Source organism: Triturus cristatus, chromosome 1_1 (assembly GCF_964204655.1).
Source record: "Triturus cristatus chromosome 1_1, aTriCri1.1, whole genome shotgun sequence".
Taxonomy (NCBI): domain Eukaryota; kingdom Metazoa; phylum Chordata; class Amphibia; order Caudata; family Salamandridae; genus Triturus; species Triturus cristatus.
This window is the reverse complement of record NC_140579.1, coordinates 33,046,500-33,118,588: the sequence shown is the minus strand read 5'-3', so window position 1 is coordinate 33,118,588 and position 72,089 is coordinate 33,046,500. Positions and strand designations below refer to the sequence as shown.

At 44.8% G+C, this 72,089-nt stretch overlaps 1 protein-coding gene and 1 non-coding gene across 3 annotated transcripts; both read right to left on the bottom strand.

Annotated features, from left to right (window-relative positions):
- Positions 1–17,399: 17,399 nt before the first annotated feature.
- On the bottom strand, positions 17,400–17,539 carry LOC146869254 (U4 spliceosomal RNA). Its single transcript, XR_014959997.1, has one exon. It is a non-coding gene; the product is annotated as a U4 spliceosomal RNA (small nuclear RNA).
- A 1,346-nt stretch (positions 17,540–18,885) lies between these two features.
- Positions 18,886–43,523, bottom strand: LOC146869253 (small ribosomal subunit protein eS10). 2 transcript variants are annotated; one of them, XM_085646245.1, is made up of 6 exons: positions 43,383–43,523; positions 23,912–24,061; positions 22,581–22,752; positions 21,625–21,702; positions 20,935–20,990; positions 18,886–18,971 (listed from the first exon to the last, which is right to left on the bottom strand). In XM_085646245.1, exons 2-6 carry the CDS (start codon positions 24,059–24,061, stop codon positions 18,930–18,932), a joined length of 498 nt encoding a protein of 165 aa, XP_085502371.1. In that variant the 5' UTR covers positions 43,383–43,523; the 3' UTR covers positions 18,886–18,929. The 2 variants fall into 2 exon arrangements, with proteins under 2 accessions (XP_085502371.1, XP_085502380.1); XM_085646254.1 differs by lacking the exon at positions 43,383–43,523 and adding an exon at positions 43,249–43,272.
- Positions 43,524–72,089: the final 28,566 nt, after the last annotated feature.

The window sequence follows — 72,089 nt, the reverse complement described above, 5'->3', positions numbered from 1 at the left end:
ATCCTTCTGCTATCCTTCCGAATCCAAATAACTGACTAACCTATCCACCATATAAGATTTACTTGCATGTTTCACTATATTAATTCAACACTAATCCTCTATGGGTCCCGGAGTAGCGTGCTACTCGCCGAATAAGCGCTTTGACGCCTCGTCAGGGGTAGGAAGCGCTATGTAAATGCAATTACAATAAAATACAATACAAGGATGCAGCAGTTTCATCTTAAGGATTCTTGAGGCTCCCGTCAAGAGATATTTTGCGGTCCCCTCTTCAGAACAAATTGTATTTTTATGACCCATTTCTTTTTATAATTCAAGCCTGCATGATGCCAAACAATAGTCTACTTAAACATTCACACAAAAAGAGCTGAAATATGTATTGCTCAGTGCCAAGAAATACTTAAAACTACACTGGGTTGGGAGAGGGACCGAGTGAGAGGAAGAGGCACGAAGAGAGAGAGAGGGTCTGATAGAGAAAGCAATAAAAATGAGACACAGTGAGAGGAACAAGAAAAACTACAAGCATGTATTATGCTTTTATTATTAAAATGAACATTCATCGCAAAGTCTGACGAATGCCCCAGTCCTTCCTTATCGGTATAAAGTCTAAAACACCCCTGAAGTGTTCTCAGGATGCCTCCCTTCTCCAGGGATGAGCACAGGTGTGTTATTATACTCATGTAGGAATACCTCTTGAAATGAATGATGCTCCTTTCTCTAGAAACCCTGCCCCCATCTTAAAGTACATCATTTGCTAACTCAGCTGAGGCACATCTGGAGAAGCCTGCTCTGAGCTCACACAACTGGCTGCAGCAGCATTACATTATTTGCCTTGATCCAGTAAAAGGTGCCATCAACCTCACAATAAAATGTTTTATTCTAACTAGGGGCACCAGTTCTTAGATTGTATGGGTGGTTGCAGGTGGTGGGCACTGGGGCTGGGTCCTGAGATTTCACCATCAGACTGACTCAGAGCAATGGAGGGAAGAAAGAAGGAGCAATCGAAAGACAGGAAAACAGTGCCAAAGGGAAGAAACAGGGATGAAATAGACCTGCAAGAGTGAAATAAAGAGACAGTAAATACAGGTCTGTTGAAGTCAGGGGCGAAGTTATCAATGGTGCAGCCGGTTCAGTAGCACCAGACTCGAGGGGTGGGGTGGAGGGGGCAGACTGTCCTGCATCAGCTGGAGTTATTTCAGATTTGTTTTTAAAAGCACAGAGCCTGCCTGAGCCTTAGCTCTTAGTTTCCAAATTGAATAGGTTTGCTCGCATAGAGAAGACCTAAAGTAAAGTGGGAAATGGAGAAACAACTGTGAGCGAAAAGGAAAAAAGATATATATATATATATATTTAGAGAGAGAGAGAGAGAGAACATAGAAATGAGGAAAATGGCAGAATGGGAGAAGGGGTAGTAAAGAAGAAAAAAGGAGATAAGAAGGAGCATAATGGGCAAGGAAAGAGACAGGAGAAACAAATCCGTATGTTACAAAGAGAAGTGAGGAAGTAAATTAGGATGAGTGAGACAGAGAATGGGAACAGAGAGATAGAGCGAGACGATGGGGTGGAAAGACTGAAAGGAAGAAGCTGAGAGGAGAAAGACGATAGCAGGGAGGAAAGACCCATTAGTAGGGCTTCAGTTATTAGTGCAGCAGGTGTAGTGACACCCAGGTATAGTCCTTGGAGGGACGCATTGTACTCCAGTGAGGTATTCATTTTAATATTGCCCGGTTGAGGGGGTCAGGGAGAGGTTTGACAAGGGCAGTCTTCTTTGCTTGCCTTAAGGTCCATGACACCCACGCTACGCCACTGGTAGAAGATGGAATTAAGGATAGGCAGCATGGTTGTATGAGATGTCAATCTTGATCATGTAGTGCAGGCAAGTGAGTTCCCAGGTAAACAGACGGACAGACTTATATCTGTGCTGCAGAGGCAGATTCAGTCCCATATGTCAAAAGCGATAGGGTTAACACGTTTGCATCCTATGAATCTGGCCAATCCATCGCATTGCACGCCTCGTACACGCCTTCCGCATCGTTTGAAATATTCAAAAGCATTGCAATGACGAGTCTGAAACATTGTTGCAGGCAGCCAACGGATTTTCAAGAAACCGATTCGCACTAGGCTCAAATCCGCGTCTGTTCCCATTGGAGACATTGTGCAGTGCGTGCGTGCAAAGCGTGCGTGCAGTTCGGTCCACCAGCGTCAGTCCACATTGGTGACATTGTGCATGGCATGTGTGCAGGGCGTGCGTGCGGATCGGTCCACCCGCATCAGTCCACATTGGTGACATTGTGCAAGGCGTGCGTGCGGATCGGTCCACCCGCGTCAGTCCACATTGGTGACATTGTGCAAGCCGTGCGTGCAATGCGTGCGGATCGGTCCACCCGCATCAGTCCACATTAGTGACATTGTGCAAGGCGTGTGTGCGGCTCCTTCCCTAGGTGTTCAATCAGTCTTTCGCATTGGTCACCTGTGTCAGTCACCATAGAAGTAACTGTTTAAGGCATGCAACACACCATAGCTTGCGATTGACCCATGGGCACAACAACAATACACTCTGTGACACAGTAACTCAAAGTGCATGTTCGGCTGCATTACCTCTGTGTGTATGTGGGTAAACATGTGAATTTGTACGTTTCATTTAGTGGCACCCACTGCCAGGCAGGGCAGGTTGTCATGGGGACAGATCCAATTGTTGGCTGGACACATAACCACTGTGTTTGACGACAGTACATTTCAGTGTATGAGGCATGTACACAGTTCCCGGTGTACATTGTATATTTCATGTGACATACACCCTGACTCTGCAGTGGAATGGTAGGTGCCTCACAGGGTGTCACAGTGCCACATATGTGATGTTCATCCACAATATGTGTGCATTTCCATGCAGAGATGACTCAGATTTCATGTGCTCAATGTCAAATGTTCACAACATCCCAGTCTATTGTCAATGTCAGTTGATGTTGCTTCTGTGTGTCACAGACATCCATGTGTGAGCTGGCATGAAATCAGGGGGCACTTCATGTGTGCGTTTTGTTGTGCACATGGTACGCCACATCATGATGGTGTCCATGTTGCGACACAAGGTCCCTGTGTGTGTCTGTCAGGAACCTGTGATGTGGGGTAGACATCTGTCCTCACTAGTCACTGTGGTGTGTGTCTGGTAAGTGACACCTGTACCGATGTACTGTGATGGAGCCCATTGATTGCTCACTGCACAACTGGGACCTTGTTGTGTGGCCCTGTAGAGCTGGGATGTCAGATGATGGGCATGTATCTGATATGTGTCCATACCCAACAGCACACACATCATGTTCTTTTGTCCTGTAATGTGGTATCGTGTGCTATTTGTCATGTACACTGGCACATAGATAGGAGAGCAAAGACAGTTTGCCATTCACCCTATCTACTGCAGGAGACCAAATGTCCACAGACCGTTCCCAGACCTGGAGACCATGGTTGAACGTGACTCCATGCGACGGTACCGCTTCACCAGGCTACTGATCGAAGAATTGGCACAGCAGTTGGCTCCACATCTGCAACCTGGCCGGACATACCCTACAGCGCTGACCCCCCAAGGTGAAGGTAGCCCTACACTTTTTTGCCACAGGTACTTTCCAGCACACGGTTTCTACTGCTGGTGGGATGTCACAGACTATGTTCAGCCGGATACTTCGGGATGTGTTGGAGGCAATGTTGCATTTCCTTGACCATTACATCCATTTCTCCAAAAAACAACAACTAGCTGACATCAAGGGGGACTTCTATGCCCTGGGCAGGATGCCACGTGTCATTGGCTTCATCGATGGGACACATGTGGCTTTGGTACCACCGCAGGCACATGAGCAGACGTACCGGAACAGGAAGCATTTCCACTCTATAAATGTTCTTGTGGTTTGTTTGGCGGACATGACCATTGCCCATGCGTGTGCAAGGTTCCCGGGCTCAGCGCACGATGCCTACATAATGAGTAGTCGCATTCCAACGGTGATGGCACAGATGCAGTACCAGCGTGTGTACTGACTTCTTAGCATTATGTGTGTTTGCTAAAGTCGCACCCTATATTCACGCTCAGCTAATGTGCAATTGTCTCCCTGTAAGTGACTCCGGATACCCCAACATGCCATGGTTGCTGACACCCCTCAGGAACCCTGTGACACCACAGAGATGCTCTACAATGAGGCACATGGTGTTACCAAGAGAGTGATTGAGCAGACATTTGGCCTCCTGAAAAGCAGATTCCGCTCCCTGGACAACACAGGAGGGGCCCTCCCATATGCACCTGCGAAGGTGTGCAGAACCATCATTGTGTGATGCATGCTACACAACCTGGCAGTGTGGAAGCGGTTGCCTCTCATCCTGGATGACGATGACCAACCTCCGGCAGCCGTGGAGGATCCTGGTCTGGGGCATGATGCCAGTGATGATGAGGGTGATGGTGATGTTCTGAGCCAGCTGATCCAGAACATCTTCTCATGAATGTCAGTATACAGGTATGTGTTGTCAAAGTATTGTTTCGGCATTACCTATGTTGGTGGTGCACTGGTGCAGGGTGTGGCTGTATGCTACTGGTCAGAATGCTTGCTGTAATGTGTCCTTTCTGGTAGTCTGTACTCCGTGTTTACCTGATTGTTAGGTTGTGTCTGGGTAGTTAGTGTTTTGTTTTGGGCATGTATATTGTTGTTGTCTGCTGTAAATCTGTGTTTTTGATTGTGTTTTCTGTCTGTCCTTCACAGGGTACTTGTTCCAGAGTGCAAGTAATTGTTGTCCCAACCAATGATGTGCCACACACCCCTGGACTTTCATCGTTCACCACATGTTAAATTTTCTGATCACTGTCACGTGAGGTTAACGTGCATCAGTTGTAGAATTCTCACAATGTGAATATTTAATAAAACAGCTCTTCACTTTGAGATGTGCTCCGTGTGTCCACACATCCAACAGTAATTTGCATCCTGTACCTGTGGGCTGCTTGCCAATGGCCCAGGATGGGTGTTGTGTGTGCATTCCACTGTATTTCTAGTTGACATCAGTGTTGATGATGAGTTAGGGGCCATGATGAGTATGTGTTGTGTTGTCCTAGTGGTGTGTCTCCCTCATATGTGTCACGTTCACATGACTCACATTGCGGTGTTCGCATTGCTGTTATAGTTTGCATGCACAGTGTTCCTTAGCAGCTCATCATCGCCATGGCACAAAGCAAGTAGGCATCATGACAGAGGCAAGTATTGTGTGATTGTGAATTTATTTACAAACGCGTGTAAGGATGGTGAACGGATTTTGCAGTGCTGCACAATGTGATGGTAATGCAAATCTCACAGGTAAGTTGGTAGTCTTGGTAATTGAAATGTCCAGGGTAGAATCCAGTCATTTGTTGCACTGTCACAACTTTAACCCTCCATGTCAAGTGGGTGATTTTGCAGTAGGTTAACAAGGTCAACTGGTTTGCACACAAAGGACGTTAGCAGGAGTTGGGTGCCTGGGGATATGCATGGCCATCAGCGTCTCAATTGCCCTTTTTCGGAGGACCCCTCTTCTTTCTCAGGGGACCCTCATGTGCAGGCTGCTGCGATGCAGAGGACTCTCCGTCAGAGTCCTCCTCCCTCTGTGTGGATGTTGCAGATGTTGTGGCAACATATGTTGCGGGCGCACAGGGAAGTGTGGTCAGGTTGGTGCTGATCTGCGGAGGCATGTCAGTATGTCCCTATGCACCCCTGTTAGTTCATCCAATTTGTCCCACTTGGACTCCACCCGGGCCATGTGGGAGACCAAGCGGGCATGATGGGCAGCTTGCTCTTCTTTGAGTTCCCCTGAGGATCCCCACTACCGGTCTAAACTCTCCGGTGCTTACCTGGTACGCATCTATGATGCGCTCCAGGTGCGGTTTATCATGCAGTCCAGCCCCCTCTGCAGGCCATGTCTGCTGCCTGCCCACCCTCCCACCAGCCCGACCCACATGGGCAGGCCCTGCCGTGGCCGGCCCAGCCGACACTGGGCCCCCTTGAGTGTTAGCTCCGGTGGTGTTGTCCCTTGCATCCGTGGGGCCCTGTGTACCTATTCCGTTGTTCTGGGGCCCGGGCCTGTCCTTGTTGGCATGGGGATTCTATCTGGTGTCCAATGTAGCAGGAGGGGTTGAGGGGGGTGCTGATGTTACTGCTGCTGGGGCTGCACGATGGCTCACGCCGGAGGAGCCAGGTCGGTCAAGGTCGTCGTCCGAAGAGGACGTAGAGTGATCCACACCGGGGAGCTCAGGGTCTGCCAGAGTCTGGGACAGACTGTTCCTCAGGACCTGCTGTGTCCCTAGCATCACCTGTGTTTGGAGGAGACATACAATGTAGGTTATGTTTTTACAGACCTCAATGTTTCACACACATGACATTTGACACTGAACATCATTATGAGGGTCTGTACATTGCATTGTCCTAAGTTGTGACAGAGGTTGATATTGTTGGAGCACTTTGTAATGGCAACCTGGAGCATTTCGATGTGCACGTCAAGCTGTGTGCATGACCAGCTGATGTATTGATTAATTGTCTGTAGATGCCCATTGCCACTCAGGTTCCATCACATGCCTGACGCTGCTGTATTATCCCTGTCCACATTTGTGCTTTAACAATGACATACGTACTATTACACTTGGGGTATGTTGCGAGGTTGGGGCATGTGTTGTGTGATTCTTTTCTTTCCTCTGTGCGTCACATTTTTTTGTCTGTGCAACATGGTTGCAGTATGGTATGCCTGCGATCCATTGTGAGATACTAATTAGTTGTCTGTGTTCCTAGTTCACATCTCTTTTCATACAAGTCATGGGGTTAGCATAGCTAATGAAGTTGGTGCTGAGTTTTATATGTGCTAACTCCTTCTATCTTGTCAAATTCATCAACAGTGAGGGATCGGGCACAGGTGCTCTCTTGCTTTTCAATGTTCGTTACAGTGATGGGCCGAGGTGTGTGTGTTACAGTTCAGCTGCTGTGAGTCGCATGCCTCCTCAGATGCAGTCCAGGTTAGTCATTGTGTTTGGGGTCTCCATGACAGTGAATGATGTGTTGTATGAATGATGCGTACAACGCAGACTGATGTGGGATTGAACTGCAGCTCACAACTGCACATTTTTGGGATGACACCATGCTACAGTGTCAGCTATGTGTGTGTCCATTCTAGTCACCGTCAGATGTCCACTGTCAATGATGTATAGAATGCCTCAGCCTTCCCCTACGGCCTTCCGACTCTATCAGACTCTAGAGTATCAGATAGCACGCCAGGGGAAAACAGGGAAACAAAACAAGGAAAGGCGGGGGGGTAAACTCCGGTAGCGTTGATGGTTCCACGTCAGGGACAGTTGAGGCAATACCCAGCTGTAAGAAAAGACTTCTCCTGTCTTCACATTCACATTACAACCCAGTTGTCTGAATAACCCCCTGTCAACACCTACCACGGTTATGTTACATCTAGTCGTATAGGGGGGAGGCGTATTTGGTTCAATACCTAGTATCCTATACAACAGAAAAACAAAAGATTAGAGAGGAGCCTCCACTATGCACTAAAAAATATGCTATAAATGTGTGCGACTCACCCCACCATTCTACTGGAGAACTGTGAGGACACAGGATTGTAATCCACCTTAGGTCCACAAAGAATGAGAATCGTGCTTGTTCTGCTAATGTGTATGGTATAATCTGCCAAGGGAGTAAAGCAAACTTAGTACCCCCCTCAAAGTCACCATAAACCACAGTGTATATATATATATATATATTCACTGAAAAAACCATAGGTTTCACACACGTTATAGTTAGGAATTAGCATTTAAAAAACCTTGCAAATTCACTGAAAAAACCATAGGTTTCACACGTTATAGTTAGCGGAAATTTTACTGATAAAAAACCAATGAAATTCCCCCGTTATAGTTAGTGCAGGCAACTATAACTCACGCGACCGCAATCCTCTGCTGATGCTAATACTGTATTTAGACACTTATTTGCCCATGTCTTCTTCCATACATTTTTAGCTATACATATATTACAAATATTTTTTTTTCATAAAGACACATATGTCATCAGCAGAAGATTGCGGTCGCGTGAGTTATAGTTGCCTGCACTAACTATAACGGGGGAATTTCATTGGTTTTTTATCAGTAAAATTTCCGCTAACTATAACATGTGTGAAACCTATGGTTTTTTCAGTGAATTTGCAAGGTTTTTTAAATGCTAATTCCTAACTATAACGTGTGTGAAACCTATGGTTTTTTCAGTGAATTTGTACGGTTTTTTAAATGCTAAGTTACTTTACGCCATTCGTGGCGTGCGCGCCCACTTAACGCAGTTCGTTCCGTGCGCGCACGGTGCGCTTCGCACACCGTGCGCGCACAGTGAGCACGCGGTGCGCTTCGCGCACCGCGCGCCCACTTTACGCAGTTAGTGCCGTGCACGCACGGTGGGCACGCGGTGCGATGACAAAGCAAGAAAGCACGTCAACAAATCTGTTTCTGCTTTCCTCCGTGACTATGGTATGGGTGCCATTTACCACAACAACTTGCGTTATGACATGCAAGACATTTATAGAGGAGATGGTGTGCACTTCAATGATGAAGGGAACAGAGTCTTCCTCTTGAACCTTAGACTCTGCATCGGTACTTACTTGTAGGTACCACTAAAAAATCATTTCATAAACACAACGGCTCTTTTTAGAGCCCCCTAATATCTAAACACTTAAATCTGATTTTCATTTTTTTTTTTTTTTTTCTACCGTACGCTTACCGTACGCGTACCCCGTGATTTTTTTTAAAATCAATAAATGTTTTCTTTGTACTTTACAGTCCTTCTTTGACCCCTTCACAAATGTAAGGGGGTCTGTAACTCTCCTCATTGCCCCCTTTTCTTGTTTTCACTCTTTTTTTTCCTGAGTGAAATACACAAAATGGCGGCCGCCGCTTCCTGGTTTCGGCCGATTCGAATGTTTACTAAGATCTAAGAGCCAATCAGAATCGCGCTCGCGCACGCCACCGTACGCTTACGGTAAGCGTACGGTAAGCGTACCGTAAGCGGGCTCAGATATATATATTGATTTAAAGGCTATTTTCTCAGAATCTACTGAACAGATTTACACCAAACCTACAAAAGGCACTTCCTTGACCTAGGGACTACCTCTCTGCCAAATTTCGAGTAATTCTGTTCAGCCGTTCGGGCTGTAGCTCGTTCTAAAGGTCCTATGGAAAAATGCATGGGGAAAACGCGTTTTGGGACCCCCCTTTTATCTCAGCCCCCGCTTGACGGATCCCCCCGAGACTTTCAGGGTAGGAGCGGAGCGTAGCGCCCCACCTATTTTGAGAAATTCGCGAGGATTCATCGACCGGCGCCAAAGTTATTCAAAATAGAATGTTGAGGTTTTCCTATGGAAAAGGGGTCCTAACTATAACTACCTACTGGCGACCGCCAGTAGGTAATATATATATATATATATATATAAAAAAGGCAGCGCACTGCGCTGTTACCGTGATTCTGAAGCAATGAGCCTTAACTGCACAGTGGTCCACGCAAGTGTCCCAAGAAAATAACAGGACAATATCTTCTCAGGGAAGGCAGGGGAACAACCCTCGCAATTATGCAGAGCACCCAGGCAGTGCCCGATGCGGAGCACACAGGCAGTGCCCGGCCCGGCAGCGAGGACAGAGCCGGCCGCGGGGCGGAGCACCAGGTTAGGGTAATGAGGAATAATGAAGGGAAGGAGTAGCTGAGGAACTCGAGAGACTGTAACACGGCCTCAAGCCTCTCCCTAATGTATACGGAGCTTACAGACAGTGCCCGGCCCGGCGGCGGGGATAGAGCTGGCCGCGGGGCGGAGCACCAGGTTTAGGGAACCTCGGGGAAGAAAGAACAGAGTGCCCGGCCCGGCGGTGGGGATAGAGCCGGCCGCGGGGCGGAGCACCTGGTTTAGGGAAGCTAGGGGAAGAAGGAACGGAAATGGCTTCGAAAATCTCTCCCGACTGAGCAGGGAGATCAGAGGCAGTGTCCGGCCCGGCAGCGAGGATAAAGCCGGCTGCGGGGCGGAGCACCAGGTCCGGGTGATACAGGAAACAACTGCGAGCAAAAACCTCCAACTACTGAGAGTACGCTAGCAGAAACAGGAAGTACACAAACGGAAGTCAGGCAACAGCAGCAAAGACGGAAATGGGGATAGGAGCAAGAAAGCTAAGCGCGTTCGTGTGCATCTAGGCTCCTTAAATACTAGAAACATCTTGGGGGCAGGACCACGGGGCAGGACAGCGACATTGTGTGTGCTTGTTGCTATGTACTATGTCTACATCTCCCAGATTGTCATCTACAAGACACCTTCACAGCCAGGTCAAGGGTCACCACAGGGACACTGCATCTCCTGGAAGTGGGAGGAGACCTACAGTTCCAATGGGTGTGAGTGTAGATGTGTTTGAGTTGGCCAGTGCATAGGTGTGACTTGCAGACAATTCATACATCACGACCGTGTGTCATCCATCTTGCCAAGGCATTTACTTTTGGAGTGACTGGTCCCAAGGGTGCACTTTGTTCTGGCTGAGAAGGTGTGCTTTGAGACGGCATTGATGGCATTTGGAGTCATTGCAGGACATCCTTTACCCACAGAGGCCAGCGAACCCCCCATGTTTCATGCTTCCATTGCAGGGGGTCATGATTTACGTTCAGGCTGTCTGGCATTGGTGTCCTGTTGTCAGGTGGAGGCCAGGGCCCAGCAGGGCCTAGTGTCAGCCATCTTGGCAGTACTTTTGCACTCCCTGTGAGGTGAGCATGGTTCAGTGTGAGCTTTCTGGAACATTTGGGTGGGGGACTGGTGGCTGTGACTGTTTTATCTATCCAAAGGACGGGAGTAGAAGGGCTGCCCCACTGTCAGGGGAGCGAGCTGCGAGGAAAGCGCAGAAGATAGTAACCTGACCCAAGAGGAATGCAGCTGCCACCCTGCGTGCAGCTGCTCACTCCCGCAGTCAAAACGCCATGGGAGTAAACCTCATATAGGTGGATAAAGAAAGTTGTCCTTGATCATTGCAGGAAAGTGCCATTTATACAATCATACAGTTGCATATTTTATCTACGTGAAATTAGTAAATGGCGGTTTGAGGTATATGGAACATACCATAGTGTCCGGTCACAATTTGGACCACATTACAACACATGCATTGAACAACATTAATTAGTGGTAGGAATGTCAGGTGGATCATCAGGAGTTAACAACCCTTAAAGCGTGCAAAACATTGTGTTCAATGCCGTTGCAATGGGCAATTTGGGAAGCCCTAATGTGTCTTCCCTTATTAATGAGACTGCCTTGGCCTTAACCCAGTTTATCATTGAGTGAAACCATGCTGTCATCGGGGGGCGTTCTTCTGCTTTCCACTGGCGTGTAATGAGCCGTTTGGCCACAACCTGGCCCAGATCTAAAAACCGAGTAGAGGTTTTGTGCTTTTTACTTCAAGGGAATATCCCTGTTATACATGCCTCCCATATCTGTGGTAGTTCCCTATTTGTACTGGTGGCCAGCGCATGGACCAGCCCCTCCGAGTACGATTGCAATTCGTGGCAGGACCAGAGCATACGTAGCAGATCCGCATTCAACATTTTGCAACAAGGACAGCACACGTCTATCTTATTAAAATATCTATTAATCTTGTCTGGGGATAGGTATGCCCTATGAACAACATAAAATTGAATCAGCCTAAAACATGCATTTCTAGGGATAAGTCTGGGGCTCTCCAAAACTATGGACCATTCTTTGTGTGCATGATCTCACCAGGTCTGCTTCCCATTTGGTTCGCAGCGGTGTTAAGTCCACCATGGTGTGTTCCCGGATCGACTCCACAAACCATTTTACAAGGTGACGCCAGTGCCCATTATTGTGCACATATTGCAATAGGAGATATGTTGGGGGTTCTTTCGCAATGTTTCCCCACCATCTCCGCAGCATTTCCGTCCAGGAGGCATGGTTCAGGAATTGTACCGGAGAGACTCCTTCCTCCTCCGACAAGGAGAGGAATGGCCGCAGCGCGCCCTCTCTATACAGATCTCCCAGTGCAGTTATGTGTACCCCCAACCGTTCTGTTAGGTCCATTACCCGGACTCGCCCTCTCGCTGTCGGCAACACCAGTAAATGCATGACAGGCGCATACGGCTTGGTGTGCCTAGTAAGGCGTAATGCCCTACGGAAAAAATTTTGCGCAATCTGGAGTAGAAGTGGAAGCGACTCATGCGATCCGTTACAGGGATGGAATAAAAAGAGAATCCTGTCCAGGGAATATGGGGACTCCGGTTCAGCTGAATCCGCCAGGTGTAGCTCCTCCACCCATTTCGCCACCCATAGTATCTGGAACGCCAGAAAATAGTGCTCCAGGTTGGGTAAAGCCAGCCCATCCTGCGACCGGCGTAGATACAGCTTTGCCACTGCTACCCTGCACCGTTTGTTATTCCAAATAAATCCTTCTGACCCCCTCTAGGGAACAAAAGAAGGAAGCAGGCAGGTTTAGCCAGTTCGGTCTTTTCTCCGTTCAATTTAAGGTAATTGTTTGACATCCAGTGTTATAATTTGGTCAAACATGGAACCAATTGAAGATTGTCTTGGTTGGGAGTGCTTGGCATAGAGACGATCAGCTGTGTGTCGTCGGCATACGACAAACCTGAAATGCCGAACTCCTGCGTTATAGAGGCTAGTTGGCTTACATAAATATTAAACTGGTGGGGCTAAGGGAAGAGCCCTGTGGCACTCCGAATTTTATGGGCCGGGGGTCTGAGAGACAGTCCTTTTCCATAACTTGGAAGGATCGGTCGTCCAGGTAAGAGCCAATCCAAAGCTTTGTCCCCGATATGATCTCCTTCAATCCATCTTTCAGTATGGCATGATTGACGGTATCAAAGGCCGCACTGAAATCCAGCAGGACAATGGCTGCAGCTCCTCCGTTATCTGATAAAGCTTTTAATTCCTCAGTGAATGCCAGAAGAGCTATCTCCGTGCCATGGAGGGCACAGCAACCCACAATATCAAACTGCATCCTTACATAGGAGACATGGCAAGCATCAGCTCCAATGTCATAGGTGCAGGGCCTACGTTTTGGCAGTTTGATATTGCATGAATTTGTGCCATGGACATTTAAGCGCTTTACATGACAATCAGAACATATACATTAAAGCTTCCTTTTTTTTTTTTTTTTTAAGCACCACTGATTAAGGGAGTTGTCCTGAATCACAGGATGATGAGCCGACGTCGGGATTTGAACCTGGTTCTCCAGTTCCACTGTCGGCACCTCTGGCCACATCCTCATTCTCGTTGCGATGCCAATTAGAACCTAAAACTGCAGGAGCACCTCAGCACAGGAATACACTACCCGTTGCCTGCCAGAGCGGCACATAAACACGATCCATCTGAAAGGGTCAGACCGAGGGAGGGAGACAGACAGAGGGAGGGAGACAGAGAACTCCCCCCAAACCTCCCCTTAAGTGGTTCGGGCTCGCTTGCTATGCTCGCTACACTGCCTTACTGTGTACCAAAATGATGCATCTCCAAAAAGTGTGTCACCAACATGAAAAGTTTGGAAAGCTGTGGCCTAGAGCAGTGGTTCCCAAACTTTTGACTTCTGAGGACCCCCATTGACTCACCACTGGAAGCCGGGGACCCCCAGCAATTTGCACGATTTAAATTTCAAACATTAAAGGAGTAATTAAAAAAAAATAAACACACGTGCACACAAAAGAAATACTCAAATTACTAAGGATTTTAGTATTTTATATTGAACGATTTTGCAAAAATTGAAAATTTTAATGCGAAGGTTGGAGCTGCATCTCCGTGATTAACTTTTAAATGGTTAGTTTTATTTCGCAATACAAGGCTCCTGCTCCTGCCAGGGCCAGAGTGGAAACCCAAAGCAGCCCTGGCAAATGTTTTAAGACCAGTCCCCATACAGTGCACACCAAGTGCAGTGAGTGAGCCTGACCACTACAAAGGGGGCTTTGGGAGGCTCTTTCCCCCCCCCCCCCAGAAAATGTAGGATTCAATGGTGCATTCTGCAACACATTTATCATTATATATTGAATTGTGTTAGCTTACAAAGAATAGTAAATGATGACCTTACTATGCACCAGGATACAACAATCTTTGTTGGGGTTCTTCAAGGATTCCCTTATTATCACCCTTCAACAACAGTGCCTCTCATCTCTCCATAGCACATCTGTCACATGTATTTCATTTGTTTTATAGCATCTCTCCTACCATTGTAGGATGTCAGAGCACTTTACATCACACAGATATAGAGACAATGAATCATACGCGTATATTAGTGTAGAGAAAATGTTATATAAGGCAAAGGGGACTACAAGGTGTAGGATTCACATGTATTTCTTACTGGTAGGCATTTTTAAAGAGTGCTTGGTCTGGAAAAGCACAAACTCATGATTCAGAACATAACACAGTGGTTAGCATTGACTAACAATAAAAATGTATTTCCACCCAAATAAACCCCTTTAGCAGCATCAGGATAATGAAAGACTGGGAAAAAATATAAGTTACTGACTTGTACCATGCAGTGTGTAAGCACCTCCTTGATGACAGTTTATAGGTCACTGTGCTAGATTATGATTGTCTCTTATGAGCTGCAGAGTAACAAAAGAATCTGTGACAAAAGCAGTAACCCACTGACCTATACGCATAAAATACTGTTTTTTTAAATCCATGCCACACGTTCTTTGCAGCAGGCATATTAACCCTCTGTGCTGCATTAGATAAGTCAAACCTGCCACTGGACAAAACTCATCTCTCTCCAGCAGGTACATTAATCACTGGTGTTATCTTTACACTTTTATTGTTGCTTGAAAACTGCTAATTCTACAAGGAACTTTCCAGTGCTTTTAAAACTGCTGCCTGCGGACCCCCTGGGAATGTGTCACGGACCCCTGGGGGTCCACGGACCCCAGTTTGGGAAACAGTGGCCTAGAGGGTAGGGGAGCAACCACTTTGAAGAACGTAAGATTTGCACCTGCAAGTTGGGTATTTTAACGTGAACGTAGTGTCGCATTTTGCTGGGCAATCAAGTACTTATCTATTATATAAAGAGAAGCACTAACACTGGGCTGGACACTGACCTTATTGCACTGCTGTGGGGTGGCGTTGAGCGCAGAAACAGTATAACCCCACTGAGCACCTGGAGACTGCTAGCCAACGCTGCATCAGAGTCAAATGCTGAAAGGGTTATACTAGACCCAGTTAGCAGAGCCATAGCAGGACAGCAGATGCCAACTAGCTCAGGACTAATTGCTGTGGCGCTCTTTAACCTGTCTGCCCCATGTCCCCCTCAAATGGATCAGACAGACCATCCAGTGTAGAGAAAAAAAAAGACGTTCGTCATCAATACAACTGAGCAGTCAGCAACAACAATTCTCAAACGTTTGCTGGATGTCATCTTGGTTTTTGACGTCTTTGCAACATTCACCTAACAGCCTCTTTAAATTCCCTAAATGACAATATTAAAGGATCAATGACAAACAGAACAAGCATTGGCATAGCCAATAGGTCTCGCCTTTGGGACCTTATAAGTATTTATTTATGCAGTACAATATCCTTGGTGCAAAAACATCAACTGTTGCATAGCTAAACACTTATAAGGTCCCAAAGTCGAGACCTATTGGCTATGCCAATGCTTGTTTTAACTTTGTGGCCTATCTCCTGTAATTACTGTGCTCCGGTGATTCATCCCATGCAGTTAGTATACCTTGCTTGCCCTGGCATATCCCATGTAACAAGCGTGCTATGGTGGTATGTTCCATACTGCTAGTGTGCAGTGTCCCGCTCCTGCAGTTAGTGTGCTCCACCTGTTTGCTCTCCTTGACCCATTCCTTGTACTTAGGGTTCTTACGTAGAGCTCCCTAGGCCAGGGGAGAGAGAAGGCGGGACATGCACCCACCTTTGGCCAATTGCGTGCTGTCTTTCTTAGAAAGACGCACGCAAAGGCCAATAGCCTGTGACCAAAAAAACAAACACACGCACGAGCGTGAGGTCCGAGTTTGAAGCACTTACATAAAGCCTTGCATGTGGTGGTGGATATGTAGTGCCCTCGTTGTGGTGTCATTCCATATAATAACAAACCTATTTTAGAGGCTTTAAAGAAATTCGTATAACTACTTATTGGACTGATTTAATATTTTGTCACCAGGCCACTGGTAACAGACAGAGTTCTGTGGAAATCTGGATGCTTCGGCGGAACTCTCATTTGGAGAACATTAGTAATTTCCACTAATTTTCAAACTGAGTAGAAGTGCGGGGAGCTAAATCAGAATCGTCCTCGATTTGATCCTCTTGAAGACCTCTAACGTACAGACAGGGCTCACCCCTAAGACCACTGTAATGACAGCCAATAAAAACAAGCCGTTTACTGCTCGCGGGCGAATATGGTTAACAGGCTATGCAAGCATAATGGAAGGGGATGAGATGTTCTGTGCGGCCGCGACCGGGAGTTGTGTGCGCGCGCAAAGATAAAATAAACAAGCATTGGCCGCAGTAATGTTAAAACAAGCGTTGGCCGCGCGCGAGGGGCTGGAGACGCAATATGTGGTGGGGGAGGGGGAGAAGCGGGAGTTGTGTGTGCTAGTAATTCTTTAAAACTATGACATTTAAAAAGTTATAGTGGTGGTGTATTTCAATTGTCTTTATTTTGTTAGATTGGAGTCCGTTATTATTTCGATTTCAATCTGTAGTTTTGAATAAAATAACATAATATAATAAGGTTGACTTCATCAATACCATTTTTTTATTTACTACATTAGATTTGATCAGTGGGTGACATTTACTGATAGCAAAGGATTCTAAACATAACCGTAAAAATGGGTACCCGACCTCTGGGTGGGTAGAGATCTTAACTATGATGCAGTGGGCCCCGGTGCCACTGCACCTGCTGGATTATTGCTAGCTCCGCCCCAAAGAATACCTCTGTGCCCTCACAACACAGCCAACAAACCTATCAATTTCTTATGTACTCTGTACAGAGGGCACTGTTGTTTCAGGGGATCTCACGCTATTGTGCCCACACTGCTCCCATTGGCACGTTTAGCCAGGGGTGTAGCTTCAGGGAGGTGTTTGAGGTGTTACAACTCCCTCCCCTCCCCCCAATAAATGTCTTTGTAGTAATTAGTTGGATACCGGTGCTTTAAGTTAGGTATGGCACAGTGTGTGTCTGATTTTATTTGGGATTTTTAAATATACATGCAGACAAATTCACATAACTCTCTCGGTTATTTCACAAAATAATGAGTTTTAGGAACCCCTCATGAATACTAATAACAAATTAAGGCAATAATAACCTAATGTGGTTAAAACACCAAATTCAGATCCAGTGCGGATGGAACGTTTTATACAGTTCGTCAGTTTTCTTTCTTTGACAGTAAAATCATTCTCCACGGAGACTGTCAAAAATTGCAATGTCAACTATATTTCAAGTCGCCATAACGGGGTATTGGGTAAAGTTTTCAATAAGCAATAATCGCGCCTCGGTTAGACCTCATTGGCTACGCTACTGCCACTGCGCAAAGCTAAAGACAGGTAAGTCATTCGAGGTACGCACCGGAGATGGTACTTAAGACACCTACAGCGAGCAAAAGTCGCATTCATCCAACAGTCAGAGACAGATAACAATAACTTACCAGGTGCAATACTGTGAACTGTACTCTGTTACTTGTCAGCCTCAAACACGATGTATGGTGGGCAAAGGACTCTGGGGGTACTTAATGCTAATTAGCATTTCCCTTCAAAGGGCCCGGTCACCGCTGGAGCAAAAATTCCTCGCAGCAATAGAAGGACTCAGAGAGAGAGATGAGAGTGAAAGAGTCTGAGAGAGAGAAAGCGAGTCTCTTCGAGAGAGAGAGAGAGTGAAAGAGTCTCTTCGAGAGAGAGAGAGAGAGAGAGAGAGAGTGAAAGAGTCTCTTCGAGAGAGAGAGAGAGAGAGTGAAAGAGTCTCTTCGAGAGAGAGAGAGAGAGAGAGTGAGAGAGAGAGTGAAAGAGTCTCTGAGAGAGAGAGAGAGAGAGAGAGAGAGAGAGAAAGAGTCTCTTCGAGAGAGAGAGAGAGAGTGAAAGAGTCTCTTCGAGAGAGAGAGAGAGTGAGAGAGAGAGTGAAAGAGTCTCGAGAGAGAGAGTGAGAGAGAGAGTGAAAGAGTCTCTTCAAGAGAGAGAGAGAGAGAGAGAGAGAGAGAGAGAGAGAGAGAGAGAGAGAGAGAGAGAGAGAGAGAGAGAGAGAGAGAGAGAGAGAGAGATGTTCTGTACGGCCGCGACCGGGAGTTGTGTGCGCGCGCAAAGATAAAATAAACAAGCATTGGCCGCAGTAATGTTAAAACAAGCGTTGGCCGCGCGCGAGCGGCTGGAGACGCAATATGTGGTGGGGGAGGGGGAGAAGCGGGAGTTGTGTGCGCGCGTACGTCATGGTGATCGCGATCGCTCTGAAAGCGAAAGTGATCGCGATGACGCACGAGTTTTCAAAGTGCTGCTGGCGGCCGGCTGCGCGCGTGCACGATCGCGTCAACGCAAGCGTTAGGCCAGCCAGCAGCACTTTGAAATTCCCACATACAAAATGTCTCTTCGAGCCTTTGGCTCAGCGAAACCTAAAAATAATTAACACTCCTTGGTGTTCCTTACACCCATGTGCAAATATCCATCCTAATCTTAGGTTTCTGTACCAACCACGATTGAATGTGTACTTAAGTCTCAAGAAGCATAACTTTATACTCAACAAATTTAAAATGTTTCAAGCAAAAATAGTCATGGTTTCAAATACATACAGTCTTATCTCAACCACTTGTACCTAATCCAGAAAAACCTAAATTCTCCCCCCCCCCCCCATCCCCCTGAATCTGTAAGGTAGGAAGTAGAGATCTCACAAAGCAGACATTGGTTTTTCAAAATCTTTATTTTACACAAATCCAAAAGAGAATTTATTGAGGAGGCTGGCCACGTCCACGACCAAATCCACCACGCTGCAAGCAAAAAAAAAAAAAAAACTTGTCAGTACAGAACGCTCACATGGCTCATAAATCTGCTTATATTCATATGTAGATACAGATTTCCCCAAGTCATTTCAAAGAACGAACCTCTAGAAACTTCAAACCACAAATGTAGTAATTAGAATGCTCTCTGAAGCCACAGCCACCTGAGCACCCAATGCCGCTCCCAAAAACCCAAAGCAGGCCCTCATGAATGTTTAAAGGAGACTCCTATACAGCAAACCCAGGCTTTCTAAGGGGGCGATCCACACCACACAAAGCTACAATGAACTGCATCCCTCATGCACACCATGGCAACCTAAAGGCCAACTTTCAAGCTATTAAAAAAAAACCTAGTGACAATCTTCTTGGTAAGGCCAAGGATGACAGAATCCCAATGTTCTAGATGTTCTCAAATTCTAGGCATTCGGAGACAGGCGGTTCATAAACCAATAGCTCACAAGCCCATTGAAGTTAAGAGGAAAGCACTAAGCATTCAGGGGCTATTATGAAGCAAAGATGGGCATCAACGTAAAAAAGGACCATAACTTCACAACCAAAATACTTTGAGATCCATTTCTAGAGACTGCTGGGTTGACAAATGGATGGTTTCCTTCCTACAACAGTTTGGGCGTCCACAGGGTTTTCTAGTGTCCCTTGTATATGCCTGCATCTTTGCTCATATAAAGCTCATCGTTTGTGCGAAGTGGACATGTTTATTTCACAAAAGAATATCGCGGTTGAGAGGGTGGAAGGAGTCTGATGTGAGCTGGGTTACTACAGGTGCAACGTTGAACCAGACTCAAGTCTGAATGGTGGTCAGTTACGTATCACTAAATCAAACACACCTCACAGTTTGCTCAATGTCAGCAGGTAGAGCCAGAAGAGATAATCCTGGCATCTTGGAAAATCCCATTGGCACTGGACTTTTAATGGCCCATCGCATGATAAAAGGCTCTGGGGAAAAGGAGGTTCCAGGAGGGAAATCTTCAAACTTGAAGCTGACAGACTCCGCTCTATTGTGCTGAACGGCTGGGGAGACAACATGCATACACCCATTTGCTTATGCATGCAGGTCCGGAGCCATGCGTCAAGAAGACAATCTCAAGCAATTTAGTATAGTATGAGAACTAGACCAAACCTTATCTGGCTTAGTTTTAACATTGCTTTTGTATCTCAATATGACACTGCTTAACTCTAATTACCACAGGAACGAATGCCTCTTAAAGAGGAACACAGGAATGTCAATCTAGTTACATGGGAGACACTAGTCTAGGTGCAATTGGACACAGTAGCAGAATCAGTACTTTAAAAGAGGGAATTTCTCAGATCCAAGCACATCATCTCAATGCCCCAAAGAAATAAGCTACCAACTTCACATAAAGTAGTTTGCTGAGGAAGATGAAACTGGACAGGTGCCAAAGTTAGTCTCCAGTTCTTTGCAATTAAGACTTCGGACCGCAATCAAGGGACATTATATGCCCTGCAGATAGCGCTATCTGCAGCACTAAGCCCTAGTACTTACCAACACTGCAATGCAGGCTCTTTCCACGGAGATCTGTTTAAGATCATTTGACCCAACAGATTTAAAAGCTAGATTTGCTGCATTTTAAGCTTGGGTAAATTCTTTAGTATACACAAAGCTGTGGATATATATGGTTTTAATAATAAAAAATAGTTCTAGAACCATCAGGAGTAAAGAATGATTCTACTTTTGTGGTAAATGAATGGTGCTGATGCATGCTGGAAGGTCAAGTGCCAGTATTTCAGGTTAAGGGACAAAGGCTTTTCATGACCAGTACCTGAATTTACATCCGCTAACAAGCCAGTCATTGCAGGAAAAGGGCTAGGAGAGAATTATTAGAATCCCCAATTAAAAAAATACACCTCTATTTAACTCGAACATAGCATGGCCATGACTCAGAAGTTTATTAGGGGGCATAGAATAAATACTTACAAACTGGAACTCTGTTGCAGCTCCAGCACCAGCTTCTGCCTTTTTGTCAGCACCAGCTGTAAAATAGAAATTCTCATTAATACAAACGATCACCCAAGGAACAGACCTCGCAACACCACTTATCACTGCATCCCATACCAAAAAGATCACTTCAGCCAAATACAAAGCTACTCTGTATTTTTCCAGGGATCGTGCCTCATGCACACCCTATTTACTCTTCACGCTAATATCAACCCCGAAAACCTGGTACGACTGCTTCATCAAGCAAGGAGGTCAAGAGCATCACACTAAATTCTGGCATCTTAATTCTATAGACTTGTAACTTCTCACCGATGGCAATTAAACAAATGCAACTGTGTGCACCATAACCAAAATTCCCCATTACTAGCTAAGGCACTGCGGTCCTGAAGTCCCCAAGTATATATATATATATATATATATATATATATATATATATATATATATATATATATATATATATATATATCTAGAACCAGAAGTAATTGTGTCCCACACACAAACCAAGCAATTCACATTTAAAGCAGCGTACAACAGCACTAAGCAATCACTGGAACCCGATTAAGGATCTCGTATCTGGATGCAGATGCGTTACACCGAATGTATACGTTGATAAATTTATGAAGACTGCAGAATCAATGAAGAACAAAAACATCATTCAGAAATACTTACGAGGAACAGTAGTGCGTCTGTAAGTGTCTCTATCAGCCTCACCACGGTTGAGACGTGCAGGGCGCTCACCTTCAAGACCTAAAAAGAAAAGTGAATCAACTTATAAGGCAACAGCTCACAAAATACCATGGTTATGGTACTACAATAATGCCAACACCAAGTTTCCCAAATTTTCACTGAATTGATTAAACATTTATTAATCATGCCTGGGAGGATGGAAATTGCACAACCCTTTCAAACCTCTCGAGAGCCAGTTATCAGGGGTGTGTAATTTAATAAGATATCTACTTGCCCATTTGACAAGTTGCTTCATAAATCTGCCTGCCCTGTAAAGAAATCCACATGTCCGTTTGGTGCCACAGTGCAGTGAAAAATAATGGCAGCGTTCTCGTATGAAAGCGCTGATAGTTTGCCCTTCCGATTATGCCAGGGCTAATAATATAATAGGGTTTGAACTCTTCATCAATTTCATTATTTTGCCATCTTTCCACAGATCTATATACTGGAGCTGGAGAGAACTTCTTCCAGGGATGGGAGAAAAGTGGTTGGAGGGAAAGTGAACTTGTAAACGCTCAACAGAACTTCGCATGAGCAAATCTACGCCTGCATGTTTGCTCATGCGAAAAAGCAGCACACAAATATTTTCTAGAAGGGCCATCTCCTGGCCGACAACAGTACATTCTTGTGAATTCATGAAAGCCATAAATCTGCTCAAAGACATACCATGGGTGCAATTTTGTAACTATCTTTAATAATAATTGGGCCACTAATTAGGTCTGGAGTTAACCAAGAACTTCTTTGGCATTTGCAGGTGGTGGCAATCAAGGGACCCCCCCCCCCCCACTTCCTCAACTAGGGGTGTGGGGGGGTCCCTTGACTGCCTGGTTTAAAAAATTTTTTTTTTTTTTTTTTTAAACCAGATTACTTAAGAAATTAATAATTCACAATTTTTATACCTTTGGGCCTTGGTCTGCCAGTCTCTGGGCGGCTTCTGCGCAGGGTAGCTGGTACAATTTCAGGGGGCAGATGCAGGAAATCTCTTAGGTACTGGATGCCCTCATTGGTCAGATACCAGTAGAAATGCCTCCAGGCAAACTGCTCCTTCACGTAACCACGTGATTTTAGAGACTGAAAAGTAGCAGATGCATAACAGATCATTTTACTAATCCTGCTTTCAATTTACAGTTGGTGTAGTCTACCAACCAGTCCACAGAATAATCCATTTACCAGATGCCAGGCACTTTTAGTGTACATAATAAATATCTATAAAGCAGATGAACTGCTTTGCCAGACTGTGCAACTGGGTACCAATATGCAATCTCATTTCACTGCTGTACAGATTCATGCTCAATCCAGCATTAATTATCCTTCACCATGACAGATCCAAATCTGCTCACAAGACAGGTAAGCACTTGCAAATAAAACTGATCTGACTTCATTTACCACTTCAACAGGCGCCACCCTCTGACTGTTTACCATCCGTAGTTCATGGCATGCCATCAAAACCGCAACATACACAAGTCCAAAGCATACTAACGTTGCTATCTTTTCATTGTCTGCCCCTACACTTAAACTTGGCCAGTACATTATCCTGCTTACACACCATGGACTAAACATGCAAAAAGTGAACCGCTTCAAAGTACATAGCCCTGGTCTTCACGTCAATCCCTGGTTAAAAACCCCAACATCCTGCTGAAATGGTCATGCCCTAAAGAACCTAAGGCGATCCAAAAGATCACACCCTTAGTCCCACAACCTCTAAGAGGTTCTCTGTGGTCAAGATCAGTTGTACTACTAACTTGCATTAACTGCAACGGCCTTTGTAAACTAATCAGATACTATTCAAGATGCCTTCAAGGAGGGGTTGACATGAACTCCATGAATAGCCAGTTAATACACAGCAACCCACTCAAGATTTTATTGGCTGAAAGAATAATACGTTCAGTCACTTAAATAACCCATCAATCTCAGATTTGACTTAAGCAGCAATAAACTACTCTGCCTTTATGTACACCACAGCTGCTGAAATCTATTAAAAAATGAAACAAAGGTGCTTGTCTGAAACGACAACTGTGGCCAATATAAAGAATCTCAAACTAAAAGCTACAATTGCTGATGCAAGATCAATTCGGTGTCTAACGTTGATCAGATACTTAATCAAGACTACTGCATCTGGTCGAAATCAAAAGTGGCTTAAACCACATGAACACTACAGAAAATCAAATCCCATGACATTTTAAACCAAAGGTGATCAATTCCAAGCCATTTTCATCAACTCTCAATGTACCTGCATGGCCTTCATGACATGTAGGTTGGGGACATTCTTGTCAGCCAGCTCCGGATGCTTGGGCATATGGACATCTTTCTTAGCCACCATCACTCCCTCCTTGAACAGGAGCTCATAGATAGAGATTCGGTTCTTCTTGGGCATCAACATCTGAAACAGAACACAAACATTATCATAGAGCCACCTTTACACCCCAATTTAAAGTAGCTGCCCTCCTCCCCAAGAAAATGTGATGTGTGGTTATCAGATCACAAACAGATTTACTGCATTCAATTGACTGAAATTGTAAAGTACAACATCGAAGTAAGTAGAGAAAAATTCTGACCACAAACAAAAGTCTCTCCTAGCAACAACACTGCACAGAGGCAGATAAACTGAGAACATACAAGTATAAGTTTAGGTTTGGTAATTTATTGCACTAGCAATATTCTAATGGATTTTGCACGTCACAAACAGGGCTATGTAGCCTCCAGTGTCAAACTAGCACAAAACTTTTCTGGTTACGGCATGTTACGGAACATGCTTCACACAATGTAAACAAGCACTGGCAAAAGCAAATCGGTTTCACCTTTATGACTTATTTGCTTTGCTAAAGCCTTCTAAAGATGTAAAAAAAAGATGAAAAAAAAAAGTGGTGGGAGTGAAATAATGTACGCAGTGCCATCTGAGGGGGCACTCTGGGGGAGACACCAGCATGCATTGTTAAAAGAGGGAGAAGCACGCCTGGGAAAGAACTGGAAAACACACATGGAGTGCTTAACCCTGGGGTCTCAAAAAGGTGATTGCAAACTAACAGTAGCTCGCTGCTACCACACATGATAATTGCCAATCAGCAGGCTTGAGAATATACTGCTTACCGCCTGATAAGGAAGCCATTTAAAACCCTGTCCTCGTTTCTGGGATGGCTTGTAAGCTCGGGGTGATGCAGCCTGCCCACTTCTGAAAATTCTCTGTACTTTTTACCTCTACCTTTCTCCTTTCCCGTCATTTCCCATTTTTTACTTCATTCTTTTTATCCTCTTGTCCTCTGCTTTTCTTTCTTCTGTTTTTTTCAATAATTTTATTTTGTTTCAATTTTCTCCCTCCTGTCTTATTGTACTGTTTATTTTTTAACCTTTGATTTCTCCTTCTTTACCTCTTAGTTTATTCTTTCTTCATCTTTGTTCTATCTGCTTTATGTACTTTGTTTTTCCTTTGCTTCCTCGACCTTTTGTCCGTTTCTATTTTTTAGTTCTTTGTACTCTATCCTCCCATTTTATCATTTCCTTCCCACTCTCCTTGTTCACTTTTTTCCTTTGTCTCATGTTCCTTCTGTTCTACTTCCTTCGTCATTTCACTGTTTTTTCTTCCAATTTCATTTTAATGTTTCTGCTACTCTTATTTTCCTTGTCCTGTTTCTCTGCCATTCTTTCCTTTCTCCCTCGCTTCCTCTCCTTTTTTAGGTCTCGGCTAGCGAAGGCTGCGCTTGCGCAGTCTCGCTCGCGAGATTTAATGACTTGGAGAAGAGGGGCTTGAACCCGCCCCTCTTCTCCATTGGCTGGCCTCTTGAATGCTGGCCAGCCATTGGAGAAGAGGTTTGTCTCTCCGAACAGGCCCCGTCCTTTTCAGATTCGGGGGCGTGTTTTTTGCAACTTTTCTAATTATCTCCTCCAGCCAATGGCAAGAGGAGAGAAAAGGAAAACACACCCCCAAATTCGAAACCGCCACTGCGTTTCTCCGAGGCATTTCTGCTTCGCCTCGGAGAAAGGCAGTGGTGTGCTCGTCCTCTCCCCCTGCTCTCGGGCAACCCTGCTCACCTCTGGTGCTGATCTTGCTGAAGATGTCCCTATCGAGTGGTAAGACTGTTCTTATCTTCTTCACCCCACCGACATCACACCACGCTTCCCGCACCTCTAGCATGCTTTTCAACCCTCAGCATAGGGCTGCCGAGCACTTTGCCAGGGCCGGATTTGGTTCCCAGTCCGGCCCTGGTCCCGACTGTTGGGTTAGAGGAGGGCAGCGATCGTCGCAACCCCTAACAAAGCAGCCTAAACAAGATTAGTTCCAACCCCCCGCCTGACACGAGGACCATTGTCCGGGGGTGGCCGCCGTTGGTATCACCATTCTACCGCTGCCTGCGGAACAGTGGGGTTTTGGGGGTTGGGCGACGCTCACACACGGGACGGGGAATCGATTCCTTGCTCCACTTGGCCGTGCCTGCCATGGAGCACAGGCTTGATTTGCTCAGAAGACCAGGGTTTCTCCTCCCGCCAATTCAGGTCCCTGTGCAGGCGTGGGATGTCCACTGTTGAGCAAACGGGGGAGGGGGGGCTGCGTGCTCGCATCGCTCCCCTTCCCCACACTAATATGCTGGCTTGTGCATGGGGCAGCAGGGGGACGCGGGCAGAGGTGCCGTTTGGTCCTCCGATGCAACGCAGGCTATGTGCACTCCGATGCAAGCCCTGGCCCTTGCAGTAGTATGGAGTGGGCTTATTCTGCCCACAAAGGGTGACTGGATTTGGCACCTGGTTGCGCACACGTGGGGGGCCCCACGAGATGCGCTGGGGCTCCGCCTGACATCCCCCCCCCATAACTTCCCTCGCAACGATCGGGGTAGCAGGGATGCGTCGGCATCGCTGGGCCTCCCCTTCCCCCCCCAGACTAGTGACCGTTGCTCCGGAGCGGCCCGGGTAGTTTCCTCTTAGGAGGGGTGGGCACAGCGACCCGCGGCAGTCACCGGGCTTGCGGGGAGGGCCTCACCCTTTTACCTCGAACAGAATATTGAGTTTCTGCGACTTGAGTTCGCGCTACCGACTTTCGGGCTGGTACTATAGTGACCCCCCCTACAGAGTCCAAGCCTCGGGGTCGCGTTCACATACGGTGATTCAGGGAAAATCACTTACGCCTCATGTGCCTGAATGTATAATGTATAACAGTGCTCACTTACTTGGGGACGAGTTCGCGCTGCCGACTTTGGTGTTGGGACCAGGGTTCGAGCCTCGGGGGTCTCGTGAACGTGATTCTGAGCAAATCTCCTACTATCCCGTGCCTATACTATAGATGCTATGTAATAACTGGGCTCATGAAAGTGCTCCATCCTTTCGGGTCTATATACATGCTCACTGGGCAATTCGGGACACGGGCGGACTTACTCTGGAGCGAAGGGTAGTCCTGCTCATGCGCTCTCGGGACGACTCACCCGCCGTGCCCTGACTTCGCCTGTAATGTAAGCATGGCGTTCATTGTGCTCCCCTCCCCCCCGGGTGCTCTTCAGCGAAGGTGACGCTAGTTACAGTACGTCTGAACAGGGTATACCCTCCCCCCCTACCGCATTTGCTTTGGGAACGAATAACACAGTAGGCGGGATTGTTTGGGCACGATAGATTTTCTGGCCTGGCGCTACAACCTTGACTGTCCAGGCCATGCGTTCATCTTTGCGTACGGCTAGTAATCACCAGAGGACTTCCCTCCCCCATCAGGATTAGGAATGTCCGAGTAAACGGCTCGGGGTGCCTAACCAAGTGTGGCAGACGTTGAGCAGGCGTTTTGCCCAGCAAAGTGTAAGGAATGCAAAGTTGTGCATCAACTTGTTTGCTGTTGGCGCAAAGCGTGCAACGATCATACACAAGCCTTAGTTGCTGCTTCTTATCTTATGCAGCAAAAAAGAAAATAATACATGGGATTGGATCATCGTTGGCACCTTCACCAATCCCAGCGTGCTGCACAGGCTCCAGAGGCGCTGATTGGCCATGGGGTCCGCATGTGCCCCTGCGGTGTACAAAACACTCACCGAGCCGTCCCCGGTCTCCGCCAGTGGGCGGGCGCCACGCAGCGTGGAACGGGCCAGGTCTGGCTGGTGGAGGACCCATGGTGAGTCAATCACGGGCGGGGGATCCAAGCCGCGGGATGACAGCCCGTCTCGGTCCAGCTGTCCACTGGGGTGCCCCGGGGGAAGTCGGTCAATGAGAGGGAACTGAGCAATGACTGAGCTCAGGCTTGTTGTGGGGACTGACATCAGACTGTGGGTGCAAGTCGTGTGTTATCTTTAGGTTTACTCCACTTGTATGTCACCAATTGGATGGCACCGTAGGGGTACTTTGCAGCTACCTGCTCCTCGCCTGGCTTTTAGGCTGAGCAGGGCGGTTCTCGTTCTGCATGTCACTCATGCGCCAGGCTACACTGTTAACATTTGGAAATATATTATTTATCCTTCATGTGTATGCAATTTTTATATTAAAAATTGATTTTTGCGTGGAATATGATACTTATAGAGTCGGACCCTATTCCATTTTCCTGCATTGTAGTACATTTAATGTTAATGTTTTGAACAGTTAAATATTTTGATGCTGTTTTAAGTACATATTTTTGTCTAACTATTTTGGGTGGATGATACCTATTTTAAGTGTATTTTTATTGTGTATTTAGAGCAGACGATTGTCACGCCATCAGAAACACCTTTTAATAACTGTGTGTGTGTGTGTAGGTGGCTCTGTGGGTGGCTCTATTTCTGTGTGAGTGGCTGTGTGTGTGAGTGGCTCTGTGTGTGGGTGCAAATGCAATAGGTCTCGCATTTGAGAGTGATTAAGCTATTGACATTGTAAATAACAACGCTGTTTCTTTATATGTTTTAAAAACAAAAACATAAACAAAAATAATGTCATGAGCAATGCCAATAGCTCTAACTTTAACAATGCCGAGACCACTGCATTCTAAATGCTTGTTCTCTCTAGCTATCAGTCTCTCGCCCTCTATATATTCCTCTCAGTCTCAAGAGCAAATGGACAAATCTGATCCAGAGAACCTAAATTAAAACCTTTTGCGATACAGCTATTGTGCCATTAATGCTGTATGGTTGCAGCAGACATGGGCTACTTAAAGGGCAGTAAAGTCCAAGTTATTTGAACTCCGTGTTCATTTATCAAATCCCTTATTAGGCAGTAGCTCACAAATGTTTAAATGATCTTAAAGTAGCTCTTCCTATAAGAAAGGTTGGAGACCCCTGGCTTAACCTAGACATGAGCAGTGGAAGAGTACAAATGCGATAATTAAAGATTATGTATTAAGAAGAAAAAAAATAGAAGAAAAAAAATATATATATATATATATGCTCCGGATGAGGGAGAAAAACAATGGAACAAGGTGTAGTGATGAGCCTGCAGACCAATCGGTTGAATTTGTGGTGAAGTTTACATGTACAAACAGCTACACAGCAGGGGGAAATCCGGCCGATCCACAGCAGCCTACAACTCCTCAAGCTCCACTTCATAAGATGTGAAACGACTTCGTAATCTGGCAACATCCTAACATTCTCCCTGATGTCGCCAATGACAGGATACAAAGGACAACACTACATTTAAACTGCATTCCCACCAAAAGTAGCAGGAGAAGCCAAAACATATCCTCCTATCTCACTTAAAAAAAAAAAAAGTATACGCATGAACTGGCAATAAAACAAAAAAGAAAAGCCACGAACAGAAATACAAAATGAGAACGCTAAATGAAACATTTCCCTCCTTCAACTTGAATGGAATTCTTTCCCACCTTGGTAACAAGAACAGGTGGGCCAAACTTACTCTCTGCCTTCTTGACATGAAAAGGAGGAGACTTGATTCGCACTATTTCTCCGACACCCACCGAAACCAATTTGACACTTTTTTTTAATGTCAAACCATTACTTTTGTTAGTGCTGTGAGCAAGAAATATTTTCTCTCACTAACTCCATAAGTGAATCAATATCAGGAACACTTTTGATCCACTTATTCATCCAGGCGGGTTTAAAGGTAGTGTTCGCCTTCCCTCCCCTCAGAAGTTCAAAAGGAGAGACTTTAGTAGTAGAACGGGGAGTGGTCCTGTAAAACCATAACATGCTCTCCAGAGAATTAACAATGTCCATATTCCCACACTTGGCCAACCTAATACAATCCCCCACTACGCTATTCATACGCTCTACCAGCCCATTTGATTGGGGATGGTAAAGTGAACTCTTAACATGTTTGATGTTACATGATGAAAGGGAATTCTCAAAACTCAAAATGGTGAATTGAGTACCGTTATCCGTCACAAATGACTCTGGTAACCCCTCCTGCATGAAAACTTCCTTGAGAAAGGAAATGACGATATTGGTGGTAACCTCCTTGACCAGTTTAATCTCAGGCCATTTCGAAGCATAATCAAGAAGGACAATAATGAACCGACCACTACCAGGCAATACTTCAAGAGGCCCCATGAGATAACTTGTGTGCTGTAAATGCTGTAACTTAAATAAGGCTTGTTTCGTGTGCTCAACAAAACCTTTTTAATTCACTGTATCATCTTATTTTGCGGCGTCAGTTTTTTTTTAACCTGACACAAAATCGCCTTGATTGAGCTGTAGAAATCGCATTGTGATTACTGAAATATACATTGTGAAATCTTGCCTGTGTAACTTTGTTTTTTGCGTTTGCTCCCCGGTCCACCACAGCTGGTGCTGGTTGTGTGGAGGGAGCACCTACGCTATTATCGGGTTCCCTACTTCCTGTGGGACATTTTCCAACCGCCATCTTGAGAGGGTGACGGTCTAGTCTTTGGACCTACTCTGTCCTGCATGGTATTTAAACAGGCTATGGCGCTGACGCGCACCAGATAACTTGTGTGCTGTAAATGCTGTAACTTAAATAAGGCTCGTTTTGTGTGCTCAACAAAACCTTTTTAATTCACTGTATCATCTTATTTTGCGGCGTCAGTTTTTTTTTTTTTTTAACCTGACACAAAATCGCCTTGATTACACTGTAGAAATCGCATTGCGATTGCTGAAATATACATTGTGAAATCTTGCCTGTGTAACTTTGTTTTTTGCGTTTGCTCCCCGGTCCACCACAGCTGGTGCTGGTTGTGTGGAGGGAGCACCTACGCTATAATCGGGTTCCCTACTTCCTGTGGGACATTTTCCAACCGCCATCTTGAGAGGGTGACGGTCTAGTCTTTGGACCTACTCTGTCCTGCATGGTATTTAAACATGCTATGGTGCTGACGCGCGCAGCGGGCGCGCCAAAGGCAAGCCCGTCTGCGCCCGTCACGCGCCCAGCGCCAGCCATGCTGCCCGTCGCTCCTTAAACCAGACCATGCCCACTTGGCATCTGGAGGAGCTAAACACAGGTAAACAATGCGGTCACCCGTTAGAGGTGAACAGTATTATGGGTCCGATAAGTTGTGTGAAATGTCAGACTCAAATAAATGTTGTAAAACCCCATATAATGACTGACTTAGACATCACACACACTAACTCTGTATCCATCCTTGGGGGCCTAATAAATGCTCGCTCCTTAAGGAAGCATGCCTTGGATATAAATGAGTTGATTGTAGAGAATAAACTGGACCTCTTATTTATCACCGAAACCTGGTTGAGGGAAGACTGCAATCCAGACATAGTGGCCGCCCTGCCGCTAGATTTTACTTTGTGTAGGCTTGACAGAGAGGATGGCAGGGGAGGGGGAGTCGCCATCATACATAGGGAGACTATGCAGGTGAAGACTTTCACCCTCCAAGGACTAAAAGGAGTAGAAAACATGGGCTTTTGTTGCACCATGGGCAATTCCTTTTAATTCTCTGGGGTATTGCTATACCGGCCGCCAGGTAATAGCAACAATTTTTTGGAATCCCTGGGAGATGCCCTCAGTGAGGCAGTACTTAGGTACTCGAACTTCACTCTTCTTGGGGATATTAATCTTCACCTGGAATGCGAAAATAGCCCGGGAGTGTCATCTTTTCTAGAAACTATTTCTATTTTGGGACTTAAACAGATGGTCCAAGGTCCATCTCACTGTGGAGAACATACGCTGGATACCGTCTGCACTAACTTAAAGTCTTTACAGATTAACAACCTACTGCCACAGGTATGGTCGGACCACAGTTTTATCCCTTTTGTTTTTTCTATTCCCCAGAAAGCTAACACAGGCATAAATGACAGTGATCATATCCACGCTTTTAAGCGGAAATGGCTCTCGTTAGCTTCTGATCCCCTTTTGACAGCTACAGCTCAAAACACTGTACCGGAACTCATAGGGGAACCAGAGGAGGACTCAGTCAGATTGTTCAATTGGATCACATCCATTGGGAATAAACTGGAATCCTCTAGGGGAGGTATTAGAATATCTAAAAGGGGAGGTATTAGAATATCTAAAAGGAAGATCCACAATGATCCTTGGTTTTCTAAGGAACTAGCGGATCTCCATCTTCATAGTAAGCAACTGGAGCGTAAGTGGAGGAGGGGATATGAACCATCTAGCCTGCTTATCTTTAAAGCCTTCAGGAAGAAATACAAGTTGGCCATTAATACTGCAAAAAGGGAATACTTCTGCAATAAAATTACTATAGCCAAGAACAATCAAAAAGAGATATTTAAAATTGTTAAATCTTTTATTGATCCTAAAGCACTGTACTCCACCATACCATCGTCTGAGGCACTCTGCAATGAAATTGCATGTTTTTTTGAAGAAAAAGTTAAAAACATTCAAAGGAACTTTAAGACCCTTACATCAGAGGATTTTACTGATAAAAGAGAATCAAACTCCAATTCCAATCCTCCGGTTTTGCCATCATTTCAAGCGGCCACATTAGCCCAAACAAAAGAGGCCATTTTAGCCTGCAAATCAGGTTCACCATTGGATGTATGCCCCCCAACTTTCTTACATCGTATTATCGATGTGGTCAATCCAGTCATTAATGGTATAGTGAACTCCTCCATTGCCTTGGGTGTTGTCCCCAGGGACTGGAGATTTGCCATTGTCAAACCGTAAAAAAAAAAAAAAAAAACGAATACGAGTCCTCTATTTTATCCAACTATAGGCCTATCTCTCTCCTCCCCATCTTGGGCCAGATCACTGAGAAAATAGTATGTCAACAACTTGCTAGCTTTACTGAATCTGCAACTATCCTCCATCCTCGACAGTCGGGTTTTCGTCCCAAACACTCGACAGAATCAGCCTTACTTGAAATATCGGACACCCTAAAATTCATCTTGGACAGTGGCAGGAAGGCAGTCTTGATTCTTTTGGATTTGTCTGCCGCGTTTGATACCATCTCCCATGATATCCTGGTAGCCAGACTAAGATCATGTGGCATTATAAACCGAGCATTGGACTGGATATCATCATTCCTGTCTAACAGGAAACAGGTCGTTTCCTTGGGATCTTGTGTGTCATCTGCACGCTCTGTCTCTACGGGTGTCCCCCAGGGGGCCTCTATTAGTCCCCTGTTTAATATATATATGGCGCCACTGATTTCATTGATCTCTTCCTTTGGAATTGAGACCACATCCTATGCTGACGATACCCAACTCATTCTGTCTTTGGAGGATGGATCAACAGCAGCAGAAGAGAATTTTAAAGCCTGTTTCTCAGCGATCATCAAATGGATGTCTAACAACCATCTCTGTTGCAACACCGATACAACAGAGATTCTTCCCATTGGTAAAAACAATACGTTTCAACCCAAAGATTGGTGGCCAGAGGATATCGCAGCCCCTCCATCAACTGTTGAGGTTGCTAGAAATCTGGGAGTTTTGTTTGACTCATCACTCTCATTCAAGCCTCATGTCCTAAAATTAACGGGGATATGTTTCGGTTACATTCGTACACTGAAAAAGTTCTTCAATCTTATTCCATCAGCAGCAAGGAAAACGGTAACAGTGGCTCTTATACTGTCAGGATTGGACTACTGCAACAGCCTTCTCGTTGGGACTAATAAATCTTCCCTGAGACGGCTTCAGGTGGTTCAACATGCAGCTGCTAGACTGGCTTTAGGACTCCCCCGCAAATCTTCTGCCTCAGCTGCTCTGAAGATTCTGCATTGGCTCTCAATTCATAAAAGAATTCTTTTCAAACTTCTCCTGATAACCTTTAGAGCTGTACGAGGAGTCAGCCCTGCCTATCTCTCCGTCAGATTTAAACCTTACATCGCGACCAGAACACTACGATCAAACTCGGCCAATCTTTTAGCAATAGGTAGGTTCAAACTGTCATCAAAAGGAGGGAAGTCAGCCACGATACTGGGAGCAAAAGCTTGGAATCAGATGCTAAAGGAACTGAGGACAATCCAACGGGAAGATCTGTTCAGACGAGCCCTTAAGACCTAGATCTTTGGTCTTTCAGATACCGCCTCCCTGGCCCTTATTTAGATTGCACAGAAATCAGTCAGCTTTGTTATCTGCAGCGCCAGGAGGCTCCGTCAGGAGTGACAGTTGCGCTTTATAAAACTTCCTTTTCATTTCATTCATTTCATATCTAAACCCACTTTTGACCAGGGACAAGAAGGACACTCAATGGGAATTAGCGGAGGGGTAACAACTTTTAATCCTTTATCGACAAATCAACAAACTCATTGATTTGGTTATCCATTGAGAGCCACCAGAAGAACTCACGAATACGTCTTTTAGTGAGTGTAGATCCTAAATGACACTCGTGAGCATGAGTAATCCCCATTCTAAGATGCTGCGGAGGAATAGGTCTGTCAGAACAGAGCAAAATACCATCTTCCAAAGAAATTTCAGACTGAGCTTTCGAGTAAGGCTGTAGGCTAGGAAGGAGAACACGCTCCCTCGGCAACCCTGATTTCACAAATTTGCAGACCTGCTGTAAAGTAACGTGGTCAGAAAGAGCTTTCAACCAATCGTCTTCGGAACCAATACCATGCTCCATTAGATCGATTGCAGCAATCAGACAATCATCGGAGTCTTCCTCACTACAATCACTCAAACTAGTCAATCGTTCCCTCCTCAATCGTAAAACAAGATAAGTCGGCCCTGACATTCCTCCCACCAGAGACATGTACAACATCGAATTGATATTGCATGAGCCGTGACACCATGCGTAAAATTCTTGGGGAACAGGAATTCCCTGTGCTCGAACGGAGAATATTCGCCAAGGGTTTGTGATCGGTCCTCAACAAGAAACGTCTTTCCCAAACGTAAGGGCGAAATTTCTCAATTGCCCATAAACAGGATAACAATTTCTTCTCAATGACTGAGTATTGAAGTTCACTGCTTCTCAGGACTCGGGAGGCAAAAGTGACCGTACGTTCAACATACTGCTCATTTTGTGTAAGAACCGCCCCCAACCCTACTGGACTTGTATCGACTGTTATACAAGAATGTAAACTTGGGTCAAAGGGTTTAAGAGCCTGGCTATTCTTTAAACACTCTTTCACAGAACTCAAAGCCGAAGCACAATTGTTGTTCCACTCGAAACATACACCTTTCCTGAAAAGGGAACTAATGGGACATACAAGAGAAGCATAATTAGGGATAAATTTAGAATAGTATTCGAGAAGACCAAGCAAAGGTTTGACACCAGTTTTATCAAGAGGGGCTGGAGCATGTGTAATGGCATCTAATAAACCCTGTCTTGGCGTGATACCTTCACCTGAAATGAGATGACCTATTCAATTTCATCGCGAAGAAAACTACACTTCTCAGATTTAACAACCACACCACGTTTTTGGAAGATCTCAAGTACCTTTTTAAGTATATTATCATGCGACAGGACATCCTTGGAATGCATCAAGACGCCATCTTGAAAGACTAAAACTCCCTCAATATTTCCCAGCATGTTTGCATAACTCATTGGAAAACAAATGCTGCAGATGCGAGTCCGAAAGGCATCCGCTTGTACTGAAACGTTACCAAAGGTGAGAAAAGCTGTGAGGGGACGCAACTCAGGATCCAATTCTATCTGATGGTATGCACTTTCTAACTCAATCTTCGAGAAAAAAAGTGACACCCCTTACACATGCAAAAAGGTCATCAATTTTAGGTAAAGGGTGGGAATCGACCCAGATCTCTCGGTTTAGAGATCTCAAGTCAACAAAATCGCGCACTTCCCACATTTTTTGCGCGCAACGAACACAGGTGAAAGCCAGAGTAATGAGACTGTAGGTTCGATGATCCCTTGGGCACAAAGTGATTTTATTTCTGACTCAAGATCGTCTCTAACGCTAAAGGGTACACCCCTTAGTTTGTTTAATCGGAACCGCTCCATCCTTTACAAGAATTTTGCGTCTGAACCCTTGTATAGTTCCAAGATTCTTTAAGACTGAAGGAAAACGTTCATCCCAACCTCTCAAATTGTGATCGTCTGTGACAACGAGGACTTGTTCTGCTGCACCTGGTCTTAAAATCATTCTAAACAGGCCTTGATGATACCACCCCAGAATATTTAATCCTTTGATGGCAACATAGATCTTTCCCCGTATTTTACTCCCCTTGAACATGAGATAATCCTCAAAAAATCCTAACAAATCAATTTAACGACCCTCATATTAAACAGGGAGCGATCAGGAGGTTCTAATGATCTGTCACCCCAAGTCTCATCAAATAGTTTTTGTGTTATCATGGTGATTCTTGCCCCAGAGTCCACAAGTAGATTGAGACTTATCACCAGCACAAATTTCAACAATAGGGTTGATGCAATCAGAGGATTCATGAACGTTTGAAATAACATCATGTGGATCAACTATTATAGAAACAACCTCAGTATCAGACTCTTGATCAGATTCTACGACACGTGCAACATTTCTGCGATATTTCTTTAAGCAAACTTTTTCAAAATGTCCTGTTTTCTTGCAATAATTGCAGATTGCGTTCGTTCCTAGATATCTCCCCCCTTTTTGATGAGGTGGATCATCGCAACGGTAAGAGATTTGCTTGGCATTATGGAATTCATTCTTTGAAGTAGAACCATTTTTGGCACGGTTTGAAAACTTATTTTGGAATTTTTTTGACAAACCAGACTGAGATGTAGCAAGTTTAGACTTGTTGGTCTCAGCAACTACATTGACAGGATCAACAGGCTTAACTTCGAGCTCTTTCAGTGAAACTTGATTTGTCGCCATACTCTTGGCAATCTCAATTGTTTCTTCCAAAGAGGGATTTGCTATGGTTAACAATTTGATGGATTTGTGTCAAACCATATCTCCCAGCGAACAGGGGGTTCACCAGGGGATTCAAGAAAAGAGGGAGGATGAGTCTCAGATTGCATGATTTAAGTAAAATAGAAAAGACAATATAGGAAAGAAAGTAAAAAGAATTTATGAACAAAAAATAGAAAGAATGTGCAAAGGAGAAAAAAGTGGACTAAAAAGAGCGATTTTTTTTAAGTGAAAGACCAAATATATATATATATATATATATATATACACACGAACTTTGATAGAAAGATAGAATAAAAGAAAAAAATTAATGTCATGAATAGTGATGGGAAATAAGATTATGAATCATCACAGGTGTGCGGATTACCATATAAAACTGACAAAGTTTGTTTAAAAACTGGCAAGAATGGTAAATATCAGGTTATATTGTAATGCGGTGAAAAGTCAATAACAGACTACAAATAGCGGTGTGCGAATCACCGTGATGCTGCTTCAAAATGTGTTATTCGCACAGAGGTGTGCGAATCACCGTTAAAACGTTGTATTGAGTGATAGACGTGCTGATCGTCGTAATCGGCAAAGACTGAACATTTCCTTGTTGTCGAAATCACTTTGAGAGCAAGGCTTGTTGTTGCTAAGCGACAGCTACGTACTACTGAAGTGCGTATGAAGTTCAGGCAAATTGAGGCCTACTGCGCATGCGCGATGAACAACTGATGCGCATGATTGGAAAGATCAAATTCTTGAAGACAGATGCTGTCTATTCACGCTTGAAAATACAATTGGCGCTTTCTTTGCGGAAGGTGAGCTGCGACCGGTAAGGCTTGTATGGTGTCCGAAGAATTAGGACGAATGTACGTAAAGGTCGGTATTTGAGAAGAATACTTTGAAAGTAAAACAGGATCGGATCGCCAAGAAGCGGTGTGGATTTCTTTTTGACGAAGCGGGAGACAATCAAAGTAGCCGAAAAGGAACAGTCTTACCGCTTCTAGATGTTTTTGATGCACGCCGGGTCTTGAATGTTGCTGTGTAGCTTAATAGATAGTCGCCAATAATTGTAGTGATGAGCCTGCAGACCAATCGGTTGAATTTGTGGTGAAGTTCATTGGTACAAACAGCTACACAGCAGGGGGGAAATCCAGCCGATCCACAGCAGCCTCCAACTCCCCAAGCTCCACTTCAAAAGATGCTAAACGACTTTGTAATCTGGCAACATCCTAACATTCTCCCTGTCACCAATGACAGGATACAAAGGACAGCACTACATATAAACTCCATTCCCACCGAAAGTAGAAGGAGAAGCCATAACACAAGGAAAAGCCATTGAATTGGAAGCATCCAGATAACTGACAAAGTAAAATAAAGGCAAGCAACAGGCAGGCCTTAAACCCACTAAGTTCTTGGTAAACTCACAATAGGTCTTTCAAAACCATACTGCTTGAGCTGCCTGGCAGGTACCAGTTAAAAACAAGCACCTGCAATGCAATAGGTCTCGCATTTACGAGAGTTTGAACTATTGGCATTGTAAGTGACAATGCCTTTTATTTAGAATTTGTTTTCTAAAACAAATAAAAGGCAGTCATTTACAATGCCAATAGCTAAAACTCACAAATGTGAGACCCATTGCATTCCAAATGCTTGAAGGCATCCCTGAGTTGCCCCCTTCTGTCTCCCATGGCCCCTGAAGAGCTCCCTGTTTGCTACGAGTTAAACAAGCCGGTGGTCACAACTGCGCACGAGACACCCTCCTGCAGTAAGAGAAACTCATTAAAGAAAGTAGTGCTTACAGAACTAAAGAAAACGTACCATGTAACAACCGAAGTACAAGGGCCAGTCCTCATGGGAGGTTACAAACGAGACAAGGCGGTACTAACAAGGGACTAACAAGCCTAATAACGAATCAGAAGCCAGCATTTACAAAGGACAATGACAAGCCAATGACAAATATGGAAGGAGAGTGGGCGGGGCTTCAAGTACATACTCCAACACAGCAGGGCTCGCAAAGCATCTGCAATGCTAGGTCTCGTATTTGCGAGAGTTTAAGCTTTTGGCATTGTAAATGACAATGCCTTTTATTTATGTTTTGCTAATTAACACAAATAAAAGGCATTGTTATTTACAATGCCAATAGCTCAAACTCATGTAAATGCGAGACCTATTCAAAGAAGTGGCCCCATTGTCCCAGCTGCCCTGAAAGTTGCAGGAAAGCATGTCGTGCCTGAATGCAGTAGGAAAAACTCATTAAAGAAAATAATACTTACAGAACAGGCCAGTCCCCATGAGAGCTTACAAATGAAGACATGGCGGTACTAAGGCGGGTGGTGTGATCTGTGCGTTCGAGGGAAGGGGGAAGACCAGGGTATAATTATTTTTGTCCGTGAGTCGAGCAGTAATGTTGAATTAATGATACATGCGCACATGCACCACTCAATGACTTAAACCCACTGACTCTTCCTCCCTCGCACCTCAGAATCCCCAGAAACTAATAGCTCCTTGGAGTGCAGTAGTAGCCAAGGAGCAAGGACACCCGTTATAAATGAAAGTGCCAACCATGGGTACTACCCGTTATCTCTGCTATACGCATTTCAACAGTCGATCAGTCCTACAAAGGTGGGCCCTCCAAAAATGTTCGGATTTTGTGCTTGTCCTAAAGTGCTAACCTTTGTTATTTTTGGAGCACCCACAGATTGTGACTGCTGCTGAAAGGTGCACGTTTGAATTCTAACAGTTAGGCCCTATTTTAATTAGTCTGGAAGATAGACCAATAACAACTTGGATACTAAATCACTGGCCCACCTTCCTGTCTCAGATGGTTGATTTACTCTGAAATAATGTGTGTCAGTGGGGTACCATAGGCCTTAAGACAAGTAAGGAAAATGGCCAGCCATGTAGATAGTAAAAGGCAGCCATAACCTGGGCTGCAGAGAGCCCTCACATCCCCGGAACCCGGTGCCACTGTGCCTACTGCACCAACGATAGCTCCGCCTGTTTTCAATGGAAAGAGCTGAATGGGGCCGGCAATACCGCAATACAAGCAGTCAGTATCTAGGTTCGCCCATTTTATGTAAGCACAACTACCAAAGAAATTGACATTTTGTGTAGTAATATAAATGTTCTCTATCCCAAAGTTTTAATGTCAGTATCACAATTTACTGGGAGGGCCACTATAAGGAATAGGAGTGCCTTTGCCTCTAGAGAGCAGAATGTACCCCCAATATACCGAGTTTATGGGGAAGCAGGCACCAGCGGGAAGCTCTGCCCCTCCCGCCCCAAAGAGAGCCTTAATGCCTCACCACCATGGGTTAGCCTTTAATGCTTTTAGAATCTCCTTGTTTTAAAAATTCTTGATTCCAGCCAGACTTTCGATATTCGCAGCGACTCCTTAGTATCATGTTTTCTCCTGTGTCCTTCTTAAAGACTATTTAGTCTTCTATCCATCCATCACCTTCTGTTCATACTTTCTTCTTGAAAACATTTATCCTCCCACCTCCCGTAGCAAAATACCGTCTGTCATGTACACAGTTTCCCAGTTCTTGTGAACTATTCTCTGTTTACGAACAGCCTTTTTTCCCTTAATTCTGCATCCGATCATGCACCGGAGGATGCTCTGACGTTTGCCTAATGTACTCAGCTCCTTCCTATGCCCAGCATGTGTTTCTAGACTGCTCATATTCGGAACCAATGTTTCTCAGCGCCTTGCATTTCTCTCTCCTGCACTTGGCGTTTCTTAGCTACCTCTTCTGTTCCCATCCTCGTGTTTCTGAGCACCTACCTATAAATCTTCCAGTGTCCTGCAATCCTCGCTGAGCGCCCTTGCAGGGCTGGGCAGGTAGCACGGACCTCTTTCCGGGTAATCATGATTTTTATTGGGGTTGATTAGACTTGGTTTTTAATAGATTACAGCACTATGGCTGCTGGCTCACAGTCTATTAACAAAAGGGGGAGGACAGAAGGGCTTTACATGAGGTCCAGCATACATGCCCCGGATAGACTATATTTAGAAAGGGTATGCAGTTCCTTAAGAGGATGATTTGTTAGTGAGGTCAATTCTCAAATCCGTCGATATTGATTGGACTCAAGGAACCTGTAGGGAAGGGGAGTTCCCATATTCGGAACTAATGCCCTCACACACCCAGCAAGCTAGGTGTCTTGCTTCATCATCTGGGCCTGCTCCTCGTCGGGCCGGCGGTGCAATGCCTGACGGGCACCCGTGACGGGGCTCTTTAGCAGAGATCTTTTGTTCCTTGCCGTTGAGTGCATGGGTGTGAGGGGCCTGAAGGAGTGTAGATGAGTAGAGTGAGTTAAAAAAGGTTAAATAGTCTGTTGAATGTGTTTATTTAGGACAGCTGTCCACCTCATTAAAAAGTTAGAGGACGATGGACAGTTAGTGTGACTTGTATTTGTCTCTGTCTCCTACTCTAGTGGTCGACATGTTTCATGCCCTCATGGCATTTCGTCAGGACCTGTGTGTGTTTCTATCTACAGTGTACAGAGGGTGATACTATCACTATCTGGGTCTGGCACCACTAAGATGTGCTAATCGTCGCAGTGCGGCAACCTAGAGCGACAGGCATTAGTGCTTCAATCAGCTCTTGGCGGTATCACAGGCTAGCCCATTAGCTATAGTTTCATGTTGCCTGAGGTGTTCGTAGCCTACCCGTCACCGGCAGTGCTGGCTCACAGTGACTGCCGGAGAGGCTGAGTCTTGCCCAGTGCCTGTCTGTGGCAGTGTCCATGAGTGAGCTGACTGTCACTTAATTTTTGGGGCAGCTAACAAGGTGTTGAGGAGCATCAGCTATGGCTACAACTGAAGGTAGTAGGGAGAGGTGAACATAGAATTGTGCCTGATACAGATTTAAAACTGAAGTCCATTACCATGTTTTAGGTTGATTATGTGCAGTGCTCCTTGTATGCAGTGTTCCTGTGTGTGATATTTCACTACTTGAGTTGTGGCACTTTCACAGTTAAAAGAATAAAGCAGTTATGTACAGGCAACATAGTTTAAGTATTGGCCCACCTGTATGCAATGTGATGATCTAGAATGGATGTTGAAACACGTGATGTTTATGCAAGATTTACAATGAATAATGCATAGGAACAGCATCATGCCATCTGCACAATCAGTTTTAAGATCTACTTAGTATTTTATTGTTTAATGTTTAATACAAGTTCTTTTATATCTAATGCATTAATCCTTCTAGCCTGGATGACAGGGGAATAGTGTAATGGTAATAGGGGGGGGGGGGGGGGGGACGGCATTTTTCAATTCTCGCCTAGGGCAGCAAAACACCTAGAAACGGCCCTGTACAGCGGCATCTCTTCCCTAAGCCATCTGCTGGTTCAGCGCATTAGTCCACTGGCATACTGTTGCCCTACCAATGTACCACTAATTGTGGTAAAATTCCGGCTTTAGTCCAAGCGCAGATGATTGTGTGCACCCGTTGGAAATAGGCCTTCAATTCCCCACTGCAACATAAGAAAAATAGGGCCACTACATCAAGCATTCTATACTGTATATGCCCGATGCATAAGTGTCAATAGGCGCAAACCAGTTTCATAACCACGCTAAAAAACATGCAACTAGACCTAAACGTAAAAGGCCAATAAAGAAATGCTCGTCGATTACTCCCCGGGTCACAAATGTACAATACTGATGTCACAAGCGGACAGCCCAATTATCTTGCGCCATAAAATGTATACTGAGGCTTAATTCAGATCACGTTTATTTTAGTTCTAATTTACCATACCTAGAAAAGACTCTGTAAATGCAAAGATACTCAATCGACATTATATGTTATTCAGCTCTGCATTTGCACAGTTGCGGCCAAGTGCACACCCGTCCTATTTCCACACGCACAAAAGTCAAGGTAAAGTATTGCCCATCCACAGACACCCGTTCTATTGCCACATGAATTATCCACGTTAAGTAGACGCGAATAGTAAGAACCAACTCGGAAGTAGAGTTGCTTTTGTGCCGTTTACAAAACATGTACTAGTGGTTCGCTCTACGTATAAAACATGCAGGAAGAACCACCCCCGTATGAAACATCCTGTGGACAAAACGTGATCCACTGATGTGATGCGGAAGTTCTGGGATCTGCTTTCATTAGGAAGCGTCCTACCTTGCTTTCCGATTATTATTTTTAAAGATCTAAAAGTATGGAGTAACCAATGAGGACTTAGTAAATACGCAAGCAGAAATGTATTTATTATTATTTTTTTTTACAAACTGCCCGCAGTTTAAGAAGGTACTGGAGGTCAGACTACAAACCCCATGGATGCCCAGAGTCCGTTTCCATGCAGGAACCCTCACTCTCCCTTGCCCCCGTTTCAAACACCATAGCTCCCGCCGGACACTTCCAGCACCGTACCCCGCTCGAGCAGTACGTGACCATACGAATAATGATATCCGTTTGCGAGAGCGGAAGGGAGGGAGGGAGAGGGTACTAGTCTCTAACCCAGGAGCCAACAGCCTACTCCAGCCTAGGACCCGAACCTCCCAGGCGGCAGCGTAACATGTCCCCGGCATACTCGGGAATTCTGGCGGCTTAACGAGCCCGCCTGTTCAATAGAGGGGGCCGGATACACTCACCTCTGCGGCTGCCTGTAGGCCCAGAACCGGGAGGAAAGAAGGAGCATGCGCAGTACGACACGTCTAGCCTTCTCTACCAGGACCCAAGCGCAAGGTGGTCTTCGCAAGGAGCACGCGCAGTACGGCACGTCTAGCCTTCAAGTGCAAGGCGGTCTTCGCAAGGAGCATGCGCAGTACGGCACGTCTCGCCTTCTCTCCCAGGACCCAAGCGCAAGGCGGTAATCGCATTGCCTGATTGGAAATGCACGTACTGCGTGTTCAAATATCCAATAGAATTAAAAATGAGCGAACAGTCGTGACAAGAATTTTCAATTCTATTAAGGACGACAGAGGCGAGGATTATGCTTCTCATTTTCTTTGCTTTATTATAGCAGCCAATGAAAAACGTTCTTTTTTATTAAACATAGTGCGATGAACTACAAGTCCCATGAACACCTCGTAGTCCCTAACCATAGAGACTGAGTCCATATAACACGTAACCGAGGCACACACGTACTCTTTCTTTGCGAAACTGCAACAGGTAAGTCCCACACTGTTCACTAACATTCTCTTGCATATAGGCCTTGATGAAACCTTTAAATGAACGAACGAGTCCGAAGGCCAACAGGAAAAACTTGGGGTGCAATGGAGCAACTCCTGCTTGACAACTCCGGTGAGACAACACCACCTTCGCAGAAGAGGATCACTACCATGATAGGTCGAAACTAGGGTGAGCGAGCTTTACTTGCATTTGGAATCTGAAACAAAAGAAGAGAAAAAAGACCCCGTAATAACGGTGATCCATGACCTACGTGCCCACGACAAACTCATGCAATAAGGGGGTAAAAAATCCACGTAATATCACCTAGTATAACAAGCATTTGCAATGCAATAGGTCTCGCATTTATAATAGTTTGAGCTAATGCCATTGTAAAATTACAATGCCTTTTATTTATGTTTTGGTTTTAAAACAAATAAAAGGCATTGTCATTTACAATGTCAGTAGCATAAACTCGCATAAAAGCAGTGTGTGGAGTGCAGCAGTGTGCGGTGTGCAGCAGTGTGCGGCGTGCAGCAGTGTGCGGCGTGCAGCAGTGTGAGGCGTGCAGCAGTGTGCAGCGTGCAGCAGTGTGCGGCGTGCAGCAGTGTGCGGCTGCTGGAGCAGAGTTTTCTGTTGAAAATTTATCGAGTTTTAAGCTCCAGTTTTTATATGTTATGTTTAATATTACTAATTTGTAATCATTAATTGTTTGTTTTGTTTCTGAATTAATCAACATTACTAATGAGAGAAACTACACGTGGGAATGCATATATGTTACTTAATAATAATGTGCAATTCTATTAAATGAGTGACGCAAAAGTGCTATTTGTTTCGAGTTTATGCTTTTAAAATAACGTGTGCTAATGCTTCTTTGTGTTGCAGACGGCTAGGTAATTACATACACATAAGGGTATTAGTGGGGATTAACACTGTACAATCATTATGATGTGGTAACGTTGTTTTGTGTTTCATTTGATTAAGATGGTCCGTTTTGGCCTAAACAAAGATGGCTGCTGTTTACAGCCTGCGCTCGAGTGATTGAGACGTGACGAGAGGCTTTGCTGAACATGGTTGAAAGTCACCTGACCACAGCCTCTGTCTGATTTAAAAGTTTCCGTGAGGACAGCAGCTCTGGGCATGATTCCAATTGTCCTTGGAGAAGAATGAAGCCACAATGAACATTGATAAATCTGTGGTGGCTCTGCTATGGTGCAGAGGAAAGGAATTAATAACTGTATCACTTGCAAACTCGAGCTTCCTTCTTCCGTGTTTTTATTTTTGTGATTTTTCCTGAGCGGAGGTTTTTCTAAATGTTGCAACATCCTTTCCTGCTCGCTCTGCTCAACGGACAACGGACGTTAAAAAGATTGTTTGTAACTTTACTATGCCCATTTTCAGTATAAATATTTCTAGACTAGAGAGGGTCTTGGCTTAGCATTTTCCCGATTTTGGCCACTTCTTCCTGAACCTATGCTGAGGACGGCAGCTCGAGAGACTTTACCGAGAGATCTGTCCTGACCCATTTAGCTAGAATAGGTAACTATGAGAATAATGATTTTGCTATTGATTGACTTTCATTTGAAATAATTTAGATAAACAACCATTTGTTTGAATTCCAGTGTCAGGTGGTCATTTCTTTGTCATTTATTGAGTTACAGATGTATTTCCTATGTTTAAAATCATGACTCAGGACAATGTCTTTATGGTCGCATTGACCTCGTTTAGATGCAGATTGGTTTAGGTTTCTCTCCTATATTCAGTGTGGATAGAGTAATAGTATGAATTTCAGTGTGATGGGCCCTAGCGTATGATGTGTGTATGTGCGTGTGACTGTAGGTTTACTCTGTCCGTGGAAGCAGGGAGATTTTATATGCGCCGATCTGCAGCAGTTTCCTGGTAGCAGTATGATGGTTAGATTATTGTCTTGATCTGATAAGATTGCTTGTACATTGGCTTTGATTCATTGATTTATAGATTTATGTTGGTATATGTACTAATACTATATGTTAAAGTCGTCGTGTTGAGTTTTATGTAGTGCTTCTGGAACTTGGGAGCTGGTGACGGTTCCGTAGTAGGGCAGAGGGAAGTGTGTGCTGCTCTCGGGAAAGACGGGATTGTTGGAATTACCTGTACGTATGCAGGAGAAACGTGTGACAATTGAAGTTGCGCGTCACATTGTCTGGGTTCGGAATCAGTGACATCGTTGTGTGTTACTAATAGGGACATATTTTCAGTATAAAAGGAGTGTGTATGGTAGTGAAGGTTATCTGTGAAACTCTGGTCTTAAGTCCCAGGGATCCGTAAGGTTCGCCGTTAAAGCTTATCGCTGGAGAGTAATAGGTATTCTCTGAGCTTGTCTGAAGGACTGAGCAGAGGTAAGCGCTGCTTGGTTAACGTGTGTTATAATTCTGTGGTGGGACAGACTGTTCGCTGTTCTCGGGAAAGGCAGGATTCTGTGTGTGTGTGCTACATTTTCTGGTATAGAAGTGCGTGAATGTATGAGCATTTAGTTGATTGTGAGACTCTTTGGAGCAGTCCTAGAGGAAACAGTTAATTGATGCATGTTAGAAGGACAGAGTAGAGGGATGTGCTACTGTGTCAACGAAAGTAATAGTTCCGTGGTAGAGCAGAGGTAAGCGCTGTTCTAGAGAAAAGCGGGATTCTTGTGAGAAAGAATTTCTTTACTATTCTGTGGTTAAGCGAAGCAGACAATGGAGATGTTTATATGTTGTAACTAATAGATTTTGTAAAATCTGAAACGAAGTCTACTGAGAAGGGATTTGTAAAGGAGGGGTAGACGAGTGACAGGAGACAGGAGTTAAAGCGACTGCAGCGACTTCTGACGTCAGTAGGGAAGAGAGTCATACAGACCGCGCTGTGATTGGGTAGTGGATCTGAACAGTGCTCACGCTGGGATTGGTGCGTTAGTGTGAGCCGCGCAGGGATTGAAAGGAGTCACCCTATATTCCTGTGACGTAGACGCTCCAGGATTGGTGCGTTGGTGTGAGTCGCGCTGTTATTGGACAAAAGATCGTACAGTTGCGGAAGGGACTTGAGAATATTGGTAAACGTTAAAATGTATTACCAACCGGAGGAAAAGAAGAAGAAATCCTTGTTCGGTAAAATTAAGAGGTGGTTTGACAAGGATAAAAACATAATAACTAGAGAAGGTGAATTGCTTCCTCCGACTAGAACTCCTGCATCCTTCATGGTTGCGAAATATGGGTATCATACCTGTATATGGTTAGATAACTGGGCTAAGTATACTAAGGAAGATGGTGTCTTAGCATTCCCGGAACATGGTTCATTTAATTTGGCCGTGTTGAGAAATTTACGGGAAAAGATGATGTGTCTAGAGCCTAGACCAAGGCCGACACAGTTCGAGGCATTGGTGGAATGGGAAGATGAGGTGCATGAGCGAGAAAAGCAGAGGAGTGGAGGCAATTATAGGTACATGTTCGGGAGGAAATATGATCGTGAAAATCATCCTGATCGAATGAGGAGATGGCGAGATGCTAGTATGTCAGAGGGATTATATCCTATGAGGACAGTTGAAGAAACGGAAGGAAGGAAGGGTACAGAAAAGGTACCTAATGCCGAATTAACAAGGTATAGGGCTAACGATTATGAGGATGAGGTCTTGGATGACATGCTCTATAAGAGACCGCCTCCATATAGACCAGAACCAGAAGAGAGCACGCCAGTTGCTACTCCAATAAGAGATACTTTGCGAATTGTGAAAACTGAGGTTGTGACACCTGATCTGAAAAGTGGTAGCTCTTTCACGGAAAGGGAAAAAGAGAGAGAGCGAGATAGAGGGAATCAGATCAGTGATGAGAAAACAAGAGAATTAGCTAGAACGACATCTGAGCTGACTGAGAGAATAAGGGAGCTGACGAAAAATCTAGAAGCTGTTACAGTGCCTGTAACGATAGGTCCGGTTGTGCCTATTTTTGATAAACAAAGAATGGGTGAAAATGGTTTGACAGTTCCTTATGTTGGAAATGGTTTGGTTGGTTCTTGCACTTTGGAGGAATCAAGAATGAGGACTGGTGAAAATAATTTAAGGCAGTCGAGACATGACACATGTGGTGGAGGATTAGAGGTGCAGCCTAATTCAGGATTGAATACTGGTTGTTTGGGAGGATCGATTTTGGAACCACAGAGGGCTATAGAACAAGCAAGTACAGTGAAAAAGTCTACAGAAATAACAGCTGAAGATTTGAATGATTGGTTGAAGGTTCTTCAAAAGAAGGATAAAGATTCACAGGCAATTGATGTAGCCAGGTTGCGCATAGAATTAGAGGAGCTTATTGCAGGAACAATTCCTACGGATATACTGAAAAACCATCATGATGGAGAGTTGTTATTCATGTGCAAGAGTATCACCTGGAGGGCTAAAAGTACACATGACAGGTTAAGAGTCATAGCGAGTGAACAAGGAGTTGACATGGATAAGGTAAAAGCTTTGCAGAAGTCTTACAGGATGGATTTCACTGACAAGGATATTGAAAATCTAAATGGTGCTGGCAGAACAGGGCAGATTAAGAAAATGATTGCCTTATTGCGAAAATGGGGTGATGTAGAAAAATGGAAGGATAGGTGGTACAAGAAAAGGGAAGATTCAGTGGACAGGACTTACTCAGCTTTTCCCATGAGAGAAAAGGAAAGGACAGTGGATGCTTATCCTATGAGAGAGATTCCTGGAGGAGGATATGTACATGTCCCATGGACTAGACAGGATATTTTGTCATTTACGAATGATTTCCCTCGACTGAGAGAAAAGCCCGTCGAGTGGTATAGGCAGGTAGACAGGTTTGTGAAATTGTCAAAAGTGCTGTGGATTGATCTGAATAGTCTGTTTGATATAATTGTTCCAGCAGACTTATGGGCGGAGTGTAAAATAGTTGTAGATTGGCCTGCTAAGGAGTATCCAAGAGATCCGAAAACAGGAGCACCAGATCCAGAGGTAATGAAGAAGTACGAGCAGGTAATTGTGTTTCTGAAGAATAAGGTACCCCCGAAAGAGACAGACTGGGTTAAGATAGATCGAACACATCAGGAAGCAAAAGAATCAGTTCATGCTTTTTATGAAAGGCTGATACTGGCTTTTAAACAGTTTAGTGGAGACGAACATCTAGGTGACAAGGATTTGAGTCATTTTGTATACAGATTTGTATATGGCTTGAGACCTGAAATCAGTAAAAGAATACGAGAGCATACGGTTGATTGGCAGAGTAAAAAGATTGATGAGATCTTGAGACATGCAAAGTACTTCAGTGATGAAATTGAAGCGAAACAGAGAAAGCTGAAAGAGAAGGCAATGTGGGCACAGGTGAAGGTTGCTGAAAGACAAGAAGCACAGTTGGTGGAACAAGCAAATAATCCGGGAAATAGGCCCAGATATGCAGGAAAAGGAAAGGGGAATTTAGAGGAAGCGAAGAAAAAGTTCCCTTGTCACAACTGTGGACAATTGGGGCATTGGAGATCCGAGTGTACCAATCCACCGTTAGTTAGTAATGATAATAAACCCTTAAATCAACAGGTGCAGAACGAGGGGTGTAATCAACAGCAGCAACAGCAGAAGGTTGTCAGACAGCAGAGCCAAGAGCCAAAACCGCCCTTGCCGCAGAATAGAGGGTCCCAAAAGTATAACCAGGACTCAGGATTCTACAATGATGAGCAGGTAAACAAACCGAGACGTTCAAACCCGGTACATCAATACTGGTTAAAGAATGAGGGGAGTGAGTCTGAAGGGGACTATTGACGGTGCCGAAGAGAGGAGGAAGAGTGCATACTTGGTGCAACTCTAGAAATAGACCAGGCAGGACCATTTGTAGATGGAAAAATAAATGGGGAAAGTGTTACTTTTTTGGTAGACACAGGAGCGACGAGATCAACTGTCAGGTCAGCAGATGTTAGAAATCTTCCTCTCTCGGACGAAGCAATCCAAGTGGTTGGTGTAGCCAATACACAGATTAAGACTCGTCTTACTGAACCAGTAAGGGTAAGAATAGGGACATTTTCAGACATGCACAGGTTCGTAGTCTGTGACACTAGTCCAGTGAACTTGTTAGGTAGGGACCTATTGTGCAAGATGAATTGTACAATTTTCTGTACTCCAGATGGAATAGCTTTTGAGACACCAGATGAGGATGTTTTGTACCGGATGACTCTAGACAATAGAGAGAGTGAGATTGTTGGTACATATGCTGTGTTTAATCCAGATGATTTGCCTCAGGAGTTGAGACACACAGTAAAAACAGCGGTTTGGGATTTTACTGGAGAAGATGTGGGATTGATGAATAATGTAGATCCAGTAAAAATTGCAGTGAAAGAGGGAATTGCTTATCCTAATATCCCACAGTACAGATTGACACCAGAAATAATTGAGGGAATAACACCTATAATTGACAAAATGATTCAGCAGGGTGTTTTGAGAGAATTACTGAGTAGCCCGTGTAATTCACCGATAATGGGGCTAAAGAAACATAATGGAAAATTCAGGATTGTGCAAGATTTGAGAAAGGTTAACAAAATTGTGGTGGCATGTTTTCCCATTGTGCCAAATCCTTCAGTGATTTTGTATCAGATTCCTCATGATGCTGAATGGTACACAGTGATTGATTTGTGTCATGCTTTCTTTTCGATTCCATTGCATCATGACAGCCAGCCGATTTTTGCATTTCGGTTTGGACAGCGTATTTTAGCATGGTGTCGTATCCCACAGGGGTATAAAGAGAGTCCATCGATATTAAATCAGTTATTGAAAAAATCATTAGAGAGTTTGATCATGCCTGAAAGCTCAGTGCTAGTGCAATACATCGATGACCTACTGGTGGCATCAAAGACACGTGAAGCTTGTGAAGTAGATACCATAGCTTTACTGAATCATCTGGCGGATGGAGGGTTAAAGGTATCTCCAGCCAAATTGCAATTTTGCAGGAAAGAGGTGCATTATCTTGGACACAATATTGAAAAAGGTCTGAGAAAGGTGACCGATGACAGGATCAAAATTATCAGAGGAATGAGAGCCCCAATGACCCAGAGAGAAGTGAGAATGTTTCTGGGGATGGTGGGTTACTGTCGTCAGTGGATAAGTAATTTCTCACTGATAGCAAAGCCATTGATTAAATTGACTAAAAGTGAGGTGAGAGATCCATTGGAACTGGACGCGGAACAAATGGCTGCATTTGAAGAGTTAAAGAGCAGAATGTGTGAAGCTCCTGCTTTGGGAATGCCAGACTATGAGAAAGAGTTTGAGTTGTACTGCAGTGAGAGAAATGGTTGTGCACTTTCAGTGTTAATTCAGAAACATGGACAACTGAGAAGGCCGATTGCGTACTTCTCATCGACACTTGACCCCGTAGCTGTGGGTTTGCCAGGTTGTCTGAAAGCAGTAGCTGCTACATGCAGAAGCTTGGAACAGAGTGAGGGTATAATAATGGGATATCCTGTACGGGTATTCGTACCTCATGATGTAGCAATTCTTTTGACAAGAAGCAGAACTCAATATATGTCACATAGTCGGCTGACTAAATATGAGAAAATAATTCTGGGAGCATCAAACGTGACTCTTGAGAGATGTGTGAATGTGAATCCAGCGACGTTGTTACCAGATGCTGACAATGTGAATGTGGGAGATGATGTTGATCATGATTGTTTGGATGTGCTGGATTACTGCACAAAACCTAGACCAGACATAAGAGATTTACCACTGCCTGAGAGTGATCATGTGTTGTTTGTGGATGGATCATGTTTGAGGACAGATGATGGTGTGCTGAGTGCAGCATATGCAGTGTGCAAGGTTTCAGAAGTTATGGAAGCTTCGTCTTTGAAAGGAGTAAGATCTGCTCAAGTGGCTGAATTGGTGGCATTGACGAAAGCTTGCAAGATTGGGAAAAATCTGAGAGTGACTGTGATGACTGATAGTCAGTATGGATTTGGAGTCGTTCATGATTTTGGCCAACTTTGGCTACAGAGAGGTTTCTTGACGTCGAGTGGGACTCCAATAAAGAATGCTGAAGTGATTGGGAAGTTGCTTGAGGCAATACAACTGCCTAAAGAGCTAGCAGTTGTGAAGTGTGCTGCTCATGGACAAGGAGATGATTTTGTTACTCTTGGTAATCGTTTTGCCAATGACATAGCACAGTATTGTGCAAAGAACAATCATTCGATTAATAGGGCACGAGAGAGGGAAATGTCTTTTTGTTCTGTGATGTTTACTAATGTCCTAGAAACGTGGGATGAAGTGAAACAGTTGCAGGATGAGGCAGGAGATGAGGAAATGAGAGATTGGATCAAGGCAGGTTGTGCCCCAAGAGAAACAGATCATGTTTGGATCTATAGAGATGGTAGACCAGTCATGCCTAATTCCATGCTGTCGACAATGGTAAGAATGTATCATGGCCAGGGACATCTGGGGAGGGATGCAATGATTAGGTCATTCAAGCAAACCTGGTACAATGCAAAGTTTAGGCTAATTGCAGAGAGCATCTGTCAGAGATGTTTGATATGTCAGCAGTTCAATACTGAAAAGAAAACTGTGGTGAGTCTAGGAACAATAGGCAGAGAGGGAGGTCCTTTTACCAGAATGCAAATAGATTTCATTGAAATGCCCCAAGTGAACAGATTGAGGTATGTTCTAGTGGTAGTCTGTTTGTTCTCAAGATGGGTGGAGGCCTATCCGACTAGGAGGAATGATGGAATAACAGTTGCAAAGTTACTGTTAAGAGAGTTGATTCCTAGGTACGGGTTCCCAGTGACCATTGAGTCTGACAGAGGTGGACACTTCTACAATGAGCTCATGGGTTTAATTTGTGAAGCATTGAGCATACAGCAGAAGCTACATTGTGCATACAGACCAGAGGCTTCTGGAGTCGTTGAACAGATGAACGGCACAATTAAAAATCGAATTGGTAAGATGTGTTTAGCCACTGGAATGAAATGGCCTGATGTCTTGCCTCTAGTGCTTATGACTATTAGGTCTACTCCAGATAGAACCACAGGTTTGAGTCCGCACGAAATATTAATGGGACGTGCGATGAGACATGCTTTTGTGCCTGTCAACAAGTTGATGACAATAACTGATGACATGATTTTGGATTACTGTAAAGGCCTGGCTGACGCAGTTCATTCTGTGTTTCACCAGGTTGGAAGAGACGCTACCACACTTGAGAAGAAGCAAGCCCATGATCTAAGTCCAGGGGACTGGGTGAGGATTAAGGTGCACAGAAGAAGAAATTGCTTGGTTCCAAGGTGGGGAAGGCCAAGACAAGTCATTCTGACTACGACAACTGCAGTAAAGTGTGCTGGTGTGAAAAACTGGGTTCATGCGAGTCATACTCTGAGAGTTCCAAATCCAAAGGATGGGACTGGTAAGGAGTATTTTGAAGAGTCAGATTCCAGTGATGATCCAGACACTGAACCAGTGAGAAGAGGAAAGAATCCTGAAAGGGGTGAAGGAGAAATAGAGTCAGGAGATTCTTTTTTCTTTCCAAGAGAGGCTTCAAGAGAAACATTGAGAGTCTCAGAAGAGAGATCGGATTCTGTAAGAGTGCCTGAAGTTCCAACGAACAGTGCTGAAGAAAGAGGAGAAGAGAATAATTCCACAGAGACTACACCTGAGTCAAATGAAGAAGTTGAAAATCCACTTCAGATTACGCCTGAAGAAGCAGGGTCAGTAGAAGATAGAGAGGGACAGATTGCGGAAGACCCCCGAGGAGGTGTAGGGAACACTTCTGATAAGTTAGGTGAAGGGACAAGTAGACAGCAAGAAGATTGCGTGTCGGAGACCCGAGGAGGGACAGAATTAGGGAAATCTCAATCGGTGGTGGAAAAGACTGTGGAGCAAAAGAAAACTGTTGTAGAGCAAGAGGCAAATGAGACAGAATCGGATGAGAGTGAGAATGAGAAATCAGAGGGTCGAGTTCTGAGAAAGAGAACTTGGATCGGAGAAAGAAATAATAAAGAAGTGAGACCAAAAAGGAGCGTAAGAGGAGACCTTTGGCCTAACAGGATAAAGAGGCTAAGGTATCGACTGACACGAGTGAATTCATCAAAGGCTGAACAAGTGAACGAGGTGTCAAGTCAAAATCAAGCGAAGGAAGAAGAACAAAAGAAATCAAAAGAACCAGAGGAGATCAAGAGAATCAGAAAACCCAATCAAAAGTACAGGTCACCGGAATGGACTTATGTGGCATTGCCTGAAGGAGAAGAAGAAGAGGCAGAGAGTCAAGTCAATCCGGAGGGGATCTTGAGAAAAGTGGTTGAGGAGAAATCTGTTGGAATCCTGAAAGTTATCCTGACTGACATTGGGGAAGAGTCGGACGCACAGGATGTTGTTGAAGATCTGATACAATTTGATGTTGCTGAAGAAGAAGTGAAAAGTGATGAAAATCCAAATTGAGTGAACTAAAAGAGTTACTTGGAAAAAGTGAAAGAAGAAAATCTAAAATTAACTGTGTGAAATAATCTAGAGTTTCAAAACTCAGTAGTGGAGTAGAAGAGGCCAAGTCAAAAGACACTGCCAAAGTAGTAAAATGGCTAACACAGAAAATAATCAAAGTAGATGTGCCTTCTTGAAAAGATGGTGTAGAATGTGCTGCTGCTGTACTGGATTATTAATGCTATTATGGGGTGTATTAGCTTTATTAGTTACTTTTAGGGTTACAGTAGACATCTTTGGAATACATCCTGAGAATGTGACTAATGTAGAGAAGAGTGCACAAAAAGTAGTTCCAACTAGAATCAGTAACATTTTCATACATAAAGATAGGTCAATTAATGATTTTTCTAGCAATGTTTTTTCAAAGTTGTTGTACGAATACGTAAAGACAATGGAAGTAAGGGACTGCTACGTCTGTATGCAGTTACCTGCATCCGTTTCAGAGGGTGTTACTTATCACCATTTACCAGCTACGTATGGGATTTCATGTAGTGTGCTAAGTAGTGTTTTTTATTTGTTAGGGAAATTAGATTATGAGATGTCTAACAAAGATAATATTTTTGGGCAATTGCCTATGGACAGAAAGCTGAATCCAGCTAAAGAAGCTAACATTTTTGGTCAGATTTTTATAGAGAAAGAAGAATTAACATTAGATTACATTTTTAGAAACAATTTAACTTGTAGTTTAAAAGAGGAGGAGAAGGGTTTCCTAAACATGGTAGAGGAAAGGAGAATGAGCATGCATGAGAAGGCAGGGAAATATAAAGTGAGTGAGACAATTTGGGATATTGAGATGGGAAAGGAGTTGAAGAATGGGGCTAGTCCAACGTTGGCTTTAGATGCACCACAGAAGGGTAAATTATGCATTACCAGAAGGAAATCCCAATATGATACTTATTTTGTTGGGACTAGTGAGTGTCATGATACATACTTCATTGCAACAGGATGGGGTTTTAAAGGTGGAGAAGATCCAGTTTTCCCAGGAGTGTATTATGTTTGTGGAAACAAGGCTTATTACAAGTTGCCTGACCATTGGTATGGCACATGTTATGTGGGCCTGGTCTTTCCGAAAATTTTTCATATAGATAGGATAGAAGATGTAGAACACATTAATCTACTAACACGTTTTAAGAGAGAAACTTGGTCAGAAATTGTGGGTGATATTTTTGGAGCTTTAATTCCAGCAGTGGGAATTTCTTTAAATGCATATGGGATTCGGAAACTGTCAACAGTGGTGGATCGCTTATCGACAAGTACCGCTGGAGGGTTTCTTTTGGTAAATACGGAGATGAATGCCGTACGTGCCATGTCTATGCAAAATCGACTTGCCCTTGATATTCTATTGGCCAAGGAGGGTGGAGTCTGTGGAATGCTGAAAGTTCAACATTGTTGCACTTATATTCCTGATGAAAGTAAAGATCTGAAGGTCTATATCAAAAATATTACTGATTTGCATGAAGAATTAGTACCACTGGAAGCTGAAAGTATCTGGACTAAAATAGCTAATAAGATAGTTGCTGTTAAGAGTTTTATTACTAAAATAGGTAGTACCTTTATTGGTAAAATATTATTTCCTTTGACATGTGTGATTGTTGCTTTATTGATACTAAGATTGTTGTGTTTGTGTTGTAAAAACAGGGGAGGGAAAAAGAGCAAAATTGGGCAAAATACTGCAAAGAAACAAAAGAGGTCAAAGAGAGACCCACAAGAAATAGAATTAGAAGAAATGAGGGAGAGTGTTTATTTGGAGACGAAGAGAGATGATGAGAGAGAGTCTGGTGTTTAATGTTGTGTCATAAAAGACATTTCCAATTTCTCCTAAAATTGGGACTAAATTTTTTTTTTGGGGTTGTTTTTTGTGGTGATAATATATCACCAAAGGGGGGATTGCTGGAGCAGAGTTTTCTGTTGAAAATTTATCGAGTTTTAAGCTCCAGTTTTGTTTATATGTTATGTTTAATATTACTAATTTGTAATCATTAATTGTTTGTTTTGTTTCTGAATTAATCAACATTACTAATGAGAGAAACTACACGTGGGAATGCATATATGTTGCTTAATAATAATGTGCAATTTTATTAAATGAGTGACGCAAAAGTGCTATTTGTTTCGAGTTTATGCTTTTAAAATAACGTGTGCTAATGCTTCTTTGTGTTGCAGACGGCTAGGTAATTACATACACATAAGGGTATTAGTGGGGATTAACACTGTACAATCATTATGATGTGGTAACGTTGTTTTGTGTTTCATTTGATTAAGATGGTCCGTTTTGGCCTAAACAAAGATGGCTGCTGTTTACAGCCTGCGCTCGAGTGATTGAGACGTGACGAGAGGCTTTGCTGAACATGGTTGAAAGTCACCTGACCACAGCCTCTGTCTGATTTAAAAGTTTCCGTGAGGACAGCAGCTCTGGGCATGATTCCAATTGTCCTTGGAGAAGAATGAATCCACAATGAACATTGATAAATCTGTGGTGGCTCTGCTATGGTGCCGAGGAAAGGCATTAATAACTGTATCACTTGCAAACTCGAGCTTCCTTCTTCCGTGTTTTTATTTTTGTGATTTTTCCTGAGCGGAGGTTTTTCTAAATGTTGCAACATCCTTTCCTGCTCGCTCTGCTCAACTGACAACGGACGTTAAAAAGATTGTTTGTAACTTTAGTATGCAAATTTTCAGTATAAATATTTCTAGACTAGAGAGGGTCTTGGCTTAGCATTTTCCCGATTTTGGCCACTTCTTCCTGAACCTATGCTGAGGACGGCAGCTCGAGAGACTTTACCGAGAGATCTGTCCTGACCCATTTAGCTAGAATAGGTAACTATGAGAATAATGATTTTGCTATTGATTGACTTTCATTTGAACTAATTTAGATAAACAACCATTTGTTTGAATTCCAGTGTCGGGTGGTCATTTCTTTGTCATTTATTGAGTTACAGATGTATTTCCTATGTTTAAAATCATGACTCAGGACAATGTCTTTATGGTCGCATTGACCTCGTTTAGATGCAGATTGGTTTAGGTTTCTCTCCTATATTCAGTGTGGATAGAGTAATAGTATGAAATTCAGTGTGATGGGCCCTAACGTATGGTGTGTGTATGTGCATGTGACTGTAGGTTTACTCTGTCCGTGGAAGCAGGGAGATTTTATATGCACCGATCTGCAGCACGGCGTGCAGCAGTGTGCGGTGTGCAGCAGTGTTTCGTGTAGCAGTGTGAGGCATGCAGCACTGTGTGGTGTGCAGCGGCATGCAGCAGTGTACGGCGTGCAGCAGTGTGCGGCGTGCAGCAGTGTGTGGCGTGCAGCAGTGTGTGGTGTGCAGCGGCATGCAGCAGTGTGCGGCGTGCAGCAGTGTGTGGCGTGCAGCAGTGTGCGGCGTGCAGCAGTGTGTGGCGTGCAGCAGTGTGTGGCGTGCAGCGGCATGCAGCAGTGTGTGGCGTGCAGCAGTGTGTGGCGTGCAGCAGTGTGAGGCGTGCAGCAGTGTTTCGTGCAGCAGTGTTTCATGTAGCAGTGTGCGGCGTGCAGCAGTGTGCGGCGTGCAGCAGTGTGTAATGCAGCAGTGTGTAATGCAGCAGTGTGCGCAGCAGTGTGGCGTGCGGTAGTGTGCGGCGTGCAGCAGTGTGCGGCATGCAGCAGTGTGTAGCATGCAGCAGTGTGTGGCGTGCAGCAGTGTGTGGCGTGGTTTGTAAACAACAAGAAAAGCGGACATCAAAGGAAGGGTGGGAGGGAACGAGCATATGGGGTGTGAGTTATAACGAAAGTTAATTGTTGTAAGAGGGGATGCAGGAAATGAGGCCGAGCGCGCGCTGGCGAAAGCAGTCTGCTGCTTTCAAGTCCGATGCCAGATGCCAGCGTCGCGCTTGAATGCCTCACATGCACTGGCCATAAACCGCATTCCTAAGGTCTTGTGCCCTTACTAAATATCTCTGAATGCGTGAGGCGGCGCACGAGCAGGAAGTAGCTGGTGGCAAATGGAATGCGCGTGGTTGTGCGCGTAACCGCCACCCGATCCGCCTGGGGTGCCTTTGGGAGCATTTTCTGAAGCCCCTACATAAGTCTCGCTGAGCAATCGCTTACGCGATAGCCAGGCGAGACCTAAAAACATACATTATTCGTACTTTCATTGCTCTGAACAACATAAGTCAAAACATAACTGCCGGGTGGGATAATCCTCGCCTCCGTTGTCCTTAATAGAATTGAAAATTCTTGTCACGACTGTTTGCAAATTTTTAATTCTATGTCAGGACAGGAGGCTCTGATTATGCTTGTTTAAAGCCGAGCCACTACCACAGATGCAACATCCACAATAGGTTTGTAATAGAAAGACTTAAAGGTAGATTCCGCTGACCAATCGGCCGCATTCATGATGTCAGAAAGGCTCACTCCCAATGCAAACGATTTGGAGGCCATTGCTCCCCTGACTGAATGGACACCAAATTGAGAGATATCAATGCCCGCTTCATTCATGAGCCAACGCACCCACCTAGATAAGGTAGCAGGAGTTACAGGCCTGAAAGGCTTTTGCAATGCAATAAACAATTGACCTTGCATGTCAGAACGGAACTCAGAAGTACTCACCTCGTACGCCTTTAGGCATTGTATCACACACAATTTGGGGTTCTCTGGAAACGCTGGGTAGGATACCGAGGTAGAATTACATTTGGTACGTCTAGTAATGGTAAAAGTGACCCCTTCCGTGGAGAAACGACGTCCAGCCAGGTCTAGAGCTCTGTTGTCCGAAACTCTCTTGCAAGAGACTAGACATAAAAGCATAGCCAACTTGGCTGAAAGCTGCTTACGCGACAGATACTTGTTCGCTGGCCAAGCTTCTAGGAACCGAAGAATGACTGACACGTCCCACAGGAATGAATATTTTGAACATGGTGGTTTAGCCATCCTAATACCCCTAAGCAACTTACAAACTAAGGGGTGCTCACCCACAGGCTTGCCCACCAGCTGGGCATGCCCTGCCGAAATCGCTGATCGAAAAGAATTGACTGTCCTGTAAGCAGAGCCCGCGGAAGCCAAAGAGGCTAGGAAATTTAAGACCACGGAGACATCTGCTGAAGTGGGATCGATATCCCGTCGAACACACCAGCTACCCAATCTGCCCCATGCAGATGAATACCGCTTATGGGTATTGGACGACCATGCCTGGCTGATGAATTCAGCAGCGTCTGCCGAAAGGCCAGGGATGCGCCATCTGTCCCGGAAACTCGCCACGCCACTAGTGGTAGTTGGCCCTCTTCCATTAAAGGGTGAGGAATCTTGTGAGGGTCCAGCAACAGATTCCATCTGTGAGGGAGAAGTACCGGCACAGCACAAGATATTCCCAAGACCATCGGGAACCATGCCTGTGCTCGCCACAAAGGCGTTATTAACACAAGTTCCGCCCGTTGTCGCCTGGCCTGTGCCAGGACCCTGGTAATCATGACAAAGGGCGGGAACGCATAACAAAGTAGTTTGGGCCAAGTCTGGAGGTACGCGTCCGAGGCTAGAGCCTCCGGATCTGGGCGCCAACTGTAAAAACTCGGTAGCTGTTTGTTCAGCCACGATGCAAAAAGGTCCAACTGGCAAGGACCCCATAGGAGGTTCAGCATCCGGAACACCATCGGGGATGGAGCCTCCAGTCGCTGTAGTCCCGTAGGTAACGGGAGTGCCAATCGGCCACCTCGTTCTTGCACCCCGGGAGATACTCCGCCACCACCGACAAATCTGTGGTGCAGGCAGTAATGCCAAAAGTCCTTGGCAATTTCCGCTAGAATACGGGACCTTGTACCTCCCGGTTTGTTCACGTAGCGAACCGCCGAAACGTTGTCCATTCGTAAGTGGATGCAACAATCCGTCTTCTGTGGGGAAAGACTGCGGATGGCGAAGGACCCTGCTAGCAACTCCAGGCAATTGATATGGAGGGAGAGCTCCTCCGCAGACCATCGTCCCCCCGTCGACATCGGACCGCAGCGGGCTCCCCAGCCCCACCGGCTGGCGTCCGACTCGATCACTACCTCGGGTTTCGAGCCGAAGATGGCTCTCCCATTCCACGACTCCATGTGATCTAACCACCACAACATCTCCCACCTCGCATCCTCCGAAAGAGGTATCTGTTGGGCGTAACCGAGGCCTTTGCGGAGATGCTGAATCTTCAAGCGCTGAAGTGCACGGTAGTGAAGGGGGCCTGGGAAGATTGCCTGGATCGAAGAGGCCAGTAACCCCACTACTCGGGCAATGGACCTCAAGGGCACAGTCTGCCTGCTCACAATCGATTTCAACTCTCTCTTGATCGCTCTGATCTAGTATGAGGGTAGGAGAAGCTGGCAGCTGTGGGAGTCCACCTGGAAGCCCAGGAACTCTATGGATTGCACCGGGACCAGGACTGATTTCTGGGAATTTCACCACAAAACCCAAGCTCTGGAGAAGGAGGATGGCCCATTCCAAATGCGTGAACGCCAGTTGAGGGGACTGACTGCGCCATGAGAATGATGTTGTCTAGGTAGACAATCAGACGCACCCCTCGCGCGCGCAGAGATTCCACTACAGGTCGCAGGAGTTTTGTGAAGCACCAGGGTGCTGACGAAAGACCAAAGGGAAGGGCCGTGTATTCGTAACACACGCCTTGCCAGAGAAACTGGAGGAAACATTGACGCGGGGCGTAGATGGGAACGGACAAATACGCGTCCTTTAGATCCAACCGGACCATCCAGTCCCCTTCCTGCAAAAGATCACGTAACAGGTGGACGCCCTCCATTTTGAAGTGGCGGTAGACGATCCACCCGTTGAACTCTTTGAGATTGAGGACTAACCTGGACCCGCCCCCTTTCTTTTCGTCCAGGAAAACGTTGCTGAGGAATACCTGAGGATGACAGTGAGTGATCGCAATCGCCCCCTTTTGCAGAAGGGTACTTATCTCCTCCGAGATAAAATTCTGATCTAGTTGGGAAAAACATAGGGGAGGGGGGCGGGCTTGAGACGGTGTCTCGTACATCTCTAGCTTGTACCCCTGCACCGTCTCCAAGATCCAAGGATCTTGTGAGAGGGCGCGCCATTGTTGCAGAAATAATTGGACACGACCCCCCAAAACCACTTCCGAACATGGAATAATTCTCACCTGTAGATCCTGTCTCCTGGTAGTTTCCGTGGTTGCCTCCAAAACGTCCCCTACAGAACCGATTCCTGGCTCTCCGAGACGGGTAGAAGCCCTGGTGAAAACCGGTTTAAAGACTTTGCGTAGCGACTCCTGGGCCTTGTCCAAACCACTAAAATTGGCCACAAACTTGGTGAGCTCTTTTAAGAGCGGCTGACTGAAGAGGAGACCCTGAGCCACAGGACCTGCCTCTGACGAGGAAAGTTCTGCCAACTTAGGGTCCAGCTTGAGGAGAATAGAGCGTCTCCACTCGCTGGACATGGTGCAATTAGCGTTGCCTAACAGGCACACCGCTCTTTGCGCCCAACCAATGAGGGCATCCGGACTTCCTTGGCCTGATATCCCATCTCTAAGATTTTCGTTAGGGGCCCTGAGAGGTCCAATAACTTATCTTGGCAGGACCGCCAAGCACTGTCTATGCCTTTCTTAGGGTCCCGTGCGTACTTTTTAAGGTACGTAAGCATCGTCTGGTCTACTTCCGGAGTATCCGCGACCCGGGACCCGGGACACTCCGAACGCAGCCGGGCCCTGACTTCCTTATCGAATGGCTGGTGGAGATGGGACTGGACATAGTCCGCCACTTCCCGCGGCGGGAGCCACGCCGTGGAGTTGGGGTGGACGATGTCCGATGGTTCAAAGGTCAACACTTTGGGTGGCGAAGGTTCTACGTGGTGCTCTTTTCTGAGCTTCTTCTTCGTGGGCTTAGGGCATATCTCCTCACCTGAGTCCGTGTCGGTGTTGGGGAGGGTGAGGTGTCACTTTGATTGCCAAGTATAGGTTCCGAATGATCCGCTGTGGAGACATAGGCGTGATCATTGGCCAAAGCTTTAGAAAGCCTTGCAATGTCCTCTGCGTGAGGATTGGCCATCTTGGCCATCTTGGCCTCTCTAGCCTTCTTGCGTCCGGACGCAGCCGGTAGTCATCCCTGCTGAATGGTGTACTTATTAAGGTGCCTCTTAAGGGGAGCAATAGCCCGCACCAGGGCAGAATTCAGGGACTGCTGTACATATGAAAGAGGGCGTGAAAATACATAGATTAAGCACCTCTTTTTTTTTCGGCTTGAGAAAAGGTCAAGCTGTAGGCCTCACTCCAGTGACAGGGTAAAAAGGACCAGTTCACTACTACTGATCACTACACAGTATGCTGCCACCACCGCCCTCGTGCTGCTTAAAACCTACAAAGGCTGTAGACTTCTACCACTATAAGGATAGCTGGGTGCCCCTCCTGGTCCAACAAGACAGCATACCGTGAGACAGCATCATGATAATATGGAAATGTGGGCTGATGAACCTATTGTTAGCTTCACAGGTTTTACCCATGAACCTTATGCCTGTGTTATGTACAGTTGTAATCTGAGGTCACAACAGACCCGAGCTGTTTCTGTGAGTGGTTTTGTGAAATGTTCTCGTTTTCAGACGGCCGTCCTCATCCTCAATGCAAATCAATATATCTAGAAATGAAAGTCCCTTCACTGAGAATGATGCTGTGAATTTCAAACATGGGCTGCATCCATTGATCCATCTGGTGAATTCAGGTATGTTGGCTGCATTGCCTTTCCTTGCCTTTCCTTGTTGATGAATCTTCTCCACTATTGTATACCCTGGAAAAAAGGGGTTACTGTGATTGAGACTGAACTTCTGCTCGCAGCTGTACATGCGACATGCTAGGTTTGGGATGAATGTGCTACTCATAGACCCTGCATTTGTAGATATAGTTTGTTTTCAAATTGAAAAAGAAATTCTTTGAGGGCTATTGCAGCACATTCTACAGTGAAGTGGTCTGTGGTCGGTGAATTCCATGGCTCTGCTCTTAACAGTTCCTCTATTACTGTGAAGTAGCATCCTGAGGCATATTGGTGTAGAGGGCTTCTAAATCGAGGCTAATCCAGAGGTCTGTGGTATCTTGAGTATTAATGGTTTCAAAGAGATTTTAGCATATCCTTAGTGTCTCTCAGAAAAGTGGGTGTTCTTTCCACAATTGGTTGAAGGAAATAGTCACAAACTTTTGACAATGGTTCAAGTAAGGATCCTATGCCAGAGACAATTGGTCTCACAGGGGGTGGTCATTTATCCTTGTGTATTTTGTGAAGAGAGTAAAATTTGGGTATTGTTGGTTGTTGATTGTGTAGAAAATCTGCTTCTCTTTAGTAATCCACCCTGGTGTTTCGGCTTCATTTATCATGATCTGTATCTTTTGTTGTAGTCTGGGAGTCCGGTGTGGTAAATATTTCATTACCGGTACTATTTTTTATGCGGTAAAGTCTAGTAAGAATAACTCAGTAAATATAAGAGGCAGAATCCGTGGTATTAGAGGTTCTAAAAGGCTTTATTCCTTGACAAAGGAAATACAATTCGAATTGCAGGCTTCACATTCCATCACCACGAAAGTTCAGGAAGGAAGGGCATACATTATTGACAGATAATAGTATTTATATGGAAAGCATTACATTAAGACAGATGCAAGAGGCGTAACAGCTGATAATACAGATAAAATATGCATACGTAACTAAAAAGGCGGACATATAGGCGTAACTTAGTAAACGTCATTATGCATGATGTCACAAGTGGGTGGATCCATAAGAGAATCCTGCAATGTCAGCAGAAATATTCGGCAGAGATGCGCGCGCAGCCGCATGACGTGTGATTGACGTGCAACTAAAGGGTGAAGGGGACTTGACATTTAGCTCTACATGTGGAGACAGAAGTCTAGGGGGTCATGTCAACCTAATCCCAAATCATATCTAATATCCTATGTTTAAAGAACTGTGTTATCCAAAAGGAAAGGTCTCTAGGATAGAATCTATTCTATACTGACTATTAGTGCGTGTACAAGCGTCTAAGTGTCTACATGAGATGCGAGGGGGCAGGAATCTTCCATGGTAACAGGGGCTATGAATTACTTGCATGAGGACAGCGAGGCCTGGCCCTTTGCACGGTAGCTGGAGGAATGTTTACCTAAACTACTAGACAGGAATGCATCGGATGAGGAGCGGAGCAGATAATCTTGAAGGTGAAATACAGTTTTTGGCAGGCAACAGGCTGGATCAGGCACCGTTAGCCGCACAGGGAGTAGGACAAAGTTCATGGATACAGATGCAGGCTCGGACTGGAGCTTTCAGAGGCAGAAGGCAGGAAAGGTTTGATGACAGAATTCAGGGCCTACTCGCCTGAATCTGTAAAATGTGGAAAGTGAACCACATAAAGTCGGTGGCCTTTCATACTTAGGAATGGAATATCTGACCCATTCATGGCGGATCTGAAAGAGGACATGTTGACGGTGGACGCACATGTATTTGCGTCTTCAAAACTGGAACTGGAGGGAACATACACGTACTTATAGCATGCACATGGAGCCGTTGGGGTCTACGTTAGGGGACATAACTGATCACAAAATTCATATTTCCTCATTCCCTCCTTGTCCCCTACGGACCCTCAGGAGATATCGATCTTCATCAATCCATCGATCTGCTCATATAGCATCATTTGTTCTTCTTTCTTCTTCCGGGATCTGGAACGAAAACTTGGATGTGGGATACACGATGTGGCACACAGACCACAAATCGCTGGCCCACATTGTAGACATAAGCAGCAACTGAATAGTATGAGAAAGCCAATACCTAGGAAGGATAGGATTCTCCATCCCCAGGCTGACAACACGCTCCAAAACCAACCGGACCAAGTCCAGGTGCCTGGACTCTGGTGTATCTGACTCACAATCTTATGGAGGCGAGTTATGGCTTTATATACTGACGGTGAATTTTCTGGTATGAAAACACAGCAACTTGATCCGATGACCCTACAAGCTCCGCCCCTATCGGCCAGGATGACGTCAAGGACAAGACGATTTTGAAGCACAACAATCCGCATAGCAGACTGCTCTTCTGTTAAATTGCCTAAGGCGGAAGTAGTCTCGTTCACTACTGCTTCAAGGGTTCTAGTTAATCTACGTATCAGCTTACTATTAGTGACTGTACCTATATAGGGAAAGAAACCTTTATTGAAATCTGTGTATTGCTCCCATGCTGTTTCAGTGTAATCGACAATTGGGAGATCTCTCTGCTGTCTATTGTGTACTAAATGGGTATTTCTGTGATAATCAGGAGGGGCTAGGAAAACAGGTGGCAGAAGGAATGCTATGTAACAGGTACCATCCCAATCTAGAGGTAGACGTATATATGCGGTCTGGCCACATATGAAGTAGGAATGACGGGAAGCTCTAAATGTAGACTTGCCTTGATCACTGAATTTTATTACAGTGGTGCATTTACTATGGCCCATGTGTATGGAACCATTCTTTCTTACACATAATTCCCCTTTTACTGGGAATACTGACATGGCGGGCAAGATTGGTGTAGCTTCAGATTCAACGTTCAGGATCATGAGGTTAAGTGTAAAATTACCTAATCCATATACTTCATTTTCTAGATCAGTTCCTGTTCTTTTGGGAAGTCCCTCCTTGTTAGGGTAGCAGACTTTAAGCAAAACTAGGTTCAGGTTTCCCCATACCCAGTTGTCTTGATAAACTGCGGAATTTGAATCTAGGGAATTAATCAAGCTAAACCATGCTCCACAGGAGCCATTGTGTGTGAACGGATATGGAAAGAGGGGTAAAACTCCCTTATAGTTCTGATAGGGAGGGAGTCGGCCACATATCCAACAATTTGTGGCATTGCTGGTCTGATGGGAATGATGTAACATACTAATGAATGTGTTGTTGCGCAGCGCAAATCTATAGGACAACTCATGCGGAGGTAATTCGCTAAAAGAATGTTCTGCAGTAACATTGTAAGCACGCTTAAAAATAGGGTAATACATATGCAGTAGTATACTGGAAATGATGATCAGAAGACTTAGAAAAAACAAAATTAATAATGTTACTGTGCAGTGACTACGAAGTGATTTACAATACGCATGCTTTTTAAGCTGCATCTGTTGATTTCTTTCTCTATTCCGGTCTAGAGGATACATGTCAGAGACAAATTCAACCGATTCACCTTGGAGAGGACTTAAACAATCAAATTGTCTGACTTGCTAGACCTTAACTTCAGTTTATAAAGTTCAGTTTTTGTTGGTTCAACCAAGGGGAGCTTTGAGTCTGTCTGTGAGGGAATGCAGGGCTGAGCGTTCACACTAGACGGTAGCCCATAAAATTTCTTGATATGACTCGAATGCAACCACCCTTTACGTCCCTCGATCTTCACGGCTGTCCTTGTGGTTAGTAGAACCAGTTTTGGCGATTTCCACTTAGGCTCCAGTTGGGTCTTCCGGTCGAAGTTCCGGACCAGAACCAGGTCGCCTGGAACCACGTCATGGGGCTTCACCTCAGTGTTATCAGGAAAAGCTGCAGCTACCTGTGAACGACAAGATTGTAGTGCAGACATCAAGGAAGCCAGGTAATCTGTCAGCATATTACAGTCAACATCAGTGATTTTGCGAGGTATAGGCGTCCCCCACATATTTGGTGGTCTACCGAAGATCACCTCGTACGGGGATAGCCCTGTTCGAGAATGTGCTACCATTCTCATGTAAAAGAGCGCAACTGGTAAGGCTACTATCCAATCGACACCTTTTTCTCTACATATTTTGGACAATCTAATTTTCAGGGTTTGATTATGACGTTCCACGAGACCTGCTGCCTCGGGATGTCGGACACAGTGGAATTTCCATTGGTAGCCTAACAAAAGGGAAACGTGTTTCATTAGTTCGGATGAGAATGGCTGGCCGTTATCTGAGTAGACAACACGTGGTAAACCGTACCATGGGAAGAATTCTCGAACTAACTGTTTGGCAGTAGTCGGGGCAGTGTAATCTGAAACCGGGTAGGCTTCTGTCCAACGGGAAAGAGCACAGACAACTACGAGAACATATTTGAATCCTCGACATCGTTCCATCTGGATATAATCCATCTGGAGGACTTCAAAAGCATGATCGGGAGGTTGAAATCCACCCTGTTCTACGGGGATGCTTTTACCTGGATTGAACTGACAACATATCATACAGGTACGTACTTTCTGTTTAGCTGCGGCTCGTAAATGTTTGTTAAACCAGATGTGTTGAATGCTGTCTAGCATAGCTTTTTCTCCTAGGTGCGCTGGACTATGTATTGTGTTAATGATGACTTGAACCATGGAGTCGGGAAGAAACCATATAGATTTTTCCTTCGTCATCCATCCTTGATCCGTTTGGATCCCTCCTAATTCAGTCCATTTCTTTATTTCCTCCGGTGTAGCATGTGTCTGTATGTCAATTACATCAAGGGCGGGATCCTTGACTGTCATGCAATGGGTTGGTGTCGGAACTATTGTCTTTGTCGCGTCAGTTGTATGAGTCTGGTTCTGAGCAGTCTGTTTAGCTGTTCTATCAGCTAGGTCATTACCCTGAGAAATGATATCGGTAGTTTTTGTATGAGCTTTGCATTTCATAATCGATATTGCAGTAGGTAGATGAATCGCGTCTAATAGGGCTTGAATGAGGGGTCCGTGTTGGATGTGGGCACCGTGAGAAGTTAAATAACCTCTCTCTCGCCACAGTACGCCGAAGTCATGGACGACTCCGAATGCATAACGTGAATCTGTGTATATGTTGACTTTCTTATTTTTGGCTTGAATACAGGCTTGTGTCAGAGCGATGAGCTCTGCTGCTTGAGCTGACAAAGTGTTAATACAATTTGTTTCAATGACTTCAGTGTCTGTTGTGACTGCATAAGCGGCCACTAACTCTCCTGTACTTGTTCTCATACATGAACCATCTACATACAATGTCAGGTCTGGATCCGATAAAGGGATATCTGTCAAGTCTTGTCTGGGTTTCGTCGTGATAGTAATGACTTCGACACAATCATGTGCCAATGGATCTGTTCCGCCTACTGGCAACAGTGTGGCAGGATTTAACGTATTACAACGTCTGATTTCTATGTGTGGCTGAAACAATGTCAATTCGTAACCGGTGAGTCTCGCTATAGTCAAGTGTTGTGTTTGTGTGCGGTTCAAGAGAACCTCTACTGCGTGTGGTACTTGTACTGTTAATTGATGTCCTAACACTATGGCATCGCTTTGTCTGATTGCTAAAGCTGTTGCTGCCACCGATTTCAGGCACGCAGGAAGAGCCTGAGCTACTGGATCTAATGTACTAGAGAAATAAGCACATGGTTTGTGTGATCCTGCTTGTTCCTGAGTGAGTACTGACAAGGCAGTACCGTCGCGTTCTGTAACAAAGAGTGTAAACTGTTTACTGTAACATGGTGTTGCTAAAACAGGTGCTTGGCATAAAGCTTTCTTTAAGCTTTCAAAGGCATGTGTATGTTCTTGAGTCCAAGGGAGGACAGTCGATGTGGCTGCCTCCTGTGTTGTCAACTGGATGAGTGGTTTTGCTAGAAATGCATATTGAGGGATCCACTGCCTACAGTATGAAGTGAGACCTATAAAAGCCCGCACCTCCTTTTGTGTCTTGGGTGGTGGCATGTTAGCGATTAACTGTATGCGATCAGGTGTAAGCTGTCTTCCCTCCTTGGACAGCGAGTGCCCAAGGTAAACAACTCGCTGGACACAGAATTGCAGCTTAGAAGGGGACACCTTGTGCCCCTTGTCGGCCAGAAATTTTAAAACCGTCAGTGACGCTTTTTCACATTCAGGTTCGCTTTGGGCGGTGATCAGCAGATCATCGACATATTGAAGCAAGGCAGTGTTAACTGGCATGTGGATACTGTCAAGTTCTCGTTTCAGTGCTTGGCTATAGATGCTGGGGCTTTCTGTAAATCCTTGAGGTGCGCGTGTGAATTTAAAACTTCGTCCATTTAAACTGAATCCGAACAGATATTGACTTTCCGGATCTATTGGGACGCTAAAGAAAGCATTCTTGAGATCAATTACAGTGAAGAACGTAGCTTCTGAGTCAATAGCTGTGAGTAATGAAGAGATATCTGGGACCACAGGGTATTGTGGTACAATACATTTATTTAGTTCGCGCAGATCAATAACTAATCGATATACTGGTGGTGCTTTTGGATCCGTTCTTTTAAGAATCGGAATTATCGGGGAATTACATACATTGGAGTCGGTTTCGACAACCACTCCTTGTGCAATGAGCTCGTCAATGATTTGCAGCAAAGCCACAACAACATCTGGTGGTAACTTGTATTGTCGCATTCGTGGTAGTACTATTCCTGTTTTTAGTGTGACACGATATGGTGTAATGTTCATGCAACCAACATCAGTGGGGCCTTGTGCCCATAAATGTGTAGGTAACTTCTGCAGCCGGTGATCCATGTCCCTGGACACGTAGTGACCTTTAAAGTCACGTAAAAATAGTCGTACTCCTTCCGGAGAACAACATATTATGGCTCCTAGAGCTTTCAATGTTTTTATAACTAACAAGTTTTCTGGGCATGATTTAGTAAGCAATAAATCTGTAGTACGTGTCAATGGGCCGACCGTGAGTGGAAGAGGTTGTGTCACGTCATTAATTATAGGTTTTCCTGAGAATCCAAGGGAAATATTCTGTGAGCCTGAGAGGGGTGCCCCTGGAACTTCACTGCGTCGTATAGTTGTTCTGCTGGCCCCTGTATCAAGTAAAAACTTTCTGTCTTCCCCTAATAGTTCACTATGTACATAAGGTCCCTCTTGGTCTACAGGAACCTCGATAAGGGGTAAGCCAACTTCCCTCTCTAGGCTATTTCATGTGTATCGCTGATAATCGGGATAATCTGCTTGTGCATACTGATACATCTGTTGTGTCGTTGCTTGTGTTGCAGCAATAGGCTGCGCTTGTGGTGGTGCTACGGTCTGTTGTGGAGCTGCTTGTTGCGGAGCTAGTTGTTGCGGAGCTGACCTAAGTTGTACATGCTGAGGGATTTGTTGTTGATTCTGATCCTGTCTAGGTGGACCTGGTCTTTCCTGGGTTCTACCTGTGGCAATATTATGTTTCAGGACTGGACAATCGTGTATATAATGACCTTGTTGTTTACAATAGTTGCATGTCCCTTTCGTTGGACCTGCGGAATCACCCTTTTGATGACCATCGGCTGGAACTGACTGGGCAACAAGCATTTTCATTTGCGTATATTTCATACGTCTTTGTTCATGTTCTTGTTCTTCCCTAATTCTATTGTGGTGATATTGTAACATCTGTAACATCTGTGATGGGGTATTACCTTGCCAGGTACTTTCGAATTTCAATACTCTATTCTTGACTTGTGGTAGGGAATTTTCAACTAATTTTGTCACAAACAGATGTGGATATGACTCGCTACTTGCCTTTATGCCACTATTAATACCAAAACATTTTTCAAATCGGGAATAGAAATCACTAGTGTCTTCATCTTGCTTTTGTTTACAGGCTGAAATTGCACCCCAGTCTTCCTTTTTCGTAGTTAACAAACGTGGCAGTACCTGCACTAGTAATCCTGGTAGTGCTGTAGTCTTTTCCCCAAGCCCTGCTCCTGCAGCTCGGGCCCTTTCTTCGTTTTCTAATGCTGTCCAATCTATCTTTTGGTCTCCCACCTCCCATTCCTTTTCTTTGAGTTTCTCGTAAACACCGGCGGGTAATAGGACTTTTAATATTTTCATAATGTCGGGATAGGTATACTCTCCCATGAGTAACATGTCTTTTATCTCACGGTGGAAACCTGCTGGATCCTTGTCATGGCTGGGTACTACTTTCTTCATTTCTAATAATTTGATTTTAGTTATAGGCGTGTACACAAACACGCGTGTAAAGTTATTACCTTCACCTCTGATTGGGTGTACTTCGCGTAACGGATTCTGTCTATCTATGTGATACATTTTTCTTCCCATGATGGGAACTGAAACGTGTTCTGGGCATACGAAAGTTAAATATTGGTTTCGAAATTCAAGAATTTCTTTAATCATATCAGTACCTGACCCTCTCCATTTATTCGTGAGTAGTTCTGTCAATATGTCAGGTAAGGGTCCTGGATCGGAGTGTTGGCTTTTATATAATATAAGGAGGTGTTGAATCATGTATATACTAGCTAAACGCTGTTCGTATGGGGCAAGATTCAGAAACGTGTGTGCTAGTACATCATCATTGTATTCGCTAGGACTATCCGCCCATTGTACTGCTGACCTGGCTAATTCTTGTTCGTCCATGGAATCGAGCATGTGGTACCCCCTTCGATCTCGGAGTAATTTATCAGCGGCTTGGAATAGGTGTTCAGGGGATCTTGTATTTAACATAGGGTTTGGAAAATGTCTATTACATTCTGGACGTATCGGACGTATCGGATCATTAAAGCCTCTAGTATTATTATGGGGTCTTCCTCTACCTACGTAAGCTATCGTTTCTAATTGTTCTGATTCTTGCTCCTCCTATTCCTCTGATTCAATTCTGTCTGCTTCTCGTCTTTCTTTATGTATTCGTTCTACTTCCTTGCGGATCTTTCGATACATGGCGATTATACACGCCTGTTTATCATGTTTCTCTTCTGATATGTTCTGACCCCATTTGGTAAGTTTTTGCATGGTATCATGATCTGCCCCAGGCCTGTCTTGGTTCCTAATCACGCAATTTATGAAAAAACGGAGTAGTTGTCTTTGTATGTCCACTTTCTGGTATTCCATAGCTTCGTTAATACTCTCTGGACCT

Coding starts and splice junctions, on each gene's coding strand:
- LOC146869253 (XM_085646245.1), bottom strand. CDS start 24,061: ATGTTGATGCCCAAGAAGAACCGAATCTCTATCTATGAGCTCCTGTTC. Junction 21,703..22,580: donor TGGCAGACCAAGGCCCAAAG/GTATAAAAATTG, acceptor TTTTCTTTTTAG/GTCTTGAAGGTGAGCGCCCT. Junction 20,991..21,624: donor CAGACGCACTACTGTTCCTC/GTAAGTATTTCT, acceptor TCTATTTTACAG/CTGGTGCTGACAAAAAGGCA.